Source organism: Lissotriton helveticus, chromosome 3_1, assembly GCF_964261635.1.
Source record: "Lissotriton helveticus chromosome 3_1, aLisHel1.1, whole genome shotgun sequence".
Lineage (NCBI taxonomy): Eukaryota > Metazoa > Chordata > Amphibia > Caudata > Salamandridae > Lissotriton > Lissotriton helveticus.
The window spans coordinates 1,605,913,401-1,605,985,489 of record NC_136061.1 but is presented as its reverse complement, the minus strand read 5'-3'; positions in this window follow the sequence as shown (position 1 = coordinate 1,605,985,489).

Sequence of the window (72,089 nt, the reverse complement as noted above, 5' to 3'; positions counted from 1 at the left end):
TAGGGTCACTTTTAACATGGCTATGTAACTCAAACATTCAAAATCTAAATTTGCCAAGCACAGGTGGGAGCATATTTACAAGGAATTTGCACCACGGGGAAAGGTCTTACATTAAAATGGGAAAAATAACATCAGAGACACTCAAATGCCTTATAAAGAAGCATACACCATTATATCCTTGTCATAAATGTCTAAGCATTCCTTTTCCTCAAAAACGATTTTCAAGTCATAATTTGAAAACACTGCACAGCTCCTATACACAAAAACACCCTGTCAGTATGAATACTTCACATTTTCTCCAATTACAATTTCTCAAAGAAACAAAATCTATTTGTAAAACACTTGAGGCAAAGCAACATTTTAAAAACACAACTTTCTTCATAATTTTCTCCTTAAAGCACACTATTCTCTATCTAAATTAAATAAATCTTTTCTCACCTTAGCAAATACTTTATGAGTTTCAAAACAGTCTCAGAAACACACCACTTTGTCTTTAGCAGAGCAAAAGGTATGCACTCCAGAGTCTGCAGCTATCAAAAGCACAGAAATGCTGTACTTCTTCACACATATCTCTCATGTCACCCAATCAAAACTCTTCCCTCACTTTTTTCAAATCAAAACCCTTCCCTCCTCTGCCCTCTCTGCCTTTTTTGCATAGCAACCACCTCTTGGAAGACCTCTGGTGTTTGCAAGTTCACACAACAATGTTTCAATTGAACTCTGAACTCTCAGTGCACCTGCATATCCAGTGCAATCTTTCATTTAATGATTTTTTCTTGACCATTCAAAATACATCTTTCAAAGAACTCATCCATGCACCCTAACTTTCTGTTTTCAGCAATCAAAATCCACCAATCACTGGTACTGCTTCAATAACACAGAAACTCCACAGTTTTTTTCATTTTAAACTCTTATTTTTTCAACTGCCATTTCATTGCCACACTTCATCTGACTGCAGCAGAACCTTCTCTCACCATGTTTTCTGTCTGGATTGTTGGACATAGTTACATCTACTGGGCTCAGAGGTATGCTGATAACAGAAATTTACCTAACCTCAATTTACAAGATGTGGAAATTAAGTGGTTTGGCCACAGAGGATTAAAATGTCACCAATTGATACCATTGGTGAAAACCTTTATGCAGTTGCCAAAACCTGACCTGTTAATTGTGCACTGTGGAGGTAATGACTTGGGCACTTTGACTGGGCTAGGTCTGGAAATGCTTTTAAAGGACACCTTTGAGCAATTAATGGCACTTTTTCCTCAGACTGCCTTGGTATATTCAAATATATGCCAAAGACAGAAATGGAGGTGGTCGAACCAATTTTGTCCACAAATTGAGAAGTCGAGGAAGCATGTAAACAAATCTGTTTCAGCTTACATGAGAGACCATGGAATGGGCTCCATGTACAACAATAACTTGCGTTACTACATGCAAGATATCTACAGAGGAGATGGAGTTCACTTCTCAGATGAGGGCAACAGAATTTTCATTCTGAATTTAAGACTGTGCATTGGTACCTACTTATAAGTACCTAAATGTACCATAAACCCAAAAGCTCTTCTCAGAGCTACCCTACATCTGATCACTCACAATTATTATTTTACTCTAACTTTTTTCACTAATTTTCAACAAAGTACGCTCCCCGGGGCGCTACCCGGTACACGAACCGGAAGCTAACCTCGCGAAATTTTTAAAAAAAATGTTTTTTTTCCGCACATATGGGCCTCCTCAGCCACCCTCAGAAAACCTAGGGGGTCAAGATAAGTCTACCGTGCCCCCTTCTACCCATTCTGAACATTAGTTGCCCTCCATCTTGTATCTTAATTCGACCGAAACACAAAATGGTGGACTCCCGTAACGCTTCACGTTCGCGTACCGGGGCGCTCACCAGTTCGCGTACCGGGGCGCTCCCCGGGAAGCGCTCCATCAAAAAAGGTGGGAAAGTAATTTACAGAAAAACGACTGGAGACACTTTCACCAAATATAGATTAGCTCATACTACATACCAATCCCTATCATTTTCACAAATTTGATTGAAATTCCATTTAGCCATTTAGCCTGTAGACCTCTCTAAATACCGTGAGGTAAATTACTTCACAAAACACATCTGAAGTGTTGGAATTGACAACCAATGAAAATGTTACTTTCATTTTCTACTTTTTTTACCTGACATTTGATTGGTTATATACCTGAATATATATAAAGGAAGAGAAGGAAACACAGCCATTTTGACTACTACTTCCTGGTGTACATTTCAATTGGATTTTCACTAATCACTTCAACTTCTTTGTAAAGGTAAGTTGTTATTTTAAAAACTGAAGTATATTGTGCACTATCAGTTAATATGGTAAACTTTTTCTGATAGTTATATACTATCCCTCTGTAGTAGTTATAGATTTAGATAGACTTCTCTGTTATAGTTATGGATGGAGTTAGGTTTCTTTTGTATAATTATGAATTTACTTACGTTAAATCACATACACTTTTTTATATTCCTACTTCCACTCTGATACTATACACTGCCCAAAGATAAATTCACTGATAAAAACTGCCTATCTAAAATTAATCCCAACAGTGCCCTATCTCTACTAATATATATTTTTTTATCCAAATTTCAGGCAACATGGAAGGCGAACAGAAAGTTTCATTTCAAATTGTCCTGCAAGAGAGCAGCCAAGAATTAATTGATCCAAATTATATAGAATTTATGAATGAAACTTGGGACCAAGAACTACTGCAATGTGTGCAAGCAGTAGATGACCTCCTTCAAAATGAGGACATTTTACACACTCAGAGATTACAAGCTATGTTCAATGAAAATGACGACATTTCAGACAGTGAAATGTTAGAAATGTTATTAAATTTTGAAACACAATCACAATAATAAATAATTGCTTAAAAAATAAAGAAATTAAAAAATAATCAACAAAACCAACAATCAATTAACATACAGTATTTGAAAAGTCTATCATTCTTTTTCCTTATAGTACGCTCCCCAGAACGCTTCCCGGTTCGCGGACCGGGCGCTCCCCACGCAAAAAAACAAAAAACATTTTTTTATTTTTTTGCACTGCGGGGCCCTTTTAAAGCCTCCACATCAAACCTAGGGGGTCAGGGAGGATCTACTATGCCCCCTTATGGTCATTTCCCCCTTTGTTTTGGCCTCCTCTTGTCTCTCGATCCTACCGAGAGACAAGATGGCGGCCGCTCCGGACTGTTTAGAATGTTGACAGACACCGGAGAGCCAATCAGCTTCGCTATGCGAAGTTCCGTTACGCGTCAGGTACGCGAACCGGAGCGCTGCCTGGAGCGCGCTTACAGATATATATCTTTTTTTGAACGTTAATTTCTCAAAATCCACTGGAGCACATATATTGAGACCTAGCAAAGGCACATCGGGCTAACAGTCCCTACAATTTTGCCAAGTTTCGTGCAAATCTATTCAGCCGTTCGGCCTAAAAGTGAGGCCAACCGCCCTATGGAAATTAACATGGGAAAAACACGTTTTGGGACCCCCCTTTTTTCTCGGCCCCCCCTTGACGAACCCCCCCCAAATTTCCAGGGGCTGCTCAGAAACAAAATGTTCCATTTTCCTGAAAATTTCAGCCAATTCCGTCCACAAACGCCAAAGTTATTAGACATAGAATTTTCAAAAATCCCATAGGGAAAAAATCCTAACTATATATACCTACTGGCGACCGCCAGTAGGTAATATACATATATATATATATAAAATTTCAGCCAATTCCGTCCACAAACGCCAAAGTTATTAGACATAGAATTTTCAAAAATCCCATAGGGAAAAAATCCTAACTATATATACCTACTGGCGACCGCCAGTAGGTAATATACATATATATATATATATTACCTACTGGCGGTCGCCAGTAGGTATATATAGTTAGGATTTTTTCTCTATGGGGTTTTTGAAAATTCTATGTCTAATAACTTTGGCGTTTGTGGACGGAATTGGCTGAAATTTTCTGGAAAATGGAACATTTTGTTTCTGAGCAGCCCCTGGAAATTTGGGGGGGGTTCGTCAAGGGGGGGCCGAGAAAAAAGGGGGTCCCAAAACATGTTTTTAACATTGAGTTTTCCATAGGGCGGTTGGCCTCACTTTTAGCCCGAACGGCTGAATGGATTTCCACAAAACTTGGCAAAATTGTAGGGACTGGTAGCCCGATGTGCCTTTGCTAGGTCTCAATATATGTGCTTCAGTGGATTTTGAGAAATTAACGTTAAAAAAAAGATATATATCTGTAACAGCGGACCGGGCAGCGCTCCGGTTCGCAGACTTTTCGCGGTACGGAGCTTTGTGAAGCGAAGCTGATTGGTTCTCCGGCGTCTGTGAACATTCCAAACAGTCCGTAGCGGCCGCCATCTTGTCTCTCGGTAGGATCGAGAGACAAGAGGAGGCCAAAGCGAAGGGGCAAATGACCATAAGGGGGCATAGTAGATCCTCGCTGACCCCCTAGGTTTGATGTGGAGGTTTTAAAAGGGCCCCGCGGGGCAAAAAAAAAAAATTATAATAATAATCGAACGGCTGAATGGATTTGCACGAAACTTGGCAAAATATTAGGGACTGGTAGCCCGATGTGCCTTTGCTAGGTCTCAATATATGTGCTCCAGTGGATTTTGAGAAATTAACGTTCAAAGAAAGATATATATCTGTAACAGCGCTCCGCTTTGCGTACTTTTTTGCGTTACGGAGCTTTGCGAAGCTGATTGGTTCTCCGGCGTCTGTAAACATTCCAAACAGTCCGTAGCGGCCGCCATCTTGTCTCTCGGTAGGATCGAGAGACAAGAGGAGGTCAAAGCGAAGGGGCAAATGACCATAAGGGGGCATAGTAGATCCTCCCTGACCTCTTAGGTTTGATGTACCATTTTGCCAAGTTTGGTGTAATTCCGTTCAGCCATTCAGGCTGTAGACGTATGTAAATGTCCTATGGAAAATTGCATGGGGAAAACACATTTGAAAGTGTTGAAATTTAGAACCAATTAAAATGTTACTTTGGTTTTGTATTTGTGTGTGATGAAAGTTAATTGGTTATGTATATATCTCAAATGAGAGGAAACCACAGCCATTTTGTGATACTACTGTCTGAGGTACATTTGTGAGGAATTTTTGGTGGTCAATTTTTGGTGTTTGATTTACACAGTACTAACACTTCTCCTACTTTTAAAAAGGTGAGTTGTTAATTTGTAAGGGGAACTATGTTGTACACTTGAAGATAATTTGAAAAATGTTTTCTGTTATTTATTTGCAGTCCTTCTGTTATACTAAATACTTGATAAAGTTAGTTTTATATTATGTATTACTAAAAACGATAAATGAAAGTGATTATTTTTTTCTGCAAATTACAGCAAGCAATTTCAAAATAAAATGGCTCACAATGAAGAGACCGTGGCAATTTCTTTTGAATTATCCACTACATTGATTGAAATTGACAGCACCAATAATGAAATATTGTCACAAGGAGGAGATGACATGAATGATTTTTTTGATCAATCTTCTGACGATGCTTAGCGGTAAAAAATTCGTTGGTAAGCATCGTTAGCGATAAATATCGCTTAACTTTGGTAATATGCACCAACGTCTGTTAACATTCGATTCGAAGGAAATGAGGAAGTGTTGAAAAACATTGTTTGCGCCATCTTGCCTTTTTTGAAATGCCACACTTTTGTCGTGCACGGCAGCCATTTTAGATGCCTTGACCAGACCCAGTCTCTGCACGCTGTCGATTCGTAGCATGGGTCCCCACCCTCGCAAGCATCTTCCCCAGGCACTGGTCACCCCCGCTCTCTGTCTTATGCATGGGCAATAAACCTCCCCCCATCTGCGCTGCTCTTCCCTGAGAATCACACTCTGTGCCCGCCCGACACCTCCCTTTTGCCCTATTCACTACCGCACCCTCTGACACTCCTCTTCCTCTGTGTCCGATTGTCCAGGCTATCAGCTAGCCCTGCAGATGTAGTTTATGGCCCCAGCTGTAAAGAATCACCCCTCTTCAAAGGAGTTATAGTAGATCAAGGCCCACACCCGATGAGATCCGTCACACCACACGTGTTCCTACTATCTGAAAACCATCCTGTATTGTGATTGGGGAGGGGACCGAGCCTGAAGCGGAAGATTCCAGGGATGACTCTTTGTACATCAAAGTTTTTACATTTATGTGTCACATTAAAAATATATAGCACTCCAACAAAGTAGTAGGATTATAAAACTTTAATAACTTATAAATATATACAACAAAACAAAAACAGTAAAAACATTTAAACAACGAAGAGACCGTGGCAGTTTCTTTTGAATTATCCAATACATTTATTGAAATTGACAGCACCAATAACGAAATATTCTCACAAGGAGGAGATGACTTGAATGATTTTTTTGATCAATCTCTTGATGGCGAATTTATCGAATGTTTGGAGACCAGAGTTACAAGAATCATCATTGCAGACTTTTCATGAGGAAATTCCTGATGAGGACATGTTACTAGTTCTTTCAAATTATGAAAATTCAGAAGATGTTGCCTGGGTGCCGCACTGATATGGGTATCCGGCGTGGGGCGTCCCGGGGGGTGGATTGTCAGTAGCGGTCTGTTGTGCGAATAGTTCCAAGGCAGCAGAAAGCGCTGAAATCTGGATGTCACGAAGGTGATGTCTAGTAAGTTGCCGCCCAGCAAATAACGGCGTGGGGCGCCGCGGGGGTGAGTGAGTCCAGTAGGCACCACAGCTATTCTTACCGGCATTGCAGAATTACTGCTGGGGACAATGCCTGTGCTGTAGCATGGTCACAGCAGAAACAAAAAGGATTCTGTTGAAGATGTTGTTGGTTTTCAATTTGAAAACAGTTCTGGTGTCAACTGCTATGCTAATGTAGTGGTTAATGTTTTGTTTTCTCTAGAAAATGTAAAAGAGGGGGAGGCAGTCCAAAGTTCTGGTAAAAGGGCAAAGGAAAGGATCGGTGGTTTGAACTATCAGTCAAAAAGGGGAGGGGGTGCAACAATTTTTCCTACCGGGTCACAGTGTGCTTTCACCGGAACTGATATTTATACCAAAAAGGGGTAACCCTGTGTCCCTCAGAACCTGGGCATGTATGGTTAAAGACAAAAGTGGTTCCGTCGGGTCAATCAATTGCTTTTACGTGATGGCTAGGTTAGCTCATAACAGAAAGTAACAAGTTTTAAGAAAAAACAAATTATAAGAACAAACAAATTTTATAAGAGAAAACCTCTCTGACAACAAATAAAATTCAAAGTATTTTTATGAAAAGATAAAGTCACATTAAAATACCGGAATTACTTCATTCCACTTCAATTCCAATTATAAGTGAAGGAGTGACTATTGGTGAACAAAGTGAATAGTGCAACAATTTCAGTGACACTTATTTACAAATATATACAAAATTATACATGGGAAAAAGGGCAAGGGGAAATATTTTGGCGGTCAGAGTTCTGAATTAATATTCCAAGGAGACAGATGGTGACTGTGACTGTTCCCGGAGGGTTCTTGACCAATATTATGCGTCGACGTTTCGATCCTAGTGTGCCCCGATTGGTGGTCACGCGGATCTTTATCAAGACAAGAGGGGGGGAGATACCAGGGGTAGGGGGGGGGTGGTTGTTATCTGTATTGAATTCCGGATACACAGGAGGCAGCAGTCACACGCTGTGCATAGGCCAATCGGTCAATCTCATATGGGGAACCGCTTTCACATAGAGCGAGTAACCGGCTTACAAGTCTCGAAAGCACCGAGTGATTGCGAGACTTGTAAGCCGGTTACTCGCTCTATGTGAAAGCGGTTCCCCATATGAGATTGACCGATTGGCCTATGCACAGCGTGTGACTGCTGCCTCCTGTGTATCCGGAATTCAATACAGATAACAACCACCCCCCCCCCCCTACCCCTGGTATCTCCCCCCCTCTTGTCTTGATAAAGATCCGCGTGACCACCAATCGGGGCACACTAGGATCGAAACGTCGACGCATAATATTGGTCAAGAACCCTCCGGGAACAGTCACAGTCACCATCTGTCTCCTTGGAATATTAATTCAGAACTCTGACCGCCAAAATATTTCCCCTTGCCCTTTTTCCCATGTATAATTTTGTATATATTTGTAAATAAGTGTCACTGAAATTGTTGCACTATTCACTTTGTTCACCAATAGTCACTCCTTCACTTATAATTGGAATTGAAGTGGAATGAAGTAATTCCGGTATTTTAATGTGACTTTATCTTTTCATAAAAATACTTTGAATTTTATTTGTTGTCAGAGAGGTTTTCTCTTATAAAATTTGTTTGTTCTTATAATTTGTTTTTTCTTAAAACTTGTTACTTTCTGTTATGAGCTAACCTAGCCATCACGTAAAAGCAATTGATTGACCCGACGGAACCACTTTTGTCTTTAACTTCACCGGAACTGAGGTCTGCAGGATTCTAGTCATTCAAAGTGAGGCTGGCGCCAGCATGGGAGCGCCGACGTCCCGCGGATACAGTTTCGTCACTCCACGGGCGATCATGGCAGTCATTCCCCATCGGGGTGTCTGCGGGGGTCGGAGACTCCCGCGGCTTCTCTAGAATCTTCAAGGTCGTGGAGGACTACGGTGGTGGAGTCAACCAGTGACCGGGCCATTTCTTTATGCTGGGCCCGCTCTTGCCAGGTCGACCGCCATTTTGAGAGTTCGGTAGCTACTGGCGATCGCGGGGTCAAATGAGCGGACGGGCTCCACCCTGCCGGGCGAGACGTTGCAGCATCGCCACAGTGGAAGAACCCTTTTCCGGGCGCCTGGAGCGCTGAGGGTGCAGGTGGGAAGCCTCCACTGGGGAGGCGGGAGAGGCCTGTTCGCACCGTCTCTCCCTCCCAGTGCACCCCACGGCGTCTCGCTTGAGATTTGTTATGGCCGGACCAGGCGATGAGGACGAGGGGGGGGGGTCGGAGGCATGTGCAAGACATCCCCCCCAGTGTTGTCAAAGCCATTATTGAAGAAAGAAGAAATGTCCCGTCCGTCTTCAGGCCGGGCTTCCGGTGGATGTCGGCCGGACGCCCCTTGCTCTGGCCCCATGAACGGGTTCCTTGGTTTATCGGCTGCAGCCGGATCCCATCGGCCCCGGCCGTTGGTGGCCGGACCGGTAGAGAATGTGGCGGGACTACCTGCAACTGTCAAGGGCCACCGCGGCCGGACTGGGAGAGAGAGGGGAGGGTCGAGGACACGGACATTCCCCCCCCTGCAACTCTCCAGCGTTGTCAATCCCCCTGGCCGGGTCCCGCTGGCCTCGGCCTCTCCTCCGGCTACACCCTACGTGATGATCTCCTGGCCGAGGCGTGGCAGCAGGACCCGCCTTATATGTGTTGCTTCCGGCTGGGCGTAGCCGAAAACCTGTTGCCCTTTGGAAGTTTCTAGAATGGGGCGGATGTCTGCTGACTTCTATCTTTCCCAGTTTGCCGTTATTTGGCCGTGGCAGGCGGTGGGACAGACAGGTTTTGGGGCAGTGAGGGGCGATGTTTTCAGGTTTCTTATTACAGGCTTACTTCTAACGTTTCTTGTTTCTAGGACAATAATAGGTTTTATCATTACGTATTGTTATCGTTTCTTTGTTTGTTATTTAATAAAAAGTTCCTCAGTGTCCTACTGATTTTCGTTTTCCTATTCTTTTCTTTCCAGGTTGTTTCATGCTAAAGTTTCTGTTAACAGGATACAGTGATCACTTCGTTATTATTGCATATGTCCTTTTCACTAGGGGTGCTCTCTGGTCGGGCCAGATGACGTATCTCTAGTAAATGGTCCGGGTGAAACAGGTGCATCAATCAGTGGGGAGTAGATAGGCATGACAGATTACAACGGGGGAGAAAGGTCCGCATTACCTACCCTTTCACTACTTGCAAAGATTTTCCTACGTATATTTGCAAACAGGGAATACCTCCAAAAAGAACCAATTCCCAAACAGTCAATGTTTGGGCAAACAATCAATCAATGAGGAACGAAATAGGCACGACGTGTTAAAGGTTTGCGTTACCTACCCTTCACTATCTGCAAAGGGAGAGAGAATATTCCTATTCTTCCTCGTTTGCAGGCAGAGAAGATCCTTAAGAGAACCAACTTCGAACAATTCAATGCTCGATTCAAACAATCAACAAGGGGTACTGTGAACACAAATGGATGCCGCTTATGTACATACACATTGCTATTTTCAACAGGTTGTTCTTAATGTTTCTATTTTAGCGAGGTCAAAAAGAGATCCCATTAGTGGCCTACTGATTTTGCTCGATTCCTTTTGTTTTTTTACACGATTTTTCGCTATCTGCAAAGACTAAACAGAGTATTGCGACTCTGTGCTTGTTTGTAAATAGAGAATGAACCAAAGAGAACAATCAATCAAATGGAGAGAGAAGCAGGCACGACGGATTACAACGGGGGCAAAGGCCTGCGTTAACTACCCTTCACTATCTGCAAAGAGAGAGTACTCCTAATAGAAATGAGGGGTGGGGGGCAGCATTCAAAGCAGATCAGTGTGCATAAACACGAAAATGTTTTTACTTACCACGTACTTGACATTCGACAGCTTATGATATTTGCTATTAAAAAACCATTGAAATTCACTGAAAAAACCATAGGTTATAGACTGTATATAGTTAGGAATTAGCATTTACAAAACCTTGAAAATTCACTGAAAAAACCATAGGTTATAGACCATATATCGTTAGGAATTAGCATTTACAAAACCTTATTTTACTCACACAAAACCATTGAAATTCCATATATAGTTAGTTGCACTAACTATATATCGCGCACCCGCAATCCACTGCTGATGATGTCACATATTACATCATTCATGACATGGTCAGTGACATCACTGATGACATCACTGATGACATCTCAAATGACATCACTGATGACATCACTGATGATATCTCATTTGACATCAATGGTCACATCAATGATGATATCATTAATGTGACAATACAATGCATCTCCTCACACTTTAATATAACCTCTGTTACACCCAGTGTTAAATACAGAGTATAATTTTTGAAACCATTGACACACCAATACTAGTTACTACATACGCACTCACTGATTCCTACGTCTACACACACATTCACTCATTCACCCATACAATCATTCATACATACAATCACTCATCTTTACAACACTATCATATGCACTCATACACCTATACAGACACTCACACTCTGCCACTCATCCATGGAGTTACTCACACACCTAGTCAGTCCTGTAAAGAATCAATCACACTTCCATTTTCTAATCTATACAGTTAAACATAGAGTACCTTACATTTTCAAACATATACTAACACATACTTACTCTCTTATACAATCATTGATACAAGTACACATTGATCTGCACAGAGTCACACATCTCCCAGCCAGCCACACATACACTCAGTCTCCCATACAAATACTTGGACAATCAATTAATAACCCATATAGTTACTCATATAGCTACTGATCAACACATGCAGCAGTTTACAGAACAACAGACATAATAATGCACAAATTAAGACAGTTTAGTCACTAACCCATGCACTCAGTGAGACACATTTAATCACTCACTCATACAGTCAGTCACCCGCCTACTAAATGCTTCATCCAGACACTTATACATCTACTCATTCTTCAATATGTAAAACATATTTAAACTTTACAGAAACACACAGTCACTGGATGATGTCATCAGTGATGTCATTTGAGATGTCATCAGTGATGTCATCAGTGATGTCACTGACCATGTCATGAATGATGTAATATGTGACATCATCAGCAGTGGATTGCGGGTGCGCGATATATAGTTAGTGCAACTAACTATATATGGAATTTCAATGGTTTTGTGTGAGTAAAATAAGGTTTTGTAAATGCTAATTCCTAACGATATATGGTCTATAACCTATGGTTTTTTCAGTGAATTTTCAAGGTTTTGTAAATGCTAATTCCTAACTATATATAGTCTATAACCTATGGTTTTTTCAGTGAATATATATATATATACACATATGTCACTGTTGCTTCTGTTTTATATTTCATTTCAGTTGCTTTCTAGAAATTGAACGCTACCCTTACAATCTGTATGTTTCCGGTTTGAAGGTTTGGCCTTCTGTGGATGAAAACGTCGACGGCAAGCCTGCATTTTTTGGCACTGAAGAACTACTAAAGGACTGAAGTGTCTCTTGAATGCAGTAGGACCTGGAGATAAATCTTAGCCATATATGAACTTTCTCAACACAGTCAGTGAATTTCACAAATTGAACAGACTCCCTGTGCCTCTCTACTTCGAAGAAGCCACAACTGTTGAAGATTTATTATTGCCGAGTAGAGCTTGAAAAACGACGAACTTGCCGACAATGGGACTCAAAGTTCTAGGGGGCCACTCAACACCTCTCACCTGTGCTTGGACTGTCCTGCCCACCGCTGCTGCCTTATAGCTCCTCGCCGCACCCGCATCGCGGGTGCCGCATCGCAGAGTAGAGCTTGGAAAACGACGAACTTGCTGACAACGGGACTCAAAGTTCCGGGGGGCCACTCAACACCTCTCACCTATGCTTGGACTGTCCTGCCCACCGCTGCTGCCTTATAGCTCCTCGCCGCACCCGCATCGCGGGTGCCGCATCGCAGAGTAGAGCTTGGAAAACGACAAACTTGCTGACAACGGGACTCAAAGTTCCAGGGGGCCACTCAACACCTCTCACCTGTGCTTGGACTTTCCCGCCCACCGCTGCTGCCTTATAGATCCTCGCCGCACCAGCTTTGCGGGTGCCGCATCGCCGAGTAGAGCTTGGAAAACGGCAAACTTGCTGACAACGGGACTCAAAGATCCAGGGGGCCACTCAACACCAATCACCTTTGCTTGGACTGTCCTGCCCACCGCTGCTGCCTTATAGCTCCTTGCCGCACCGGCTTCACGGGACGTGCGCCGGGCGAATCCCGGGCCAAGGGCAGGCCCGTTTGAGCCTGTGCCAAGGGCGGGCCCATTTGAGCCCGTTCGAGGCTGCGAGAGGCTGGGCTGGGCCACATTTCTAGGCTCCTAGAAGAAAATCGGGCAATAACATTAGACACAAGCCTAGTAAGTGGACTTGATACTAATATTTGTGTGTCTAAGTATTAAGGTCATATTATTTAGATAAAATATGGCCACAAGGGAGGGGCATAGTAGAAGGGCGGCTGGAGGTGGCTCTGTTGTAGGAACACTCAACCAATTTATTACAAGGGCCTCATCTGTTTTAGCTCATGAGATCGAAATCACGGAGCTAAGACTTTCTATGGACCCAGTATTTGCAAAGAGGTCATCTCTGGGCCAGATTATGAATAGCTCTACACCTCCAAGAGCCAATAAATCCCCTACCCCGGTATTGCCACAGATACTGAGTGCTGCTCCTCAAATAATGGCTTGCCAAGCTAAGGAAAAGGCGACACCTGGTAATGAAGCATCACATTCTTCCCCCAACAATACGGTAGTATGTGAAGTACTGGTCCACAATCAGCCTAGTATATCAATGGACCTTGTGCAAGGGGCAATTCCTAAAAGTAAGAGAGGGGGAGTACAGCAAAAGGGGAGGAACCCCAAAATTCCTAAATTAAGTAAACCGGACAAAATCACACCGGTAGGCCCGGCTACTATTGTAGCTAATCCACCAACTGTACAAGGGTCAAATACCGTGACTTTAGACGGAAGTGATTTTGGTACATTAGCCATGAAGAGTGATTATCTTCCTAATTTGAGTAACTTGATGAAAGCTTTACTGAAGCCCATTTTATCAAGACTAACCTCAATCAAAAACAAGCTTGTGGATCTCGAGACCTCAGTGACCTTTGTCGTAAATGCTACAAAGAATAGAGTGGGAACTGGTGGGAATGACAGTGTAAATGCCAGGGTGGGTGATGGTGGGGTGTCTGTATTGCCTGCTGTACCAGTAGATCTGATTGCCACTGTAAACGGAGGGTCTGGATGTTGTCCGATTGAGCAAACTTCTGGGAAGTCTGGTAGAATTGCTTCTCCCCTTCAGCAGTACCCATTATATCATGGTGGTCGAAGTATTGCCTTAAGAAATCCTGAGGGCCAGACCCCGCCCCAGACAGAGGACACCGTTCATATGGGAAATAAGAATGGAAAGGGGTTTGAAGGTACACATCATCACTTAGACCTTCCCCCAGAGTGTGCGCCGTATGTGGCTGTTTTGACCGGCGTTCCAACACTTACGCAAGGACAGGCATAAACCTACGATCAAATGAGGAATAAGACGATGCATTAGTTAAATGTTAACAGACCACTTCCCATTGACAGACAATCCAAGATCTTGTTTGTTAGACGGGTGGATTGGGTGGGACCCAAAAAGAAAAATATTACAGGCAATTGTATTGTTATTAACCTCAAGGAAACAAGGACAGCCGAACACGCTATCTGGGGTGATTTGGCAAACCCAAACTCCCATATCCAGGTCACAGATCTAAGTTACTTCTACCTTCCCCCAGATCCCATGTCTATCTTAGGGAATTTTGAAAGGGTGGGAGGAAGAAGGAACTATCCTGGTAGGAAGCCAATATGTCACAACAGGAGTGAACACTTTTCTATTCCCTTGTATAATAGATTTGCACAACTGGACTCAGTGGATTGACTGACTCTAGGTGGTGTAATCCAGGGTGCTACCTTGGTTGGACAGTCTGCCTCACCTAATGCAGGGTTACCAGGGAGGAAGGAGTTTGAATATTTAAGTGTTGACAAAGTAGGGAACTGCAATATTGCAGAATTAACCACCAAAGATAATAGATCGGGGGTCTGTACATTAGAAGATACTAAGGCTTTAACCAACCCTCCCTGTACACCTATCCTCCTTCCTCACGTTTCTGTTAATCATTCCCTCTGTCCTGATGATCCTTGTATTAACGAGAGCCTGTGTCTCGAGGCCATTGTTGGGAACCTATCGGGAACCAATGCTAGAGGCTTAAAATTACTGTCTTGGAATATAGCCGGCCTTGTATCTAAACTTGATATACCGGATTGGGGGGAGTTTGTTGATGCACATGGAATCTGTCTCTTACAAGGGACTTGGTCCCTAACCCCCGTTCACAGAGTGGGTTTTGTAACTTATCACGAGCCAGCAATTAAGGGGCCCAAATGTAGACCATCGGGGGGATTGTGTATTTGGTTGGGCATTGATCTCGGCTTTATGGCAAAGAGACTTGATACTCGCTGTCCGGACATAACCTGCACCCTTTTGACATCTAAGAAAGCAGAAAAATGTGTACTTATAAATATCTACTCTCGTCCAGTACAGTATGTAGGGACCTCTGGGACCCTAGAAATTTTGGATGGTGTCTTAAAATCCCTCCCAGGTGATATACACATTAGAATCGGTGGGGCTTTTAATTGCCATTATGAGGATTTGAACAGTTTAGTTCAGCCAATTACTGCCGATGAGGATGAAACACAATCTGTCCACCCGCAAAACACATACCTTGTCAAGGGGTGGTCACCAGTTGTTCTACAAATGACCTCACTTACTCTAACCGGTGAATCGGCTCCTGAGGGTGGCTGTGTGTGTCTGGTAGGGCACTGCCAGCACGGTTACGCATCCTCTGATAGCGGTGCTATTTTTAAAAAGGGCTATTTTAAAAAGGTTCCTGACATTGTTTTTTACTGTGTTATACTGTGTTTCTTAAACTTACTTGTGGGGGACCGGAGCGGTTCGGCTCCTGGCTTTCTGCTCCCTATGGCCAGGTCCGTCCTTGCGAGCGGACCCGCCATCTTGAGGGTAGTCCTCACTTGCGCTCTAGTGGTTCGGGCATTCACGCTCAGGGTAGCGTACGCGCGCAGCGGGCGCACCAAAGGTAAGCCCGTCTGCGCCCGTCCACGCCAAGGTAGCGGCCAACGCCAGCTATGCTGCCCAATTTGTCGGTGGGAGGGATTCACCTCTGAAAGCGCACACCCTACATTATTCTAGTGAGGCCTTGCTTCATGTAGGTGAGTGCCATGCCAACAAGGGGAATCTTGCTTTTGCCAAGTCGGCTCACCCATTGAGTGACTTCCTTGCTGGGTGTCTCCTGTCATGCGGACTTCTTAATGTGAGGTCTCTGCCTAAACACAGCGTCGAAATTCAAATATTAGTAGAATTCCACAAGCTCGATGTCCTATTCATGACGGAAACTTGGACTCGCCCTGATTGTGAGATCGATCCGGGTTGGGCTTGCCCGCCTGATTTCAAAATTCTTCACCTCCCCAGACCCAATGGAAGAGATGGCGGGGTGGGGGTCATTTATAGGGTCTCCAAGCAAATCGGGACCATTGACATGGATCTGGTTAATGGAGTGGAGCTACTTGGCCTGTCTATAAAAAATGACTCTGGGCTTATCTTTACTGGGGTTATTTGCTATAGACCCCCTGGGGCCTTTAGTGTTCAGCAGCAACAAGCTCTTTTAGCCACCCTCACCAACATGGCAGCCACTCACAATAATTTGATTGTTTTAGGGGACTTTAATCTGTGGCTAAATGGCTCCCTCGACTCTGGGTTCTTTAATCTACTCCACTCATGTGAAGGCCTCGGCCTGTCTCAGCAAGTCGCGGAAGCCACTCACAAGGAGGGTCACCGCCTTGACCTTATTTTTTCTGTTACCCATCTGCTGCACCTGGGAGAAATCTTGCCCATGGATTGGACAGACCATTTCTTAATCAAATTTTATGTTAATTTTAATGTCGCTCAGACCCGGGCTCCGCATACTACTACAGAATTTCTTTGTAGAGACTGGAAGGCCATGACATGGCTGAGATCCTCTGACTCTGTGTTTAAGGTTGGAGATAGCTTCTCCCTGGACAAGCAGGTTGATGAGAACTATGCCTCGCTGTGCCTTAGGATCACCGCGATTGTGGACTCCCACGCCCCTCTTAAAAAACTTAGTTGTAAAGGCAGAGCCTCTGCCCCTTAGTTTAACGAAACTTTTAAATCCTCGAAACTAGTATGCAAACCGGCGGAGAGAAAATGGAGGCGGGGTTATAATGAGACAGACAGGATGCTTTGGAAGCTTAAAATCGCTGAATATAAGACCTTGATCCATAAATCCAAAGCCGACTATTTTTGCTCCACGATCTGCAATGCTTCTAACAGCTCTAGGAGCATTTTTAACATATTGAACAGTCTCACTAGTCCTGCCTGCTCCAAGAATTCGATACCCCCCTCGCAGGAACTCTGTGAGAACCTGGCTAAGTTCTTCAGAGAAAAATTTGAGATAATCATTACAGATCTCAATGTTTCCACTGAGTCCAGCTGCTCCCATATTCTGGGGGATCAGGCCTTGGAGGGCGGGGGCAATGGCCCCTGCTGGCAGCCTGCTGATCAACTACTGGAGTTTCCGCCTCTAATGGAGTAGGATTTCAGCAGGCTTTCACGGGGTATTTTCTCTGTCTCGCCAATGGACCCGGTCCCACATAAAATCTGGAAAGAATATGAAGAGGAATTATTCCCTACTCTTCGCCTGATCTGCAACCAGTCATTGGTTAGCGGTATAGTACCCACCCACTGGAAAGAAGCCCTGGTATCCCCGCTGCTGAAAAAACCTTCTTTGGATCCAGAGTGCTCTAAAAACTATAGAACGATTTCCCTGCTAACTTTTCCTGCAAAGATTGTTGAACGCATGGTCAGTTCATCCCTCTCCAAACATCTGGAGAAGTATCAGCAGTTGGAGGAAGTGTAATTTGGCTTTCGCCCGGTCCATGGGACTGAGACGGCCCTGGTTACGGCTATGGATGAGCTTCAAAGGCGTGCAGACAGGGGACAGGCAGCAGCACTGATTCTGCTCGACCTGTCTGCCGCATTTGATACGGTTAACCACGAGACCCTCTTGAGTAGACTGAGTGAGGCTGGGATGAGAGGCTGTGCCTTGTGCTGGTTTCGCTCTTTTTTGCAGGACAGACAGCAGGCTGTGTCCCTTTCCCCTTTCCAATCTGCGTTCTTTCCTGTGCCACATGGTGTTCCTCAAGGTTCGGCAATTAGCCCTATTTTGTTCAACCTTCATTTAAAATCTTTGATTACGCTGATCAAATCTTATAAGATCAACATGATTAACTATGCGGACGACACTCAACTGATCCTCTCCTTTGAGGGGGAGGAATCGACACCGCTGGAGGTGTTTCATGAGTGTTTGCGGGATACTGCCGGTTGGCTACAGAATAATTCCCTCCAATTCAACGCTGGCAAGACCGAGGTGCTTTTCTGTGTGGGGAACAGGATTCCTCATCCCTTTCCTGATAATTTCTGGCGTCCAGAAACATCGATTAAGGTTCAACCAGTTAAAACTGTCCGTAACCTGGGCATCATGCTGGATAACAAGCTGTTCATGGAAGCTCTGGTTGCGAAAACTGCGTCCTGTTGCTTTGCCCTCATTAGGTCCCTTCGTAAGATCCTGCCTTTACTACCTTCCCATGCTCGTGCTTTAGTGGCTAGATGCACTATCCTGAGCAGGCTTGACTATTGTAATGCCCTCCTACTTGAATATCCCAGCTTTCTGATGCATAGACTTCAAAGAATCCAATCAGCTGCAGCCAGATTGGTTTTAGGATGGCCTAGAAGATCGTCCTCATCAGCAGCTCTGGCTGATCTTCATTGGCTCCCTCTTAGGCAGAGAGTACAATTTAAGTCTCTCTGCCTTGTTTTCAAAGCTCTTCATGGGCTAGGCCCCAGAGCAATGCAATCCAAATTCGCTTGGTACACTCCCAACAGAGTGCTCCGCTCCTCATCGGCTAGTCTGGTGAGAGTACCTAGATTCAAGAAAGTCAGGGCAGGGGGAAGATCTTTTGGGGTAGCAGCGGCCAAACTTTGGAACAGTCTCCATTGGGAGATTAGGCAAATTGAGGAACTTCTCCTGTTCAGAAAATGTGTGAAAACCTGGCTGTTTCCTAAGTTCTAGTCCTCTAGTGCCTCTCAATACCTTTTTCCCGCCTCTCATGGAGCCTCAGCGCCAGGATGCCTGCAAGGTGATAGTGCGCTCTATAAGTTTAATAAATAAATAAATAAATAATAACCTTTTCCTTAAGGGCCTGTAATGGGAGGCTCCCTAAAGACAATCCAGCCCATCCAACGTTCGAACGTGCAGGCCAGAGCTCAGTAATTGATTACCTATTAATTAGTATTGATATCTGACACAAAATCTTAGATTTTAGTATTATTCAGCGTATTGAAAGTGATCACAACCCCTTGGTCACTGTTTTAGATATTAGTCTTAATGATGCAGATTACAGTCCTATTAAACCTTTGAGAGGAGACTATAGAATTAGAGATGGAGGGAGGCGCATTCGTTGGGCCAAAATATCTCAATCCTCAGAAGCGGTGGCCAGAATTTATAAAAGTATTATCCCATTGTTGGAGAGGGCATCCACAATCTCAGATAACCTTACCAACAATGAACAAGGAGAGGACTTTGGAGAACTCCATCAGGAAATGGCTGCGGTCCTGTCGGATTTCTATTTTAACTCCAAGATTATGAAACCTAAAATCCATGGAGATAAGAACCCATGGTTTAACAAAGGATGTAGGGCAGCTAAATGTACCCTCTTATCCACCCTCAAGGGGGGAGAACAGTCACGTATCAAGGAAGCTAGGGCTGTTTTGAAAAAAATTATCCTAAATGCGAAAAGAGAATGGGAAACGGAAAGATGGCACTCTATCAAATCCGCATTGGAGGCAAAATATGCGAAGACCTTCTGGAACCTGGTTCATACCGGGAACCCAGAAGGTAAGACTAATACGGACCCAAATATCTGCGAGGAAGCTTGGCGCATATACTTTAAAGAACTATATTCAAACTCTACAGTTGAAGCGAGCGAGCTAGCAGCTTGTCTTTTAAACCCTGACCCTCTATGGGATACTCCACCTTGCTCCATGGTTGAGGTTCAACTGGCCCTTCTCAAGTTGCAAGGGAATAAAGCGCCAGGCCTGGACAGGATCCCAGGTGACTTGTATAGGGAGGAACAAAAAGTTTGGGCCCTTATTTAAAAGCACTATTTAACGCCATTTTGGGGGGGTTACCTGCCCCCGCCACATGGCTGGGGGCAGAGATTATCCCCATTCATAAAAAGGGATCACCAATGGAACCAGCTAATTACAGGCCGATAAGCCTTATAGATGTATCCCAAAAAATCTATGCAAGGGTTTTACTAAACCGTCTCCAAGAATGGATGAATGAACAAGATATCATTACTCCTTTAGAAGCAGGATTTAGGGCAAAGACCTCCACTATTGACCAGTTGTTTAGGCTCCAGTTAATACACTGGAAGCATGTCACATTAGCGGGTGGTAGTTTATATTTAACCTTCGTGGATTTGAAGTCGGCATTTGATATGAAGGATCGTAACCAGCTCTGGAGCATCCTTTTGGATTTGGGAGTTCCACCATACCTGTGCTGTCAGCTTAGGCTTCTCCGCGAAGGGTCCTTTGCAAGAGTAAGATATGGCAAATTTGGGCAATTGACCGCGCCCTACCCCGTAGAACAGTGGGTTAGGTAAGGTTGTGTACTTGCGCCGACCCTGTTCTCCCTTTTCTTAAATGGGTTGATCGATGATTTGCTCGCCATAAAGGACATAGACTGCCGGAAGTTGGAGTCGCGTAGTTTTCCCGCCCTTATGTTTGCGGATGACACGCTGCTGCTGTCAAAGTCATCTATGGGCATGCAGCATGTCTTTAACTCATTTAGCCAATTCTGCAAAAAAAAGGAACCTTGTGATTAACATAAATAAAACCAAGTATATGGTCTTTAATGCGAACACTGGAAACTGTCCCCATCCACTAATGGAGGATAGACCCCTGGAAAGGGTGTCTGTGTTAGACTACTTGGGTCTCACATTAAATGACAAGATGGGGTGGGGTCCGCAGATGGACAAGGCCAACTTGAGACTGATGCAGGCTATGGGGGGCATCCTCAGAGTGCAAAATAACTGCGCCGTAAAAATGATGGCCCCACCTCTGAAAATATATAAGGTCCAGGCAAGGGCGGCATCGCTATACGGGGCAGAACTGTGGGGACACAGGACCTGTAATTCCCTAGCTTTAACTGATAATAATTTCATCCGGCAAATTTCGACCCTCCCAAAATCAACACCCCTAGTACCACTCCGGATGGGCTTAAATATCCTCCCAATTTCTGATGTAGTTCTAACCAGACCGCTGTTACACTGGCGGAGGCTGTGGAGTACTTCTGAGTTGGGCTGCTAAAGGGAAGAATTAAGAGTGGTAATGAAATTATTTGGGGCTGGCAGTATACCCTGGCTAGCTTTTATTAAGAACTCGCTTGGTGCAATAGGCATGGAAAACCTCTGGATTAATCCGGAGGCTGCATGCATAACAACATCAAAATCCTTACTGAAAGCTGCAGCCAAGGAGTACAAACTGACGGAAATTTTAAGGTCAGTCAAAACAAAAAGTCTCACATCTAAATTCCTTGATTTTAAGTGTCACTATGAATTTGAAAATGTATTAGATTCTATACAGCCATTACTAGCAAAAAAGCTTTTCCTACAATTTAAATATGGTACCTTACCTCTTTTTGCTCTAACCAATAAGTGGGCTGGAGCATCAAAACGACTTGGCCCTGGATGCCACGAAAAGGAAGAAACAGATGAGCATGTAGTCCTTTTCTGTGGGGCATATAATTTGTCAAGGCAGAAATGGATAATGCAATTGTGTAGGAACCTAGGAATTAGGAATCATTTAGACTTTTTTAGGATCTTAAGAACTGATTCTAATCCTTTAAATGTGGTTGCAATAGCGAAGTTCCTATTTTCCATGTGGCTGATTCGTAGAAATCTACTATAATAGTATATGTCTCCAGTTTGTTAAAGACATATAACATATAATCCTTGTTAAAGGATTTATTGAGTGTCAACCCCTAATTGTTCCTATGTAAAGGGGAAGAATTAGTATTCCCCTTTGTATTCAGTATGAGATATAGTAATTACTTTCTTGCATTTAGGATTTTAGAACTGTAAACATATTATATATATTTTTTTAAACGAAAAAAACGTTTTTATATTTATGTATTTTAACTTTTTAATGATGTTTGTTATTCTTTATGTATTATGCCCAAATTGCCTTTGTATATGACAAATATCCTTCTTAAAATCTATCATGCTCCCGTAATTGAAGAATTTGACTGTACTTTTATGGTTATAAAAAAAACGCAATAAAGTTTTTTGAACTGAACTATTATCAAGCTCGTTGGCATAAATCCAGTCACAGAAAATTCAACAAGTACAAGTTGGTAAGAGACTTGAAAAAAGAGACCTGAAAGAAGCAGGATAATCCAACGAAGGTGCAGAAGAAAAGAGCCTAAGGGATCGCCTGCCAAAGACAAAGAAAATCTGCATCGCACAGAAAGTTAGGGTGACCTTCAGGTGTTCATGACATTGGATGCTGAGACAAATATCAGACACAGGCCCATTGACCTGCAGGATACTGCTGTTGTAGCAAGAATAGCTGCTGGAGATGTAGCAATAGATGGCATGGACCACCTGAATTGCCTCACTATATTCCGAAGTTGTCATCGATCATTCATGGGAAAACGAAAAAAAGCTGATGGAGGTCAGATGGAAGAAAAGAAGATAGAGGCATGGGCCTTCATTGAACTGATCAACTTCATAGAAAAATCAGTAGAAGAAGATTGTTTGCGCTTCAAGCTGTCTGAGTTGCTTCACAAGTATGCCAATCATTATGTGGCACTTGTATTTCAGAAGGAGGTCAACAAAGTTTGTTTCTAGGAAAAATGGTTCTTCACTACTTTCCATAAGGCCAAGTGCATGGTGTGCTTAGTTTCAACCAAGGCACAAAGCAAATGCTGACACATGCTTTTAGAGATTAGGAAGGAGATGCAGCCATATTGGCATAAACCACCAATATCATTATAGAAGACATCTTGGGATCTGATGGTTTTCACTTCGATACCACCTTCCCATAAGAATATCAAAATAACTCTGAACAAACGACATTGAAAATGCTTGTTTCAATGTTGTTGAATGGGTTTGGCATCAACTGGCAAGACTCGCGCAAACCCCAGGAAACTCTGACTATCTCCCAAACAATCATGTTCAACGGCAAGAAGACAACAAAATCTGCGATCAATCTCACCATTCTTTGCCATTAGAACCGCCACTTTCGTTGTACATAGGGCTGAATGCGCAAACCCCGACACAGTCAAGAAAATTGATGACTCATCTGCACCATTTGGGAATTAGCTTTAGAGACCACCAAGTTGTTCAGGTGGATAATCAGCTAGCAACTGCTTTTTCCCAGTAAAAGAACAGCGAGAAGGAGTCATGTGCCCATCTAACCTTCAAACTGGGCTTTTCACAGTTGGTGCAATAGACAGTCTTGATCATGATCCAGCGCCCCTTAGGAAAAACTGTCTCACCAATGCTACCCAACTTCACAATACTCACCATTAATCATAATACTCTCACAAGGCCCATATACTAACGAGACAATTTTTGGGCAACTGAATCATGTGACCTAATTAATAAAACCTATTCACAAACTATTTACAATTTTATATACAACTGCAGTTTATCATTTCTTACCATGGTTTTTTGCATTTATCATATTAATTAAGTCACTTAGGCAAATGGATCAGCTGATGATAACTAGACCATGAATAAACAAGACCAGCTTGTCGTTTCAAAAATCTATTTATTAACTTTATTATTCAGGAAAAAGCATTTTATTAGGAAATCTTTATTTATTAGCAAATTAAGCAGCATCAATTAAGGTAAATGAATTATTGAACTGACATCTTCAAAGAAAATCAGCATGTATGAGTTAGAGCATAATAACAGTTTTCCAATCCCTAAGTCTATTTCCCTGACTAAATCTCACTCCACCTAAAATGCAAAATCATTAAAGCCTGTTATCCTTACGTGCGCCAAAAGTCCAACAGCACGACACGCCCTTCTGGAATCGGAAAACGAGAAGCGCCCTCCTGTCAAAGGGGCCAAGTTTTATACCTTTCTGTCTAACTAATCTCACTAAAAAGTATATTTTTCCCTGCCATCCAGTGTCCTCATTGGCTGACTGATGTCAGCTCATATGGTGTCATCACCTTTCTCCAAGCCTAGATCGGGCTTTTCTTAGAGTCCATTGTCTCTTTTTCTCAAGTCACGCAGCTTCCTTAAAATCATACTTTCATTTGAGCCACAGTACATGACTTCCTTGGCTTGGCAAACTTTGCTGCTTCCTGTCCTTGAATCGGTCTCACCAAGAGCACGTAAAACAATTTTCATTAGAGCTTGCATATTTTTCAAAGTGGTAAAAGTTTCCATGCAGGGCTCTTGCTCTCTCTGGACAGGACTTGACAACGCCATCTTTTCAGTTTACACTTTTAGGCCTCACTCGAAAACTATTATTTAAACAAACACAAGACATCAATTAATTAGAGAATTGAGACCCATTCTGTTACCCACCCCCTTTGCCAATTATTAACCCGTTAATTTATATTACCTAGCTGAGCACACACAGCTGCATTTCATATTAACCTTCTTGTTATAGGCCGCAGGATTCTCCACGAACTTATGCCACATAAAAGACATAACATAAGCACACAAATAAGCACATGCCATTAATTAAGCAGCCGCATTTAATACTGACAAAGACAATAGACAAGGTTAGTTTATTATTTTCAACGCACTTGCTTTTGCAACAAAGAGCACATAAGTTAGTACCTCGTGTCATGTAAATGCATTTTAATCTAGGTTGGTTAATAATTCATCACAAATCAATTAATACGGTTATATTATTATGGAAGTTTAACTTTACGAGCCAGAACAAAATATTATTCTGAAACTCGCTCCATCAATCATAACCCTTCAAGCACCACTGCCAAGAATTCTTTCTGTGGCACAGGGATCAACATATTTTCGAAACCATCAATGTCACACTCAGGGCAGAGCAGAGAAGCTATCCCTCTACCTGCAGAATCTGAGAGAAAGAAATTATATTTGCCTGACAGCTTCACCACTGTACCAACAGTAGCTCTGAGAGAGTCTACAGCTGAGGTGCCAAAAATCAGCATGCCAAAGGTAGTTGTGGAAGATTTGGTGGAAGCAATGAAGCATGTGAAAGTATTGATTGGATAATCTCTGTAACTCGGTGCATCTCGGGTCTGTAGCTCCCTCAGCCTGATGCGGTAGCGGATGACCATACCCTCCGACAGCTAATCAGCTTAAAAAACTTAAAACTCAACTTGGAAGCGATAAGCGTTCGCTTTCCGAATCCTTATCTTATAAACTGTTACAAACTGTCACTAATTGCTGCAAATCGTTACAATTCTGCTACATTTTCCACACGGAGGTAACTATCTTTGGCGAGAGTGACGATTACCTTTGAGAGAACGACGGATGCGGCTTCTGCTCCTGGGCGGATACGCCGGACGGGATTACAGTCCTAGGACGAGCTGGGCTTGCTGGGCTCGCTGGATGCTGTTTTCCTGGCTAGGCTCTTCTGTTTCGAGACGCGTTTTGGACCTTCACGCCTGGCGGGTAACTAGCGCTCCTGGTGCGGAGAGAGCACAGGGGAGATCAAGCCCGGCTTAATTCTTACAGAACGAGCAATGGCCCCGAAGAACCCTCCACAGGGAACACGGGCGGGGAAGGGCGCCCCGGCAACGACAGCGGAGGATGGAGGCAGTCAGGGGAGCTCTGTGGCCGCTTCGAGTAGTGCAGCGGCTGAGGCGCAGAGGATCCCTGTGAAAGCTCCGGTGAGCACGCCGGCTTCTGTCGTGGGGGCAGGAGCAGGAGCAGAAATGAGTCCACAAAATCTGCAAGGAATGGAGGCTGTGGGAGGACAGGAGAAGGCTGGCCTTTCATTCGGTAAGCAGCAAATCATTCGACCCCCTTTGTTTACGGTAGCGGATAAAAGTGCACTGATCAAACCGAAAAGGGCTACAGCTACTGCTGCAGTAATGAATGACAGTAAGAACAGTAAAAATGATACTGATCTAAATGATCAGTTAAATAAAAATAAAAATACAATTGTAACTGGGCAACAGGATTTAGGAGAGGACTGTAGCCGAGAAGCAACTGACCAAGGCAAAGTAATTATTAATGATGAAGTGGCTATGGAGGACCCAGCAGCAGACCAGGATAAAGAACAGGAGCTGGACTTGGAGACAGCAGATGAAGAACTAGAATCAAGTGGTTCTGATCTGAACAATGTAGTAGATGCTACGAATATTAGTATTTTGGTGCCGGCTAATTCTTTGCAGGTCGTTACTGTGCAAAAAGTCTATGAGAACAACGAATTAAAGGGCCCTCCTAGTGACCTTCCTTTGGAGAGTATTGAAAAAGCTGACGGTTCTAATGATGAATACGAGGATTTGGGTGATGAGGAAGAACACGGAGGGGCGGACCCTTCCATGAACATAATTAAGCAACTTGGTCGAAAAAAGGGAAGGGGTAAGGCCAAAAATAAAATTAAGAACAAGAAAAATATTAACCCCTCCACCCTTTCTACGGCTATAGCATTCGTGAACACCAGAGGCAACACCAGAGGCAAACCTATCTTAGACGAGAGTCCGCTGCGGAAGTGGATGCAGGCTAAGGGGGGAGTTAAAAACATGGCCTTACGACTATCAGGAGGCAGTCCTACGGAGCTGCTTCTCCCCTCAAATGAAACAAGTAGCAGCACTAACTCTTCTAAATCCTTAGACCTACCTCCTGTAGATAGATCTTTTGGGGGGGGGGGGCCCGCAGGTCGCAAGTGAGGGAAGAGAGGAGGCAAACAATATTACTACTATTCGCATTGACAACCCCGCCCATCCTACATCATGCTCTCTTGAGACAGTCTCTTGCACGGATACGGATATATTGCCTGATACATTAGAGTCTGAGAGCCCTTCTCTCGCTCTAATTCTCCACACTCTGACTGAACAACGGTATGAAGCTCAGCAATACTTCCTACAATTGAAAGAAGACAACACTAAGATACAACATTTTCTACTCGAGGTTAATAATAAAATGAGTGGTATTACCCAAGAGGTAGAAGAACTACAGCAGAGGGTTGTATATGTCGAGGAGCGGTCGGTAAGCACAAGATATCCGTGCTCTGCAATATAAAATTGAGGACATGGAGAATAGACAGCGAAGGCAGAACCTTAGACTTTTCTGACTTCCAGAGGGTTCGGAAGGCTCAGATCCTCGTACCTACATCGTTAAACTTTTCCAGCGTGCCTTTCCTGATCTGGCGGACTGGGATTGGGACTCTCAATTACAGAGAGATCATAGACTGCCGTTGGTAAACAGAAACAAGGGGAGTAAATTTCCCCGTCCTTTTTTGATTTTCTTTGGGAACTTTTTACTTAGGCAGGCGGTCTCTCTGAAGGCAAGACCTAATTCCCCAATAGTCACGGAAGATGTAACCTTCTTTGTGAGGTCAGATTTGTGTAAGACCACAATGGAGAGGCGCTGGAAGTTACGGCAATTAATTGACTCGTTCAAAGCTACAGGGGCACAGGTCTTTCTCCAGGAGCCGGCCTGCTTAAAAGTCATCAAAGCAGGTCATACGTATTTCCTTAATCAGGTTAAGGAAGCAGAGGAGGTTTTAGTAAAAATTACTAATATATAAATAATTGAGATGCTTAAACTTTCTGAATTACAACTATGGCTGACAAACTGATGATAGAATGACACTGTATGTGGAGGGTTTAGATTGACACATTATAGAGTGAGGGTTCTGCAGGTAGCTGCACCTACAGGTGCTGCCCTTCCAGCGGCAGCAGGTGCCTAAGGGGGGGGGGGGTTTCCTCATGGTACGGGGGGAGAATGTTGTAAGGGGTAGTATTGGGAGGGGTTGGGGTGTGGAGGGGAAAAAAACAAAAAAAGACATGACAAGTCTATGTGAGAGTAACATGGTAGGTATTAGATTAGAAATAAGTAGGAACTTAAGGAAAGGGACAGATCTTTATGAGCTAATTGTTATTCATAATGTCGTATTTTAGTTGCTTAGCATGGAATGTGTCAGGCTTGAATAACAAGATTAAAAGAAGCTTGGTCTATGAGGAACTGAAAATGTATGATGCACATTTGGTTATGTTAACAGAAACGCATGTTTGTTTTAAGGATAAAAAACTTCTGGCCCAATTAGGATATGAGAGGGTGGTATGTACTACTTTAAATGTTCCAATACGGGGAGTGGCAATTTTGAGGAAGCGACAAATGAGGGGGGACGTGATTAAAACTGCTGCAGATGATGGGGGTCGATGGGCAGTAGCGCAAATAAGGATAGAAAATTATAATTATGTTTTTTGTGCCATTTACCGGTCAAACAGAGATGAGCCACGCATTTTTGATTGGCTAAATATAGAACTACTATCTTGGGAGGGAAAACTTATCTTGATGGGGGACTTCAACTGTGTTCTAAATTATGAACAAGATGTGACGAAGAGAGGGATATTTCCACGCATGCGTAAAACCAGAGCTGCAATTTTGGAATTAGCAAAAATACATAATGTGAAAGATATATGGCGCAATCTCCATCCGACCACACCAGGGTACACTTACTATTCATCCCCCCATAAACTATGCTCTCAAATAGACCTGGCGTGGGCCTCAGATGAACTAATTGAATTAGGACATATGGAGATTATTCCAAGGATATCTTCTGACCACAACCCTATTTTATTTACATTTCGCTTAGCTCAAAGGCCAACATTGCTACGACCCTTTACGTTCCCGGAATACTTATTAACAGATTTAGTTTTTATAGCAGTTCTTAAGGAACATATAAAGGAATTTATTGAAAACAATCTCAATACTGCCACTCTTTTATCAGTATGGGATGCTTGTAAGGCTTCAATTTGGGGGCTAGCACAACAATATGTATTCAGGCAAAATGCATTGCGCAGGAAAGAAATTAGGGCAGTAACTGCTAATATCTTACTGGTTGAAAATCAATTAGCTGACAATCTTAGGGCTGGTGGGTTGAGTAGCTAAGATATTGAGCAATTGGAAAAGAAACTTACGATTTTACGCTCAACGACTAAAACTTCACTTAGGGAGAGAAATAGCCGCAAAATACTTAAATATAAACTGTCCCAATACGAGTGCGGGGACAGAGTAGGGAAGTTATTGGCCTACAAAGTTGCTGATGATAGGGCAACAACTTTAATTAAATCTATAAAAGGCCCTAATGATACCTTATACTCCCAACCTGGACAGTTCGTCTCTTACTGCGAAAAATTATACACTCCTGAGAGTAGGAGTACGGAAGATCAGATTCAATCCTATATAAATGAGAAACTACCGCCAAAAGAATATTTAGATCAGGAAAGTATTGATAAGTTGGAAGAGAAATTTACAGTAGCTGAATTACGCTTAGCGGTCTCTTCTCTTCCATCTAACAAAGCGGCAGGTGAAGATACACTTCCGATAGAATTGTATAAAATTTGTGCAGATGAAATTCTATCTTTTTTGTGTTTAGGCCCCGGATTCCTGGAAAACTGCCAAAATCATTTTTTTTTTTTAAAACAAATCACCTACGGACTATGGGTCCTACAGACCAATTTCTCTGATAAACGCCGATGCCAAGGCTTATTCCAAATTGTTAGCAATGCGAATGGCACCCCTTATGCCATATCTTGTAAATGATCAACAGCATGGCTTTGTAATAGGAAGGGATACTACCACCCACGTCAATATGGCCATCACAGCTTTTGACGTGGCCGCTACTAATCTCACCCCACTCGGTATGATACTTCTAGACGCAGAAAAGGCGTTTGACTGAGTGGGGTGGGATTATTTGTGGAGGGTTTTGAAGCAGTTTGGCATTAAGGGGCAATTCCTCAGAAGTATACAGGCTCTACACAGGGACCCTAACGCTAAAATTAGCTATGCCGGGTTACTTTCTTCAACTTTTGGGATCTTAAGGGGGACTCAGCAGGGGTGCCCGCTCTCACCCCTGCTCTTTGCTCTCTCTATGGAGCCTTTTATTAATGCCCTGCAAACTCAAGATAAGATTGTTCCAATGCAGCATGAAGATAAAATCCTTAAAATAACAGCATATGCGGACGATTTAGCTATCTACACCACTAATGTGGTGGATGCACTACTCGGAATAACAGAGGAAGCTAAAAACTTTGGAGTTATCTCAGGTTATAAATTAAACATCAATAAAACACAAGTCATCATGAACTACCAAGCTAACTCCGCAGTGTCAGGACTCTGTAAATCTGCAGTCTACCTAGGGGTAAAAATTTCCTCTAAGCCTAATGAAATAAATATGCTAAACTACGATCCCTTACTAAAAGAGGTGACACGCTGCTCAAAAAATGGCACAAGATTCCACTCAATTTACTTGGCCGAATCAATCTGATTAGGATGAACATTTTGCCGAAATTATTATACTTCTTTCGCTCCATTCCTTTTCGGGTTAACAATTTATTCTTAGTAGTTTTATTTGGGATTATAAGAAGGCCAGAAGGTCTATGACCATACTAAAACTACCACTTGAAAAAGGGGGTCTGGATTTTCCAGACTTTAAAGCTTATTTTTTTGCATCTTTCTTAGGCCGGCTTCGTAGTTTGTTCGTTAATAATCAATATGTTTTTTTTATCAGTTCATGCTTGGCACTAACTCAAAACAGTTCTTGGCAAAAGTGCAAGATCCAAACAATTTTAAACGCGTAAAATTTAAGACGCCGAGAGATGCGGTACATATCTGGAACTTGATCCTGAGCCAGTGCGACACCTCTTTCTTTCATACTGAGCTACCACTCTGGGATAACCCAGGGTTTCCCGATATTTTTTTGTGATAAAATTGGGCGGGACTGGGCCAAGTTTGGAATTAAGACGCTAGGAGATTTGTATGGCTCAGACGGACTTCTACAGTTCGCAGCATTGCAAACTTTGTATAATTTGCCTGAGGTAATGATATACAAGTACTTTCAAATTAAGGACTATTTGATTCGTAAGATGAATTTGAAGCAAATAACCAGCTCAGCTATTTGGAGCTGTTTTTACTCTACAAAATAAATCACTAATTAGTCTGGGATATAAATGTTTTCGCCTAAACAAATCAGACGATTGCCCTAGACTGGCGTCAAAATGGACTGTTGATTTGGGAATTAAAGTGACATCCCAGAATGTTTCAGCTGCTCTAGATAACATTAATAAAGCAGTTAATTCTTCTAGTCTGAAATTACAACTTTATAGGACGGTTAGCCAACTTTATCATACTCCACTAAAAATATCCAAATGGAAACAAAATGCTACTAACAGTGATCGTACAAAATGCCCTAAATGTTGTCTGGTGGCAGCAGACCTCATACATATGATCTACTCATGCCCTTTGTTAACTAAATATTGGTTAGAAATTGAAAATGTCTTACTCCAAAAGCAATTGATTAATACCTCAATTACTGCACCTTTGGTACTACTTTCTATATACCCTACGGGTATCACAAATAGGAGTTGGTTAAGTATAGCTTTGTCCTGCGCCAGACTGGTGGTAGCTAGGGCTTGGATCTCGCAGAACCCACCTCACACGATCGAGCGGTGGAATCTTTTACATGAAATCTATACTATGGAAAAGGCACTGGCCAAGGGTAGAAGCTTAAAAGCAATTATCAAATTTGAAAAAATATGGGATCACTTTTTGTAAATCTTACTTGGATCTGTCTAATGGAATTCTTGTGTTTTGGATGATATTACTGATTTTGTTAAGTAACGGCTTGAAATACACACTGTCCACGAGCAAAGATTCGATTCCCTTCCTGGACCTAGAAATTAAACACACAGAGGGCCGCCTCACCACAAGCCTCCACAGAAAACCCACTGAACGAAACACCTTGCTGAATTATAGCAGTCACCATCCCCGTGCCCTCAGAGACTCGCTCCCATTCTCGCAATTCCTCCGTATTCGGAGAAACTGCTATTTTAAACAAGACTATTTCTCCGAAGCCAGAACCCTCAGCAACAAGCTTAGAAATAGGGGATATCCGAGAAAACTAGTACGGCGTTCTCTCAAAAGGGCTTGGTACTGCCCCAGAGAAACCTTGCTAGAACCCAAACAAAAGAAAAATCAGGACAGACTTGTGTGTGTGACCACCTTTACCCCAGCTTCCAATGCCATAAGGAAAAGTGTCCTTAAACACTGGCCTGTATTAAATGCAGGTACAATGAATTTGGAGCACCCAATTTTTGCCTTTAAGAGAGCAAAAAAGTAAAAGATCATTTGGTAAGGGCATCCCTACCACAACCTAACCTAAAAACTACGATCAATGATGCATGGGGGTTACCGGCACTAACAGGCCATGTTAAATGCGGTAGCTGTGTAGGATGTGACTTCACCATTGAGGGAAAAACATTTACCTTTGGCACAATCACTTTTGACAGAAAGCACTTCACTAATTGTAATTCTTCCAATGTAGTGTATGCTATATTTTGCCCATGTATGTTGATATATGTCGGCCAAACTAGCCAAAAGGTAAAGCTAAGCATCGGACAACACCGAAGCAGAATCCGATGCAATACTCCGAATGCTCTCCTCGTTGAACATTTTAAGGACAAAGGCCATACTGAAAATGACTTGACATGGACAATCATTACCGCGGTAAAACCTCCGCCTCGGGGAGCAGATGTATCACAACTATTGAACAAAGAGGAGCTTCATTGGATACTGCGTACCAACAGTATCCATACAGGACTTAATCGCCTTGAAGATTGGGCACCCCTCCTTTGACCAATTATATCGTATTTCTTACTTCCTCCAAGTCTCTGTAATGTTTCATGATTTTAATATGTGTATCTTTGTAAATACGTAACCTTATAAATATGCAGCACAATTTGAGTGTCACTTCTGCTCACCACTTACCCACACCAAAATGTCCCTCCCACCACACTGTCTTAACCCACTCCAATATGGCCGCCGTGCTGGCCACGCCGAGTCCCTTGTCGCTTTCCAAACACCACTTTATCCTCCCTTCATCCACGAGCACTCCAGCGATCCCCGCCCATCGGAACCCTGAATCGCCATCGAGCAACCCAACCAGGAATGAGACACGATCGGTCCGGTCTCCTATGAAGAGGCTTTCTTGCCCTGGCTTGGAAAATAATCGAGCAATCTGCTCGTATAAATGAGTACCCCTCTCTACGTCCCTTGATACTGGCACTGCCCCCTGGAATTATACAATGTTTGGACCCAAATCTGGCCATAAATTGCCAAAAGATTTTCAAGACAAGCATACTAATTCTCTGTCCTGAAGATGATGCCAATTATTTTAGAATAGGCATCGAAACGTCGTCGACATATTAGCGTCATATTTATAATGAAAAGTATAAATTGTATACAATGATGCTTTCAAATGTATTTTCGTCTGTCCAATGAACTACTAGTATACAGACCGCCTTGTTCGCTTTAACCCTACCCCCTTGTTTTGTCTTGTCCCCTGTGGGTTACTGGCTGTACCCACTGTGTAAAAAATCCTCTTTATCCTTGTAAATCACTTTAATTAAAAATCCTGTCCGGCTGGACAAAGGTCATACCCACCACTGAGCGTATGTCTATCATTTTTTGCTAAGATCCCTGAACTACTAGGGACCCCTGTTTTTTGAAATACGTTACTGCCCAAGGTCCCCAGTGCTATACCTTTGGGTTCCCTTGTTTTTTATAGAAAATGCCATCCCACTAACAGGCTTCTTGACCATACAAAGCAAGCTGTTTACCAAGCAGGGATCTGGTCCACATGTGATGTACCTCAGCAGTAGCTACCCTCTCCACGGGGATAAGAGTGGAAATGGACAGAGACAGTCAGTGCTGGACCCCATTGTGGACAGCACTACCAGTGGCATCTTAGTGATGTAGTGTACCTGGTCAGTGTGGCTGCAAAAATGTAGCTGGTTGAACAGGCAAATATGTTTGAAAGAAGGCACTGTTGACCTGCACTGAACTTTGATAATGCAATTGCATTAGAAACTGAGCTTCCAAAAGGATTTTATTTAGGAAAGTTTATTAAACACAGAACATATTTGCAGATTTCAAAGTGCTGTTTTTAAATTCGTTTATTTAGTTCATTTAACACAGTAAAATCAGTAAAATGATTTCTATAAATAAGAGGTCTTGTTTTACTTTTCCTTCATGTCCCCTTCTGAAGTCAATAACAGACATATTAATGCTCACCCTCAGCCGCGGCCGGTAGTAGGTGTAACGGCAGGGCGGTGACGTGGGGAGGGGGAGGGGCAGGGTGGGGGGGGTAGTAATGTATGGATTACGGACTTTAACAGGAAAGTAAACATATAAATAAATAAAACTAATTTCGTTGTGTGCACTGCATCACCAGATGTAAATAGGCCCCATAGTGTACACAAGTAGTAGCCTGCATGCTTTAAGGTAAATAAAAATGGTGGGTATCCCTAAAAGAGGTGTGGCTTTAAATGTATACTAAAACTCTGTATTTCAGACAGCTGTCACTCGGACAATATTTTTGTGCCCTGCTGTGAGTGCATCCAGACATATCACACAATAACAAACATATGTCTAAATCAAGCCAGACCTTTTTGCTTTTCCATTGCTTGCCAATGTTATCAGATAAATACGTAACAATGAATTTGTGAGGAAAATTATAAATGAAAATATTTGAATTCTGAAACTATGAGACTGTTAAGTAAAAGTTACAAGGACTGTTGAAGGAGTAGTGGTCTTTGGAGTGTCTCAATAACTCTTGCTCTCCTCTTCAGGAAATAACCTTGACAACGCGGGCTGAGTCACTCCTGCCATTTTGCCGCAAGCATAACAACGCTTGCCTGAAACACCCATCTGACTTAACCATGCAAATTCTTGGTTAAGGCATATTGCTGTCTAGTGTCCGGATGAGTTGGGAGAGGAAGTGGAAGTGTCCGAACAGGAATTTCCAAACACGGACAGGTAAGTGGGGCTGGGGCTGTGTTTGTGGGGGTAGTTTATAGGGGTGGGCTTGGTTTTAGGGCTCAGGCTGGGGGGGATTGTCTTAGTTTTTGGAAGGGGGCCGAGTTTTTCGGGCTCAGGGTGTGTAGTTATAAGGGGTGGGGCTGGGTTGGGGGGGTCGTTTTTAGAAGTGGGCGTTGGTTTTAAGGGTGAGAGCAGGGGGAGAAGTGCCGTATTTTTAAAAGGGGGCAGGGTTTTAAAGCTCGAGGCGGGGGAGAGGGGAGTGGAAATATAAAGGGCTGGGTTTGGGGGGAATTTTCCGGAGTGGGGGGTCAAATTTATGGCTTGTGGGCAGGGTGGTTTTTTTAAAGGATGCAGGGTTTTAGACCTTAGGGTGAGGGAAGGGGGATGAGTAGTTTTAAGGGCAGCACAGGGATAAGGTTTAGGGCTCAAGGCGGGAGGCTAGGGTCAGGGTAGTTTTTGGTAGGGGGCAGGATTTTAGGCCTCAGGGCGGGAGAAGGGGAAAGGTAGTTTGAAGGGCAGGAAGGGGTAGGTTTAAGGACTCAGGCTAGGTAGGGGGATAGGATGTAATACTTGGGGCAGGAAGGGGAGATCGGGGTAGTTGTGATCTTTACCACGCAAATCCCTTTTACCAATTGTGCCTTTACTACAAAATTGCATTGTAAAGACATGTGTGGTAAAGGCATATTTGGTAAAGGAATGCGTGGTTAAGGCGCATTTAGGTTGAGACCATGCTGTAGAGGCACACATGGTTCAGCCCTCCGTGTCTCTGTCATACAACCCTCCTCTTCACATCACTTTTCTCTGCAGCCTTCACTTTTAAGACACAACCTTTCTTTCATGATATTTATCTTAATCCATTGTCTATCTACACATCTCATACATCATCTCCTTCTTCTTCAACAAACTCTCATAGAAATGTACTCCTATTCTGTCTTTCTCCTCACCTGTAAGCACAGGGGCTTAGTTATGGGATTTTGGCATAGGGCAGCGCAGCTAGGCACCTTGCTGAGCTGTCCTATGCCAAAGTGAAAGGGTAGGCATGCACCATTTTTTTTAGCAATCAATACGGTGCAAAGGTGCCTCCGTTACATGCAGGATTGTTTTTGTGCAGGAAGTAACACCTTCTTGCACAAAAAACAGTCCTAAGATGTGTTTGCCTGCAGCACACATAGAAACAGAAAAAACTAGGAGAAATAATCATATTTCTCCTCATTACACCTCACCTCACCTCAGGGGGCGCACATGTTTATCGCAGCCCCAGATTTACATCACTTTACAAATCTGGGGGAGTGTCAAATTCCATGGGTGTTGCGTGGGAAAACTCACCACAATGCCCATGGAATGCCTCCCGGGTGCAGAGTAAGGCACACAAAGATTCACACTCACTCATGATTTATGAGGCAACTCAAAGCCACTCTGGGTGGCTTTGTGTTGCTTCATAATTTGAAATGAGAGCCCTGCTTCATGCATGCAGCACTTTATGTGGTGACAAAGTTATGCAGGGCTCTAAGAAATAAGCCCCACAGTGTATTTGTTTCCTTTGAAGTTTTCAATATTTCAGCTGCTGTGTATCCCTCCTTCACACTTTCACATAAAATGATTATCAAAATTAGCACATGTGTCTCCATTGCACTGTGCACTCTGCAGAGAGGCAAGGATTGGATGAACATGTAGTATGACCACCTTCATGGCCCACTGGCTTGCACTGCCCTCATCGTAGACACCAGCGGACTCAGTCATGTCCCATCATGAACACCCATCGACAAACTGAAATCCAACCTAGAGGAGACTCAACTCACGGTATGCACTAAACTGCACTCGTATACTGCACACATACACAACAGAAAATCAACATCAAGAAAAAGCAAATATCCTTAAGGACGAAATATGCACGAAAACATGAAATGTAAATGAACTACACCTCTAAAATGAATTACCTTAAGGAGGCTTTCAGTCATTGCTGATCAATCGATCAGTGTTTTGCCTTTAAAGCTAAGGATATGAATATGGAGCTCCAAAGGGATCATTTCAAACAAGTCTGAGAGCTGGCAGGACCCCCTCCCCCTTTTAAAACTATGGAGCATATTAGCAAGGGCTTTAATTGTTTTATCGCCCGATCAGCACGCTGTCGCTAATAGGCGTTAGCGACAGGTGTCTGGCGATAGCAGCCGGTTTTCCTATCGCCTTGCATGCCAGCAATGATTATCGCTAAAGACATGCAAGGTAGGCGTTCCCAACTAGAAGCGACTGAAAACAGTCACTAACACCACTTCCCCCTATTACCATGATGTACAGTAAAAATAACATAAAAGGCTATACCTACCACATAGTCCCAATACCATTACCAAATAATCAGTCAGTTGGCAGTGAAGAAGGGTCAATCGTTTATTAAGCAAAATACTCTATAGAGGAGCCTCTCCAACCCTCACCCACCAGGTGCGCGGGGAAGACTGCTGGCTTACAGTCAAAACCAAACATATATACTTTCAGTTCAACACATGAAGTCACCGTAAATGGAAAAACACCACTCGGCCCCTGGTCCCCAAGAAAGGACCATATATAGTACACATGATTGGTTCTAAGCTTTACTATTTATTAATGGGAAGGTCAGGAAGGGTGACTCCCTTTCGTCCTGGTGCCCGGGAGTGTAGGCACGGTGCCTCCAGGAATGCGCTTATCGCACCCAAAGCCAGATGCGACCTTGAGTCCCAGGACAGAGGGAGAACAGTTTACTTTCAGCTGCTCTTTGTAACTCAAATGAACTGGTACCGGACAACTAGTGGAGAGTAACACATGATCACAGCTCGTGTCTGACACAGGCAGAGAAAAGATAGCATCTGTATGATTCTCGGCTTACTCTATTAGTATAGAACAGACGGACAGAATAAACCTTTTCCTACTAACTAAAGCAGATAGAGGTTATGCAATGTGCATACTAATAATAAGAGGATATATATATACATCATGCTAACGCACTATATGTCTAATATTCCTCATGTAGGTGAAATCTAACTTTTATCCCTCAGAACGGCTTTTTTAGCATGATGTAGCTAATTGTTTCAGTCTTCAAAAATCCCTTCATCAATCTGCATCATATCTTTTATTTCTTTTTTAACTAATTGGGCTTTTACCACTGCTGGGGAAGGGCTAGTCACAGAGGAGGTGAGTTTAGTAGCACAGTAAGAGCAGCATGCAGGCCCACATTGTATGCAAAGGCAACAGGTGAATATGATACCGACTATGCCTGCCAGTACCATCAGAATTTTCCATCCCCAGGTGGACAACAGACCCCAAAACCAACCAGATAAGGACCAGGTTCCAGTTTCTGCGTGTAGTTCAGATGCCAAACGATGTAACCTTTGAATGGCCAGATGAAAAGAGGGGGCGGAGTCAGGGATATATACACAACAAGAACTGCCGATCACGCGGCATGCTCCTCCTCAGTCAACCAGAATGACGTCTAAAATCATTCGGATCCTGAAGCGAAACGAGTCTCGTCGCTTGAAGCTCTACAGTTAAATTGGTCAATATACCTGCAGTAGTATTGATCACCCTTTCGACTACTCTGGACAGGCGCCGTACTTCCTTACTAGTGATGATGGGTCCCCAAATAGGAAATACCCCTTTTATAATGTCAATAAAATGCTGCTCTGGAGTATCTGTTTCAAATATGTCAGTTGTATCTATCTTTCTCTTATTCCTGGCGAGTGGCAGACTCTGTTTGTCTAATCGATGATCCTTGTGATAATTAGAAGGGGCTATATAGACTGGAGGGTACAAGAAAGACAAATAACAACAGTTGACCTAGCCGCGAGGAAGCCAGGCATAAGCATTTTCTCCACAAACAAAATATACATTAGGGGGAGTCAACAATGGGGGGCTGCTGAAAGTACGTAACCGATAGGTGTAATTGCACCAACTTTTTCCTACCGATATGTACCCTGCTCCCTGAACACAAAATGCAGAGGTACTCTTTAATATAGGCACTGGAATTGCTCTATCATCTGTAACATTTCTTTCCTTAAATTGTTGGAAATACTGGGTGAAATTAAATTCTTCAAAATCCAGGATTTCACTTTTTAACCAGGTGATGTTTTCATGTTCAGTATACAAATTCATACACGCTTTCGGATCTAAAGACCCCTCCCCATCATTTCCCTTTGGGTCAAATCCTTGGTGTACCTCTATATATGCTAAAATCATCTCATAGTCCTTCTCCCAATATCTTTGAGTATCTACTGTATAATGCACATACATCATAGAGAGTAACTTAAACCATGCTTCACAACTTCCTAATTAAGACATGGGCAAAGAGATAATAGATCATGTTTGTGCATAACAGAGGGTAAAAGGCCGCAAACCCAACAGTTCGTAATATTTGTATCACTGTGTGTTTGATGAAGCATTTCAACAAAAACATTTTTCGTATAAGTCTGACGGTGTCTTTCCTTATGCGGGGCTAAGGTATAGAATATATGTTCCGGAGGCGGGGTAGTGGTTCTTAAAACAGTATGCATAGGGTGACGAAATTCTAAATATATAAACATACTCATTAATATTATTAACAAAATCACTATTGTGACCACGTAGGCAATTTTAACACGCTGCGTACACCTCGAAAAGACAGGCATATATACAGGGTGATAATGTGGTGCAAGAGGGCGTTTCTCCTCGGGAACGAAACGAGCAAAGGGGTACATGCTAGCTAAAAGTCCAAAAATAAACTCGGGCAATGCAGTCCATCCTGCCAGAGGGTGCTTCTTTCCTGTGTCCATCTAGAGCCTCACAGGCAGGCACCTATCGTTCATCACAATGAAAAAACCAGAGCAGACTTTCACGTTGGAGTTATGTTCTCACACAACCCTTGAAGAAATCACAATCTGGGCCCCTTTTCAGTCCAGTGTCTCGCTCAGTTCCCCAGAAATGTTTCTGACAAACCCTATTACTCAAGTCTCTCCCTATCTCCTTCCATCTTCACCTGGGGTATCGTGTCATTTTCTGGGCCACAGATTTTATCGAATATGGCCAGACGTTTCCTGATCCAGGATCAAAACTGAGGATGGTGAATCCGTTGCAACAGGAATATCACAAGCCATTAGTTCAACTGCAGGGGAAACGGAATCCGGGGCAATCACTTGTGCAGATGACAAACCCCTTCCAAACCCGGTGCTCCTTCTCCTGGCCCTTCTTTGGCTTCTAGGGCATCAGAGAAAGGGCCAAAGCGAGGGGCTCATTCACTTTTCTGGGTCAAAACTCCTTCTTGGTTTCGCTGATCATAAGGAAGCGGGAGGGGCAGCTTCTTGACATGAGATATGTAGATCCAATGTCTCTTGCCGTTCACCTTCACCGCCGTCCGCGTGGCCAGTAGAATCTGATGAGGCTCAGACCAACGAAGGTCCAAGCTGGATTTCCGCTGATAGTTGCAGACCAGGACCCACTGTCCTGGCTCTAAACGATGTCTGGGACCCTCCGGCAGGGGCTGCAATACTGCTGAAACCTGTTGATGAATGGAACGAAGATCTTTAGTCAAAGCATACAGCTAATCTGTCATCATAGGATATTCAATATCACGAAATGTTCTGGGCCTCGGGACACCCCAAACATTGACAGGGCATCCAAAGACTACCTTATAGGGGGACAGGCCAGATCGAGAATAGGGGGTAATTTGTATTGACATTAATGCTAATGGTAAGGCATCTGGCCACCTCAACCCAGTACTCTGTTGAATCTTTGCCAGTTTGAGCTTCAGTATTCCATTATACTTCTCGACCAGTCCAGCAGACTGAGGGTTTCGAGCCGCATGGAATTTCTGCTTAATTGCAACCCATTACAAACATGACTGATAAGATCTGCATTAAAGTGCCCCCCCGTTATCACTCCAGATCACCTGAGGCAATCCGTAGCGTGGGAAGTATTCCTTTACCAGAGCCTTTGCTGTTGCCAGAGCAGTGTTTTCCTTTGTCAGGTAGGCCTCCACCCATTTACTGAAGGCGCACACCAGGGCATACTTCAAATTGTTCACACAATCCAGCTGGATATAATCCATTTGGAGCACCTCAAAAGGCAAAGATGGTGGTGCAAAATTCCCACTCAGAACAGGTTCCCTCCCTTTAGGATTATGTTGTAAAAAAACATACAATATTGCACCAAATGAGCAGCAGTTCTTGGGATATTAGGGTTATTCCATAGAGGGTCTAAAAGTGCACAAATACCCTTTGCCCCAATGTATGGTGAGCCATGTGCCATGGTCACTACGGCATTCACTAATGCATTAGGCAACAACCATCGCTGTTTTTCAGTTAAATCAACCCAGCACTCATTTGCATCTAATCTCCCCACTTCCTTTTCCCAGTGAGCCAGTTCAGCGGGAGTAGCTTCTTTCTGTATCTCTCGGACACTCTCCATAGTGTTGTCAAACATTTCCGTCTCCACCACCCACCAAGCAGAAGAAGCCACGAACATTGAGGACATTTTAGATTTTGCAGTTTTAGCTATCTGATCGGCAAAAGCATTACCCTCACCTACTGCATCCACCACTGCCTTATGTGCACTGCATTTAACAACAGCCACCTTTTCTGGTAATGTCAATGCGGTCAGAAAACCCCTCTCTGCCCACAGTCGGCCAAAGCTATGAGCCACGCCGAAGGCGTATTGGCTATCTGTGTAAATATTTACTCTCAATCCTTCACTTAACTCACAGGCCCGGAGCAATGCCACTAACTCAGCTGCCTGTGCTGACAGATAGGGTACTCGAGAAGCCTCAACTACAGTGTGAAGGGTCGTGATCGCATAAACAGCTGTTGTCGTGCTATCTGGTAACTTGAAACAAGAGCCATCCACATACAACTCCCTCTGGGGGTCAGAAAGAGGAATGTCTGTGAGATCTACCCGTCCCTTCGTCTCTTCCTCCGTCCGAAATATACAATCATGTACATCATTGTTTTTCTCATCCGAAGGGAGGGGTAGTAACGTGGCAGGGTTCAGAGTGGCATACCGTTTAATGGTAATATGGGGAGCAAACAAAGTCAATTTGTAACCAATAAGACGCGCACTCGTAAGGTGCTGGGTCTTCGTTTTGTTCAATAATGTATCCACAGCGTGCGGTACCATCACTTTGAGGTCAGTATTCAGAACAAGCCCTTCCGACTGTCAAATGGCCACCGCTACTGCAGCAGTTGCCCTTAAACAGCTAGGAAGTGCTCTGGCGACGTTATCCAACACCCCCGAAAATAGGCACAAGGTCTTTGCTTACCACCAAATCCTTGTGTTAACACAGAAAGCGAGCAACCGCCTACCTCGTGTACATAAAGCACAAACGTTTTTCGGTAATCGGTAGTACCCAAGACGGATGCAGAGCAAAGTGCAGATTTTAAAGAATCAAAAGCTTTCCGACACTCATCAGTCCAAGGTAGAGGTACATGCACATCTTTAGTGGTTAAGTACAGATGAGGTTTACTAAGAAGACAAAATTTGGAATCCATTGGCGACAGTAAGAAGGTATGCCAAGAAATGCACGAACATCACACTGAGTACGAGGTACAGATATGTTAGAAATGGTAGTCACACGCTCAGGGGTTAGTCTCCTCCCCTCTTTCGACAGTAGATGACCAAGGTAGGTCACCTCCTGTTGACAATATTGGAATTTGAAAAGAGACACCTTATTACCATTAGCCGTCAAATGAGACAATAATGTAACAGTGGCATCCTTACAACCCTCTTCAGTATCAGAAGCCACCAAAAGATCGTCAACGTACTGTAAGAGCACATTACCAGGGGGCAGGGTCAAATCATCCAATAATGCTTTCAGGGCCTGACTATAAATGCTAGGACTCTCAGTGTACCCCTGGGGAGCACCACAAAACCGGAAGCTCCAACCAGATAAGGAGAAGCCGAAAATATGACAGCTATCAGGGTGAATTGGAATGCTAAAGAAAGCATTCTTTAAATCATTAACGAAAAAAATACTTAGCAGTGGTAGGGATCATAGTGAGAATAGTAGTGATGTCAGAGACCACAAGGTATTGCAGCACCACTATCTTATTAATTTCTCGCAGGTCAAGTACAAAACGGTAAGTTTCACCATAGTCTGGGTCGCTTTCAACAGAGACCTTTTTCAAAATCGGCAGATTGGGACTGTTGCATACATTGGCAGCCGTTTCTTCCACCACACCCTTGTCGATCAAATCTTGTATAATAGAGAGTAAAGCCTTCTCACTTGCCGGTGAAATTTTGTATTGAGGTATACGTGGTAAACGAGCATTTTGTTTCAGAGTAATAGAAACAGGCGGAATCTTAAGTAATCCTACATCTGTATCTCTGGTGGCCCACAGTGTCGCTGGGATGGCAGCAAGCTCAAGAGGGAGGGGTTCATTTTTAGCAAAACACTGCAACGTATGTGTACCAGGAGATTGTATAGTAAGATAAACACCATCAGGAGAACTATGAATCTTCGCATGCAACTTTTTTTAACAAATCCAACCCTAACAGGTTTCCCCCTCAATGTGAAGTCAACAAAAACGGAGAATCCACTGTGACCGGAGCAATTGTAAACGGAATAGGTTTAGAAATGGGGCTCACCACCGGACTTCCAGAAAAACCCACCAAAACATTAATCTGCCCGGACAGAGCAGCCCCTGGGACCAGTGAACGAGAAATAGAACTATTTATCGCTCCCGTATGAACTAAAAAGTTTTCAGATGTCCCCATCAACTGCCCTCGCACATAAGGACCCTGCTGATCAACGGGCACTGACACCTGGCCCCCACTCTGTCCTTGGCTGTACTATGTGTAAGCATACCCTTCATTATAGTACTGCCTACCTCTTGGATGATCAAAATAATTCTTCTCAGATTCACCATGTGCTGTTTCCTCTCTCCGCATATCACTTCGATCCACACCACCTCGACCTCTTCCTCTCCCTCTGACTGCCCCATTCTGAGCCAGCAACAATGGACACTAAGCTTGCCAATGCCCTTCCTGTTTACAATAAGCGCATTGGTTTATTCCCAAAACAACAGCTGGTCCTCCGCCTCGTCCTGTTCTTGCCCCCCTCGGGACAAACTCTCTACCGCCTCTCTCTCTGCCTCGTCCTCTGATGACTTGCTGTAACAACACTCGTGTCTTAAGGTCCTTTGCTTTTTTTTCCATCTTATCCTTACTCTCATTTTCCCTATGTTCGTAATACTGAGCCATACTCAGTATGACCAAAGGTGTAGAAGTAGTCCAAGTACTCTCAGCGGCTTGTAGCCGAGCGGAGACTTCCGGTAACAGATTTGTCACAAAACGATTAACAAATAATCGTATACCACCCTCCACTGACAAATCTTGCCCACTAAAGTCAATGAATACACCCTCAAATCTAGTGAAAAAATAAGAAACACTTTCGTCCTTCTTCTGCTTACACGCTGTCAATATGTCCCAATCTACTTTACGTGGTGGAATTAAGGAATGCATGTAGGTAATAAACCGACCCGGTAAAGCCAATATTTTGGGTTTCAGCTTATCACCAGGTTTTCGATCCTTGTCCCAATCTTTGATCTGATCCCAAGTCCCTCTCAACTCTGCGGCATGGTCCTGGTCATGCACCTGACGCCACACGTCAATGGGGACTAGTAACCCAAAAAATAGCTCTATGTCAGCTAAAGGTCATAACAGCTGAGGAAGCCGCTTCTGTAAGCTCTTTATCGTAAGCTGTAGGGTTTTTTCGGGGGTCGGGCAGTTGTGATTTTAGTGAAAGGACTTCACTCCTTTTCCAAGGGGTAAAAACCCATTGCTCTTGGAATCGTGCCTCTACACAAGGTCTAGTTACTTGATTTTGATTGTCTCTTAATTCTGGTATTTCAGGATGGTAAATAGGATGGACTTCCCGCATTGGGTGCTGGGAGTCCCAAGTTGGACATTTCGAGTGCATCTGTCCTCAATAATTCAATAAAACCTCAACGTTCCTGTACACTTCCTCTAGACCTAATTCAGATTTATGAGCCCTGTCCCGTATATCATACATTACTTGTGGGGCCTTTCCTCCCGGGAAACACTGCTCCCATAGAGAAATGAGTTGTATGGCCATGTGCTCTAGGGCATCCTGCTGCATGACGGGCTCATAATCTCGAAGTGTACTCCATACATCAGCTAAAGTATAAATAGGATTGCGCATCCACTGGGATGCCTGATTCACAATCGTCTGTTTTTCTTCGTGCGCCAAGACCCCCCAGAGCACGAGAGGGAGTAGGGTCAGCTAGAGTTGGGGTCGTGCTCGAGGACTGGGAAGCCAAGCGGAAGTTGGGGGAGACAAAACAACCGTGGACACAGTAGGAGACGGCAATGCATCAGGCCATAAAATGGCTGTTCCAAATGCTGAGGGAGAAAAAACAGAGGACGTTCTCAGAGGGGCGGGGGGGAGAGGAAACAACAGGTGTAGAAGCCATTGGAGCCAGAGCTGGAGTTAAAGGGACCGCAGGATATATGCGTTGTGGAGCATAAGAGGGAGGTGGATGCGCATCCAATAAAATTACTAAAACACTGCATAATAATGGTTGACAGTTAAGTCTCATTCAGGAAACAATCTTTCAAACATTGCCATGTTCATACATCCTCACTATTGTCACTTATTCTCAGAATCAAACACGGACAAAATTCTCAAAACGACATGTCTTTTTCCAAACAAAAGAACTGAGCCCGCCTACTCCCGTTCATGGAGAACTAATCAATTCAGATTCCAGACCAACAGATACCAAAATCAATCAGTCCAAAGACTACCAAGAGAATGTTGGACAGGTATCAACCACAGACTGTCCTACAGACCATCCTGAAGCCTTCCTGGTTCACCCTCAGTACTATTCTGACTAAGCCCGCTGCCTTAGCGTTGCTTCAGATATGTCCCAAAGGCTACCAAGGTACAACCACGGGCCTTTCCGAGACCTGTCCGGCCAGACACGCACCGCACAAGCCACACCAAGGCGTCCGATCGACGTCTCTATTATTCACAAAACAAGTCCGTGGAGCATCTACTCATGCAGCCACAATGCTGCCCCGTCAGACCCCCAAAGTTCTCCGTGGTACACCGATCACCAAATCCAATACAGTTACCTGTTTCAAAAGCACTGCTCAACAGCGCGTTCCACAAGACATCAAAAACAATTCACTCACCTGGTGCACGCAGGTACAATTGCGTATTCTCCACTGTCAACTCCTGAAGACCAACAAGGTCAGCTCCCCGTTTACACCAGTAGGACTCCGGCGAAGGGTCACTAGCAGCTGGGGCTCCCTGATCGCAAGAGAAGAGTAAGTCAGAATTTTCGGTCAGTCCACCCACTCGACCAGAGCTCCCCTTTCTGTGTCCCTTCTACCCGGTTACGGGAGGACAACCCTATCGCAGAGTCCCGGCGGAGTCGCCAACTGATGTACAGTAAAAATAACATAAAAGGCTATACCTACCACATAGCCCCCCCCCCAATACCATTACCAAATAATAAGTCAGTTGGCAGTGAAGAAGGGTCAATCATTTATTAAGCAAAATACTCTATAGAGGAGCCTCTCCAACCCTCACCCATCAGGTGTGCGGAGAAGACTGCTGGCTTACAGTCAAAACCAACTATATACTTTCAGTTCAACACATGAGGTCACCGTAAATGGAAAAACACCACTCGGCCCTTGGGCCCCAAGGAAGGACCATATATGGTACACATGATTGGTTCAAAGCTTTACTATTTATTACTGGGAAGGTCAGGAAGGGTGACTCCCGGGAGTGTAGGCCCGGCGCCTCCAGGAATGCGCTTATCACACCCAAAGCCAGATGCGACCTTGAGTCCCAGGACAGAGGGAGAACAGTTTACTTTCAGCTGCTCTTTGTAACTCAAATGAACTGGTACCGGACAACTAGTGGAGAGTAACACGTGATCACAGCTTGTGTCTGACACAGGCAGAGAAAAGATGGCATCTGTATGATTCTCGGCCTACTCTATAAGTATAGAACAGACGGACAGAATAAACCTTTTCCTACTAATTAAAGCAGATAGAGGTTATGCAATGTGCATATTGAGCATAAGAGGATATATAGATACATCATGCTAACATACCATATGTTCAATACTCCTCATGTAGGGGAAATCTAACTTTTATCCCTCAAGCAACGCAGGTGAAGCAATTAAAAAGGTCACGCTAAGCGCGATTATCGCTAGTATTTAACACCTGCTGTAAACCTGACTTACCTGTATCCTCAATGCGAGGTGGATTTTCAGGCTAAGCCCACCATGGCGTTAATGCGTGAATATCGCTGGATTTCCAGCGATATTCCGGCATTTCGGCGCTATCGCTGGATATTTTATCACAGTGGAGATAAACATTGCTAATAGCATGTTATCTCCGCTAAAATATCCAGCGATAGGCGGTGATAAAAACAAACACGCTAAACGCGTTTTGCGATAAATATTGCAAGTTCTTGCTAATATCCCCCATGTTCTGCTGCTATAGAGGTTGGGGTGTTGCTGCACAGCTGTCAACCTATTGTCCCTGTCTTTGCGTTTGCATTCTGGTTGAGATTGCACCCATGGTGTCCATGGTGCTGATTACCGCTTCCACAAGCAATTGCAGCACAGACTCTGCTGCACATGTGCCTGGATTTTTGAAGGGTGTTTCAGAGCAGGCCCACAAAGCTGACTCCTAAACGCTTTTGCTGGCAGTGATACCCACCCATCCAGGCAGAAGGCACGGACAGAAAATTAGACACAGTGACAGAAGTTAACTGCCGTAGGCATTATTGATGATGACAGTGTCTCTGGTTTGGGGGTCAGACAATGATTTAGACTGGTGGTCTCTCAAGGCCCCCTGTTGGTCTGGCCCCGAGGAAGCCCCAAATCCTCTTAGTCACTGGGGGCACCAATGAATGGGGGACATGTAGCTCTGTGACAAAGCTGCGGCCCATCAAGCCTTAACATGTCTCGCCCCGCTTCTACTCTCCATTCCCTTGCCCTCCCCTCTTTCTCCTCCGTCCCTCTCTCCCTCCCTTTTTGTCTTTAGATAACACAGGGGATTTAGAAGAGTGGAAAGAATGTGCTAATAACATAACAATTTATGTTGCATTACTGCAGTGGCGTAACTAGGGGGCCGCGGAGGTGAGCAAGTCGTCTGTCTACTGCCACCCCACCATGAGAACAAGGCTAGCCAAGCCACCACTACCCCCCCCCTACCCAGGAGCAAGTCGTCTGTCGACCACTGCCCCCGCTCTTACCTACCTGCACGAGGTGGCAAACTCAGGGATCGCCCCATGCAAGAATAGGTCTAGCTACGGCACTGCATTACTGAAGTCATATGGATTGTGAAAACTCCAAGCGTCACGAGAAGAGCGAGTACGGCAAATGAGCCACGCCAGTTCAGCAGAAGGTTGGTATGTAGCCAGTGGTGCATTTTGGAGCACTCCATCGCAAATATATTACTAAAGCATAGTGTGGTAGCACATTGTCCTTTCCAGAAAGCACGTTTTTTTACTGAAATAGCAAAAATTCACACTTACATGCAGTTTTATCGAGAAAACTATATTGCGCGCGTGTGGAAATCGAGTTTCAGTAAATATTAATTATTTGCGCATCACCAAGAAAATTGCCTTAGTTTGCTTTGTTCCTATTAAATCTTTGTTTTCATCACACTTCACAACTACAAGAATTACTTCTGTACTTTCGCAACTGCTGCGAATCTTGGTACAGTTCATGTACAGGTGTTTAAATGGAGGTGTGTTATAAAAGTTATTCGAAAACTGACATATAGCCTTTCCTTTCACTCTCCCTCTGTCCAAGCAATATTGGTAGATCGTTTGTTTTACTCTAAATCGTCTATTTTTTCAGTCAGTGAAAGAAAAGTAAACATCATCTCCATGTTAAAAGAATAAGCAGCAATTCGACCTAAGACATAGCCTGACATTGTCTTCTGTCTTTGAACGCATAGCATATGTGACAAGATAAAAAGTAATGTGAGGGCATCATTAACGCTCTTTTACCTTCTAAACTCCAGCAAGTTTATTATAAGGGTGTTGAAGCACCCCTAATGTCAGCGCCTGTGCTAAGAACCATCGATATTGTGATGTGAAAAGGGAACGGTGCACGGTGACTGTAACTGCAGATACATTAAGTCATAAGCAGCATGCGCGTCCTTCAGTGCAGTGACACGTTGGTGGAATATGCACGAATGTCCTAAAACATATTTAAGTACAGGTATATTAATAGCATTTTAAATGTCGGTTGATTTACTAGCTTTGTCCTTAATAATAATTATCCACTCACCTACTTTGGCGTCCTAGATTCCTTAAAAACGATGCCAAGAAAGTATTGCTATAATTCAGCTTCGCAAAAATACAAAGCTTGTTGCCATCGGGTTTGTTCTTAGACAAGCCGCCGTTCTAATTGGATCCTTCATTATAGAGAAGAACGAGCTTGGAATCGGGAGACAAGAAGCAAAACACAGGCCTCAGATTTTTCCTTTTAGATCCCTATTTTGATCTTAGCTTGACTGGCCCATGACCTTGCTTCTGAGGTAAAGCACGGACCATCTTAAGGGATCACGGGCCCAGCCGCCGCTCCTAATTGCACCCTAGTGTCCTCCCTGGAGACCATGGTCTTGAGGGATTGCTCATCTACAGGTGGTATTGGGTAAGGACGTCCATCAAAAAGGTCACGTGATCAGTGGTCGGTTCAGAATCGCAATCAATCTCCCACTCCTCAGTCTGGCACCGAAGCAGATATTGTGCTTTGCATGACGTCCGTAAATAGACAGCGCCTTCAGCTGTCAGACAGAGGATGACAGTAAAGGAGGCTGCACAGGAGACAGTGCATCCTCCAGTTACTTACAAAGGGAAGTTCTCTCTGATCCGGGCCATGTATCCAATCGACTAGAATTCCTAACTTTGACTCTGTATTTCCTTTTCAGTCATAATCTGTTCCTACTTGTCAACTAATCTAAGGGGCATATTTACAATCTCCTATTGCCATCACATCACTTTTCAGGACTTTGTGGTGACTTAACGTGGTTTAACGCTGCCTTGTAAATAAGGTTCCTTTTCATGCTACACTTAGCATGAAAGTGGGGGGCAAAGGGTGTTGCTGTGGGCATTCCACCACCACTCCCATTGGTTTTTGGGCTGACCCATATTTACAAGGGCAGCGTAAATAAGAGGCAGCACCAAAATTAATTACCCATGCAAAAGAAGGAGAATTGCTTAATTTCTCCTCGTTTTTGCTGTTCCAAGTGTGCTGCGTTGTACAGCACAGATAGAAACAGCAAAACGCCAATGATTGTTTATGTGCGGGAAGGGACACCTTCCTGCACATAAACAATCTTCCCGTGCAACGCAGACATCCTTGCACTAGGGTGTAAGGGTGGCTGCGTTGGCACTAGGCGGCTATATTTAGCGCCAGCGCAGGGGGAAATGCAGGGCTGCACCATACTCTTGTAAATATGGTGCAGCCCTGCGTTTCTAAAGTGAAGGAGCGTGTCTTTAGCCTTCTTGGCTTAACAACACGCTTTGCCATTGTACTAGTAAATATGCCTCCAAGTTTTCAAAAAGTTTCACAATATTCTTACATTATTGTTCCTATTAATATTTTTTACAAAATACTACAGTTCAACACAACACAAGTGTATTCAATTGGCCTGCATGCCAGTAAATTACAGTGATCTAATGCCTTAACCTCTACCTCTTAAGAAAGTATCCTTTCTTCCCCTAAATGCATAGATTGTCTTCATGACCAAACTACTTTTCCTTTATTTATTTATAACAACAATACTATTTAATTGAACACACATTGATAGGCAAGGGAAAGACACAGACTAGGTTCACAATCACATCTGCACAAGACCAACCACTCCTTGAAAATGTCAATAACCAGTACAGCATTTTCTCATTGATAAACCAACTACCAGTCAAGACAAGATTAAGAGATCGAGGAAGTGAGTGGAAGACACACACAGCACACTCATGACTCCTTCAACACAGATCTCTCAGGTGTTATATCTCTAGTTAGAGCAAGTTTATGAACAGAGGCTCTAGGATAACAGTTACTCACTAATTGGAGAAATCACACATAGAGATTTCGTAAAGGTGAGAGGCATGAAACTATTGCAATGACAGAATGCTAAACACATTTACACACTGGCTCTGAGATAACTGGTCACAGTGAACCTATGCCACGTAGGAAGGAAGTCAGGGGTATATTTACAAACACTGGCATACTGCTGCTTTGCCGCAGCAGTGCACCAAAAAAACTACAGCTGTGGTGTGACAGTTTCTAATGACATGTTAGGTTTGTATTTACAATAAGGCACTTCATGGCATTAGGAAGAGGCCAGCGTTAAAAACTGATGCTGTTGTTTGCGCAGTGTCATTATTAAATCCTACGCTACTGCTGCAAAAGTGGCGGTGGTCCAATTAGCTTCTAGAAAATAGACGCTATCTGTCCTTGTGTCACTTTTTTGTGACTAGTGGGAAAAAATAAAAAAACTCCGCCACATGAATAATAAAAGTTACCCTTACCTGAAAGCAGCAACGGAGCAGCCAGGAGAGAGCACAGGCCAGGACAACAACCCCAGCAACCCCATTGCCAGCGAGGATGTCAAGCCATAGACCCAGGGGAAGAGGAGTGCACGTTCAGTGAGGAGGAGAATTAGATCTTGATCACAGAGGTGAAGGAGCACCAATACCAGCTCTTTGTCAGCTCCAAAGTGCCATTATGAAGGAAAAATACATTATGGCAGACCATATTGGACAAGGTGAACAGCGTTGCCGAAGTCAAGAGGACAGTAATTGACTGTAATAAGTGCTGGCACGATTGTAAGCTCAAGACAAAGGAAAAACTGGCATCATTGCAGACTGGAGGTGGTAGTCCAGAGCCCTAGTTTAGGAATCTGGCTCTGTATTTACTATACCAAAGTAAGGTATAGTGTGCACAGAGTTTATACAGTGTCAGTGCAAGGGGAAACACATGGGTGCGCCACATTCTTGTGAATACGGTGTAGCCCTGTGTTTTCGAAATGACGCAGTGTAGCGCTGCAAAATTTCTTGCACTGCTATGTTGTGCCATTTTTCTGTGAATATGCCCTTGGTAGGTACATGTCATCATTCACAATACTACTACCACCATCTGGAGTGCTGCCTGACTCATATAATTCTATAACAGCCTGCCATGTCAGTCCATTGGATATGGACACGCAAGATGTAGGTGTCACAGGCAGATGAGAGTCAATTTATGATCAGGGTGCCATCACTGTGTGGTTGTAAGGTGGCTTCCAGGACCAAAATGACATCAGCTAGAGGAGGCATGTACACACACAAATGCATGGGTCTGATTACAATGATGTGTGGCACACTGCAGATAGCCAACTCTGGTCCTGTTGAAATGGGTTGAATGCCAGCGATAGTAAATAAGCCTGGGCGTAGTGAGCAGAGCTTTACTCCGCGGACCTCTGCGAAGTGCCAGAACAACTCTGCCATGCTGCGTGGAGTTCCACCAGCAGTGGAGTCTTAGTCAGGCTGCTCACACTGATTTTTAGTGCCAGGAGTTTGTCTCGCTCTGTAAAATCAGCACAAGAGGCACTACACGTCGCGCCCAAGGGTGCTGCTGCTTTCTGCCGCTTGAGTAGACATTTTACTCAAGCGGCAGCTTTCTCAACGCGAATGGCAGATTCCTCAATGTGAATGGTCGAGACCTGCCGCCACCGCCGACAATGAGAAATCTCGCCAGAAGAAGGACTAAAGCATTATTTTTTCTCGCTAGCGATTGCCATCTTACGGTTGGGAAGCCGCCCGAGATAAGAAACTCTGCTCCGCGTCACTTCGAAGAGTTTTTCAGAACTCCACGCGGAGCACAGAGTGGGCAAAACTCCATGAACTATGACGGTAGAGTGGAATTCTTCCTCCACCCCTACCACTCACCCCCGAGAGTGTGGTCACTCCAATGGGCCTCAAATCACCATAGTTCTTGTAGACAGGCAGCACCTCAGTGCATGGCTTGGGCAGTAAGGTGGTGAAGCACAATTCATCAACAAATGGTTGGCTGTAGTGGGGGCAGGGCACCATCACCCACTAGGCAATAGTCAGTCATGCAACAAGACTCCCCCACAATCTTATTGCTCCCCTAACCTAAATCATTGCAATCTTTCGCCACCACCTCTAGGTAAACTCTTTTTATCAGGGTGCCCAGCACAGTCCAGAGGCTCTGCGCACCACCGACAGAGACTGCAAGCCCTGTCAGCACAGTAGCTCCTTCCGTAATTTAACCTCACTGGTTGTGCTATTATGGAAGGCTGTCTAGAATACTTAGGCAAGGGTATTTCTCTGTGTTTAACCAAAACGTGAGGGCGAATTTAGCCGCACCCTCTACCAGGCGACCAGGCGCGGCGCTAGCAAGACACAGGAAACACAACAGGCATTCCAAATCAATTGCTAATTAGCAATTAACCATAGTATTTAAACCGGCTCTTGGTTCACCACCATTCAACGACGGGGAGACCGAGAGGACGACCGTAGATACAGTAAGAGTGTGACTGCCACGTATGTTTGTGAAGGTGTAACTGCATTTCACCTTCTGTTGATTGTGTGTGTTTGCTGCCTACACTGTGCAACAATCTTTTTAACAGCATTGAAAAAGGTTTTTTGAGTCGTAGTCCTGTAGTCACATCCACAGGCTTTGACCATTGTGTACCTCTCCATTACAGAAAGTCACAGTAGGCCCTTCCACCCTCGACCTCCCATGGAGCAAGTAGTATAGGAATTTAGGGTAAGAAATGAACTCTTGTCAATTCATCTGTTGAGTGATGACACGTGTGCGAGTCACGTGTCTCATACAGACCACACCACACGTGCAGTAGGTGTGATGACGCATAAAAGGCCACTGGGCCACTTTTCATTATAGTTAACCTTACGGTATGTATGTTTTTCTTGTCTCCTTTTTTTCCTACAGATTCGCTCACCCCAGTACTACACTGAGCGGGGATTTAGATACCTACAACCCACGCCCCTTGAGTGGTAAGTTCCTTTTAGCACTACTTGCAAAGAGACTGAGTCCACTTTTTTTAAACCCTTTGGTCCTGACGAATGCCAAGTACCCTACAGGGACATGAGGGCAGAAACATGTTGACCACACTTAACACGGTGGAGGGAATGTAACGTCCCATGTCACCGTTCACTTTCTTTTAATACCATGCACTGGCTTCTTATATAAAAACAGTTTATTATCAAGTGTAATGGTTTTTAGATCACCTCTCACTACCTCACGGGCCACCACTTAGTTTTAGAAGTGCATCCCTGTCTCCAGGTGTATGCCCGCACTCTATCAAATGAAGTTTTTAGAGGGCGAGTTCAGCCTATGATGAAGCATGACACTGGGCGGTGTGTGAGGCCAGTCCATCAATTTTTGCGAGATGCCCCCACAGGTGATGCACCTCAATAAAAGTCTGTAGGAAACTGTAGGAACCCAAACTAGGGGCAGCCCATTTTGTGTATACATGTCGTATTGGAGGCCGGCTAGTCCCTAGGCCCATGCCTCTACTTCCCATCCCCAGTAAGACTGGGGCTAGTGTGTGTGTCTATTATGGAAGGCCCCAAGAAGGTTGCCAGAACTCTGTCTTCTGTCAGGGGAAACAGAAAAAATCAACAGACAGCCAGCAGTTGGAGACGAGGGGTCAAACGGGCGCTCCATTCAAGTTAACAAATGGCTCTGACTCCTGCTAGACACAGACCCATATTCACTTGAGTGCAAGTCCTGTGCCATGAAATTAGTGCACTCAAAAGGCCCACTGTGAGCCAAGCTATGGGTACCATTCGGGCCACCTACTCCAGCTGTCAAGTGTTCCGCTGATGCTGCCTTCCCAAGCTGGTCTGATTGAGCAGTGCTCTCTGTACATGCGTGGTCCGAGTTGTTGCCCAACGCAACTGTGCAGCGGTCAAAATCACAGTTTCTGTTCCCGGGCTCCATTAGTGGGTGCCTCACCTTCATCCTATCTGTAACAGTGGGCTCAATACCTCCTCTACTCTGGCCAGGTGGCCACCAACATGTCTGTTGTGTGGGACGTTACAGTAACTTCTTATCTGTTACAACCATGCCTCCATCTTAAATTTACAGCCTGTTTCCTCCAGCTATCTATTGGGCTGATTTTACCCACTTGGGGCCCAGAAGGGCACCACAGGCATAGCACTGCACTCAGGCGGTGACAACTGTACTCCTAAGCCCAGTTGGGTGCAGGCAGGGGATAGGACAATGCAGGGTCAAGAGTGGGGGGTCCGGGAGATCTTGCTCAGTGTGTGTTGTCAGCCATTTATGCTCCACCTCTCCAACTGATTACACCACCTCTCTCTATGTTCCACTCTTTTTACCTACCTCTCTATCTCTCCCTCTCAACTCACTTTCTACCTAACCACTAATTCTACACTACTATGTTCCTATCTCACCACCTTAATCTCTTTTCCATCTACTTCACCCCTCTTTTTTTTGTATCCTCATTCGCCTCAGACCGCAGTTGACCAAAAAATAGGATGTTGTTACTTTTACTCGGTTTTAAGGAGACGTAGGCAATCAAGATGAAACCAGGAGGTAGCGCCCGCCTACCGGTGTCCAACAATCCCAAACAATGTCACTGGCCCCTTTTTGGGAATGGGTGGTCTAGCTCTCTTCCGGTTAAGTATAGCCGGAGACTGTTTATGTTGGCCCTCTAAGCGTGGAAACTGAGGAAAAATGCCCAAAACAGGCAAAGAGTTTTCAAAGAGGCCTAATCATAGGATCCAACATTGTTTTTAATGTGCAAAACATAACAACTCAAACCCCTAAATGATACTCCCACCAAAAACGAACGCTGAGACGAGCTTAATAAACAGTTCCATAGAGCTTTCTTCTTGCTGTTATGCAATCTACCCAAATCAGTCTTAGATGTTTTATATAGAGAGGACAGCCATTCCGAATGTGTATGTGTGGGGGGGGGGGACTTCTACCCATCTTTTACAGATTTCTCTCCTAGCCAACAAGATTGCGTAAAAGAGGTACCCCTAATAGGGCCCGTTACCTCACTGGCTATGCCAAAGGTGATCAGGCGTGAGAAATTTGGACTGGGAATCCCAAAATATCAGCAATAGTTGTCCCTACTTTTCCCTAGCATTCTGTTATCACTGGGCGTTCTTTAAACATTTGAATATCCGAGGCATTTACTAAATCACACTACTTGCAGCTAACTGGGGGGTCCCTTCGATATTTTGGACTGTCTTAATGGAGATAGGTAGGCCCTGTGGGTAGTAAAATAGTGATTACTCCTAAGCCAGGCAGGTTTTACTGCTGCGAACAAGATGTGAAAGGAAGTTTGCCACAAGTCTTTCCATTGTTCATCTGGCATAGAGGCTCCCCATAGTTCTTCTGCTAATTTAAAATCACCATCAGTAGCTTTCTCTATGGACCAGTTAAAGAAGGAGACCTCTTTCTTTCCCAGCAGCCTTGAGACTAGTTGCTCCTCTAGGGCATTTCCTATGCCTATAGTTTTCTTTAAGTTCTGGGCCAAACTCTGCAGTACTTAAACCTAGACATGCCCTCCTCTAGCCTGTTACGGAGAGAAGACCATCGTGTAAGTGAACCATCAAACGCCAAATCGCTCCACACCATAAGTCCCGCTGTTCTAAGAGGTGTAGCTAATTTATCTTTCAGGCAGTCTGGAGCCCCAGGCGAATCCCACAGGGGAGCCCAACTTGAGAAGTAATTTAGGCCAGTACATTGTTTAATTCTAGCCCATCCTCGAGCCATCCCCAGCAGAACTTTCAACCTGATCAGTTTGAAAAACTTTCGTTCTCCATATTTGTAGAGGAATCCCTTCTGTGACAGCCCCACACCCTTTAACATAGCAGCGAACATGACCCTCACCCCTGTGTGGTCTGGGGTTTTCAGCAACATTCTCGAGTACGACAACTGGAAAGCCAAGGCATAGTACTGTAACTCTGGTATTGTAGTCGTAGCAGAAGCGACCTTTGACCCTGCTCGCAGGCAGGTCACCCCCACGCCGCTGCTCTCACCTGATTCCTGCCTCCTTGCTGCCCGGTGTGCCGGTTTCCCCTTGCCCCCGCCGCGTCCTATTCAGCTCGTTCCCCCTTCCCGCCGCTGCTTCCCTGCGGACCCCCCCCTGCACACCCATTCGCCTCCCGCTCCCGCCTTCCAGCTGCTCCCCCCTCCTAAGCCACCTCATATGCAGGCCGCAAAGCGAACGCGCGCAGCTGCGTGCCACTGGTGTGCCTAAGGCAAGCCCGTCTTCCCCGTCTGTGCCTGGACCACGCCCAGCGCCAAAACCCCTGGACCCCGCGGACGCCATGACACCAGAATCCACTACAATGCCAACACCCTCCATGCACTCAACACTGGCTGAAACCACACCAGCTTCCAGGCCGCCACGAAACGGACCCACGGACCCTTCTCCTACCGTACCTGCAGCGTCACCTGCGACAGTACCACCAAACCTCCAAGGACGGGACACAATCACCTCCGCTGCATACTCCTAAACACCCGCTCTGCACGCAAACACGCCATAGAGCTCTGGGATCTGCTTGACACCTCCACCCCAGACGTGGCCTTCCTCACCGAGACCTATTGGAACGACTCCTCGGCGCCCAACATTGTCATAGCCATCCCGGACGGCTACAAGATCACCTGCAGGGATTGCGCCAACGGAATTGGAGGAGAAATAGCCATCGTCCACAAGCCCACCCTCAAGGCCGCCACCCACGCAGACGACATCCTCAACACCGCCGAACACCTGCACTTCCGGATCCACACCGACCCCAACACCTCCCTCAGAAGAACACTCATCTACAGACCCCCCAGACCCCGGGCTCAGTTCACGCACTCGCCTCCACGGACTACATCCTCCTCGGGGACCTGAACTTCCACCTCGAGAACAACAATGACGCCAACTCCGTCACCCTGATCGACAACCTCGCCAACCTCGGCCTCAGACAACTTGTCACAGCACCCACTCACGCCACCGGCCATACGCTGGACCCCATCTGCTCCACAGGATCCAACGCACCTTCGACCACACCACAGAACTCCACTGGACCGACCACCGCTGCATCCATTTCATCTTCAAGAAACCAACCCCGCACCACAGCACCCAACAGCTGCCTCGCCGCTGCTGGAACAAAGTTACCAAAGACCAGCTGATCACCACCCTCACCCAGAACCCACCCACCGACCCCACCAACCCAGATGCCACAGCCCGCCACCTAAGACAATGGATTGACGACTGCGCCAACACCCTCGCCCCCCTCAAGAAACCCTCCAGCAGCCACGCCAACAAGCGAGCCACCTGGTTCACCGACAAGCTCCAGACCTCCAAACGCGCATGCCGGAAACTGGAGAAGACATGGCTTCACAAACGCACATCCGGACAACCACGCAGCCCACAAGGACACCACCCGCAGACATCACCACCTCACAGATTAGCCAAGAGATCCTCCTTCAAGGACCGCTTGGATAACAACACTCACGACAGCAAAGAGCTCTTCAGCATCGTAAAGGAACTCTCCAACCCCAGCGCCAACGCCAATGACAACCCGCCCTCACAAGAAATATGAGACTCACTAGCCATCTTCTTCCACCGCAAGATCGCCAACATCCACGACAGCTTCAACACCATGACCGCCCAGAGTATTCCAGACTCCGCCCCCACTAAACACCACCAGTGCCAACCGCCTGACCTCCTGGTCCAATGTCAACGACGACGAGACACGCAAGGTCATGGACTCCATCCACTCAGGATCTCAGTCAGACCCGTGCCCACACCACATATTCCACAAAGCAGACACAGCCATCACATCCCAACTACGGAAGGTCATCCAAATCTCCTTCAAGACAGCGACATTCCCGGAAAGCTGGAAGCACGCCTAAATCAACGCCCTCCTCAACAAGCCCAAAGCGGACCCCAAGGACCTCAAGAACTTCTGGCCCCTCTCCCTGCTCCCGTTCCCAGAAAAGGTCATAGAGAAAATCGTCAACATTCAATTAGCCCACCACCTGGAAGACAACAACATCTTGGACCCGTCCCAGTCCGGATTCAGACGAAACCACAGCACCGAGACAGCCCTCATCGCCCTCCACAGACGACATAAGGTGCCAACTAGACAACAGCGAAACATCAGCCCTCATGCTCCTGGACCTGTCAGCCGCCTTTAACATGGTCTGCCATCGCACTCTATAGACACGCCTCCTAGAAGCCGGAATCCAAGAGAAGGCCCTTGACTGGACCACATCCGTCCTCTCCGGCAGAACACAGAGCGTCCGACTCCCGCCCTTCTGATCCGAAGCCACCGACATCATCTGAGGCGTCCCCCAGGACTCATCCCTCAGCCCGACGCTGTTCAATGTCTACATGGCCCCCCATCACGACCTCAACATCATCTCCTACGCCGACGACACCCAGCTCATCCTATCCCTCACCAAGGACCCACGCACCGCCAAAACCAACCTCCACGAGGGAATGAAGGCCATCGCCGACTGGATGTGGAGCAGCCACCTGAAGCTGAACTCGGACAAGATGGAGGTCTTCATCCTCGGACCCACCCACTCAGCCTAGGACAACTCCTGGTGGCCAACCACACTGGGAACAGCACCAACACCCACCGGCCATGCACGCAACCTAGGATTCATCCTCGACTCCTCCCTCTCCATGTCTAAGCAGGTCAACACCGTCTCCTCCTCCTGCTACAACACCCTCCACATGCTCCGCAGGATCTACAAGTGGATCCCCACCGAAACAAGAAGAACTGTGACACAGGCCCTCGTCAGCAGCAGACTGGACTACCGCAACGGACTCTACGCAGGAATCCCAGCCAAACACCTACGATGACTACAACACATCCAAAAAGCCTCCACCGGACTGATCGTCAATATCCCCCGCCGCAGCCACATCACCCCTCACCTGAGAAACCTACACTGGCTCCCCGTCGACAAGAGGATCACCTTCAAGCTCCTCACTCACGCACACAAAGCACTCCACAACCCCAGACCAGCCTACCCGAACAGCAGACTCAGCTTCCAAACCCCCACCTGCCAGCTCCGCTCCACCAGCCTCGCCCTTGCCACTGTCCCCCGCACCCAATGAACCACCTCCGGCAGCAGATCCTTCTCCTACCTCGCCGCCAAGACCCGGAACACCCTCCCTACCCACATACGGCAGACCCAAGACCTACTCGCCTTCAGAAGACTCCTCAAGACCTGGCTCTGTGAGCATTAGTAGCACCCCCCCAACGCCTTACTCTGATTGATTGATTGATTGATAAGGCCCCCAATCTCCCTCCTTCGCCTTAGCTTCTTCCAGGCTATACTCGTGGCCCTGTAAGCCCATACAAAAGAGTTGATTGCTTTCTGAAGCTTATCTATCGCTGGTTTTTCGAAATGTAAAGGAATAGATTTAAAAAGAAAAGTGATTTTTGGTGGTATGACCATTTTAATCAGACTAGTCAATGGGAAATGGGCCCAAAATTCCATTTCTGGCATTCCCTAGAAACAATTGTCAGGTTAGTCCCTGAGATCTTATCTATGTTCTGAACAATCCTGACCACCATATACCGTATGTCACTCTTGGTCTGGTGCCGGCACTCTGGTAGATTCCACAACATGATACTGTTTTTTCAGCATTGACCTCATACCCAGAAACCTGCCCAAAGTCCTGTGCCAGCCTAATAACCTAAGGAAAAGACCTCTCTAGTTCAGATGAGAGGATCAGAACGTCGTCAGCATACAGAGCTACCTTCCTCTCCCATGCCCCAAACTTGAATGATGAAATATCCGGCTCTTCTCTTAAATGCTGAGCAGAAGGCTCAATGTGCTGGTCAAATAGGAGCGGGGAGAGGGGGGGGGCCCTGTCTGGTTCCCCTGGTAATCTTAAAAGGGTTGGTTAATTTGCCATTTACCAGAAGTCTCGCTGAGGGATCTCAGTATAAGAGCTGAATAGCTCGACAGAATTTCTCACCAAAATTTCATTTTTCCATTACTGCCACATGATATACCCAATTAACCCTGTCACAGGCCTAGGTGGCGTCTAATGTCATGGCTGCATGAGGAAGTGAAAAGGTGGAAGCCACGTCTATTGCACCGACTAAATCATAGGTAAGATCAGCCAGATTCCTGCCTCTCACGAAACCCTTCTGATTGGGATGAAGCAGACCGCCCGCCACTGCTCCCAGCCTGTCTGCCAGGACCCTTGCAAAGATTTTGTAATCTGCATTCAGCAGAGAGATGGGTCTATAGGTCCCACAGGGCACCGGATTTTTCCCTGCTTTCAAGATTAATGAGATAGTGGCTTCTCCCCATGAAACCGGGAGCCTGACATCCTCAGATAGTATCTTATTAAAAGGTGCTATCATGGTCATGATTATTGCAGGGACAGTCTTATTGTTCAGGCTCAGCTCTACTTCCTTCATCTCGGACACCATATGGGCCACCTCCTCCCTATAATGTCTATTCTTGTAGCACACCCTGCTTGTAACCATACTTCTTTAAAAAGCCTTCTATGCATCCCACACCACTGAGCTCTCAGCTGAACCAATGTACGTATTCAGAAAACATTCTGTTGTGTGACAAAGATACTTAGCTTCAGATTCATCAAAGAGTAAAGAACTATCAAATATCCACACCCTTGATTGTGCTTTACCTACCAAAACTAAGTCCATCCATACAGCCGCATGGTCTGATAGATGGGGAGTCAAATAGCCGATACCCTTGATTTTGCCGATAAGGTCATTGCTAACCAGAATATAGCCGATCCTTGATCTATGGCCATACTTGTTGTTGTAAAAAGACACTCCTAGCTGAGAGCCCGACCTATCTCTCCAGAAATCGCAAAGTCCGGTCTGTGCCATCATCATTTGAAGATAAGTCCAAGACTTGGACAACACATTGGCTCTAATACTAGGGGACTTATCTAGCTTGGGATTATAAACTATACTAAAGTCCCTAGCCATAATAGTTGGGTCTGTAAATTCCAAACGATTTGAGAAGATAGTTTTCAGAGAGGAGGGATCATCTTGGTTGGGGCCATAATATCCCCACCATCGTCAGCAAGAAGCCTGGAATAGACAATGTAGTGATGACCCACCTGCCACATGGGTCTACCATTGAATTTAGTATAGGAGCGTTAACTTGCTTTTTAATCAAAATAGCTACCCCTCTTACAACTTCATATAACTATTTACTTCACCTTTCCATATTTCTTTAACTATCTTTAGAGTTTACACTTCTCTACCTTTTTGTCGGACCCCTTTTTCTCGTTCACCACTCTGGGTCATTTCTCTTTCTCACATTTCTCCTTCTACCTCATCTCTCTTTAATTAACTTTTCTCTCTTACTATTGATGCATCTTATATCAAACCCTTTGTGACAATGGTTTCACATGCAGCAATGTAAATAATGTTCATAAATGTGTAAATGGCCTCACATATTACATAAAAAGAAAAGAGGTATCGTCTTCCCAAGGCTTATAATCACCATATAGTCATGATTCAGGAAACCCATCTCTCGTCCAAAGAATGTGAAAATCTGCAAAGTGAATTGGTAGAAAATCAGTACTTCTCAAGTAAGACCCAACCAATCATCCCAATCCTTGTATATTAAAAGTAGGATTGATATATTGATTAGGAGATCTCTACCTGTCAATATAATACAGACTGGGACCGGCCCCAATAGACCATGTTGCTTTCTCAAACTCAAAATACAGTAACTGACTTTTGTCTGTTTTTTTATTGAATCAATATTAGATAGATTGGGTAGGCTAGTCATGAAATGTTCAAGTAATAGATTCCTTATACAGGAACCATGGAGATTAATACAGCCAACAGAAAGGGATTCAACATGTATCTCATATGTATGTCACACACGCTCCTGCATTGATTTCCTTTTTGACTTCAGCATTGCTATTGTGCAGAAGTTAAGATGCACTATTATCACCAAATAGTTTGTCTGACAAGACATGATCCAAATGTATATTTATATAAGCCTTCTCATCCTCCCTAGGAAGCTGGAGATTAAACAAGCTATGCTACAAATACAAATACATAAAGGTAAAAATTACCTCCGCTCCTTTCTGCCTATATATTTGGAAATCAATAAAGAATCAGTGACATTGGCAGAAAGCCTCTTGGAAACCAGACAGAGTATGTAAGTAGGGAAGATAGGTTCGGTGAACAACCTTTACAACGAAACTATTACAACGCACTACCATTACAACGCGGTCATTACAACGCAAACCATTACAACGCATTGCGCTTGGGGGCGTTCTAGGATAGGGAATAAGTTTAATTTTCTATCCAACACCTTCCCTAGTGCCCACGGGGACTGGCGTTGGAATAGAAAATTATACTTACCACTATCCAGCACCTCTAAGCGCTATGCGTTGTAAAGGTTTGCGATGTAAAAACCGCGTTGTAAAGGCAGGCGTTGTAATAGCCTGCGTTGTAACTTCATACATCCGATAGGTTCTGCTATGGCAAAGAGAAAGGCCTGAGAATTGCAAAGGGAACAGGTACTGGCAATCACTAAACTAACAGTGGCACATAATGCCTCCCCAGGGTAGAAATGTTTGAAATCCTTGTCCAAAGCCAACTTTGAGCTTAACATAACCCATACTTTTGAGGTGGAATTTGTACTAATAATAATAAAACAAAGGGGTTTTGAGTTGGGATGTAAGTGGCCAGGTTATTGGTTCTGCAAATGAAAATCATTCAATCCAAGCATACTCCTGCTTACTGATGTACATGGTAGTTACTAACTAATCGAGTTGAGATTTTTACAGCCTTTACTCAATCCTTAAAAATCTATACCACACTGATATGTCGGAAGAAGAACATATTTACTTCTCCAAACTAATTCTTCTTATACTCTCAGCAGACCTTGGCAGATAATTGAAAGGAGTCATTTCTGAGGAAGAAATAGGAGAGGCTATTGACATGTCATCTGGGAAGCACATGGGGAGAGATATCTTCCCTTTAAATGATTACAAGACCTCTAAAGAGAAATTGTCCCCCTGCTCTGTAGGGTATTTCAGGAGGTAGTTTTAAACAAGGAATAACCACCAGAAAATAATAAAGCCAGTATATCACTCCTTCTTAAACCAGATATCAACACTATACAGCACACAAGCTACTAGCCTATATGCCTACTAAACACTGACATGAAGATACCTGCACAGATTCTGCCAAGAAATGGAATTTAACCATAACGCATAGTGGCTCTATAGTTTTCCAATTGCAGTTGTCATTTATGTTGGTTTCATGCTGGAGCCATTTAGCATGTTAAAGGGTACAAGAAAGGGCTGCCTACCTTATCCAGTCTTTTCCTACCAGCTCTACAGCCACTTGTAGCTTCTATTTGTGAAAACACAGATATCCATGGGATTTGTGGTCATGCTTGCAGAAAAGTAGGCACTGTGAAATGATGTTGATAATAGAGAGAATAATAATATGTGATGAAGCAGCAATTCTTAAATTTCAAACGTTGAGTGTAATCATTGTGCAAATACTGTCACTGGTCGAATGGACCTTTTTTAGTCGATGTGGAGAGAGTGCTAGGAGCAATCATTTACATCAATTTTTATAAATAGTGAAGCCAAATTGGACTCCACAGGAAAAACAAAGAGAATTGATAAGGTTTTAAAAGGAGTTATTAACAAATTTAGTTAAATCAAAGTCATTAATGCAATACCAATTTAAATTTTAAGAATCATTATCACAAGTTTACATGATCCCTGAGCCAATATTTCAAGATGAGGAAAAATAGAACGTTATTAAGAACCATGCAGAGAGTGCAAAATATGCAACAAGTGTGTTCCTGAAAGGAAACCCTTAATCTAAATTAGGCAGGTATAGATGGGGAAAGGACATTTGGTTACGTAAATATAGTAAGTTGTCAGTTCAGAAAACAATTAAAGGTCTCTGAAGACAGAAGATGAATGCTTAGGCACTACGACTTTGCACTCGGGCAGTGAAGATCAGCAGAGGTTAGAAGGGTCTTCTTAGTTTGAAATCAGCAAGCATCTCATATCTAGTCTACACAGACTGGATAGATCAAGCATGTTCTACTTTAGCGCAGCCCAAACTTTGTCGCCCAACTCGTACAGTACCATCTGCTCACTGGTTTACACAGGAGCTACGAGATCATAAGGGGATTTGTAAAAAACTTGAGCGCATATGGCGCTCAGACTATCTACAGGCAGATAAAATCAAACTTAAAGCCAGCCAAAAGATATATAAAGACATGATTAAGAAGGCCAAAAGCATGTATTTTTCTGCCCGTATCGAGGGAGCTAAAAACTCAACTAGAGAACTCTTCGATACAGTTGCCAGTCTGGTTACCCCTAAATCAGTTATCATGCCCCCAAGTTTTGAACTTTGCGAGACTCTCGCAAAATTCTTCTTAAACAAAGTGGAACTGATTTTCTCAGCATTAGAACAACAAGTGGAGTCATCTCTCCTTGAAGGAACATACAGGACCACACTGATGAACCCACACGCGGCGAAACTCTGTAAGTTCCATCCGGTAAATCTGGAAGAGATAAAAAAGCTGCTTCTGGCAACCAAATCAGGCTCGCCTCACGATCCCTGCCCGGCCTCGGTGGCCCATTTGGCAGCTATTCCTACTTCATGCATTCTGACGGAGCTATTTATTGGGATGTTTGACCTCAGAGAATACCCAACATGTTGGAAACGAGTGTCAATTGCTCCTCTGCTTAAAAAAACAACTCTTGACATCTCAGACCCTAATAGTTACCGGCCTGAAGCCAGGCTACCACTACCGGCCAAACTCATTGAGAAAGTCATGAATGCACAATTATGCGACTTCCTCAGGTCCTCTCAATGCCTGGACATAGCCCAACATGGATTTAGGGAAGGCCACAGCACCGAGACTGCCCTTATCAAGTCTACGGAAGAGATTAGGAAGGTGATGGATGCAGGAGGACGGGCAGCTCTGGTACTCCTTGATCTTTCCGCGGCCTTCGACACGGTCCACCATAGTATATTGGTGGACCGTTTAGAAGGGCTCGGAGTTCAAGGGACAGCCTTGAGTATGCTGAAATCCTTCCTAGCCGACAGGGTACAGGTGGTGGCCTTGGGAGAATTTGAATCTAGACCTTTCAAACTCCCAGGGAGGTCCCTCAAGGCTCCTCCCTAAGCCCCACATTATTTAATATTACGTTTCCTCCCTCGCCCCAGTGATTCTGTCATTTGGTTTCGAATTAACATCTTACGCAGATGATACACAAATCGTGGTATCTCTGCTCCCGGGGAGAGAAGAAGGAATAGCGGCTAGGTTTCAGGACTGTATGACAGCAGTGAGCTCATGGATGGCTGGCAATTGCCTCAAGCTGAATTCCTCAAAAACCGAGGTGCTGCTTTTCGGCGCCGATGTTAGTTTCTGGAGCCCCAAATGGTGGCCCCATGATATGGGAGCCCCACCCATTCCGGCAATGAAAGTAAAGAACTTAGGTGTTCTCATTGACAGTCAACTAACCTTTAAGCCACAAGTCAATGCCTTAACATCTTCCATTCATTGGATTATGAAAACCATCAGGAAAATTGTCCCTTTTTTATCAGACAGTAGCAGGAAAACGGTGGTGACAGCACTTGTGCTGTCCCGCCTTGATTACTGCAACAGTCTTTTTTTGCCATCCCAGCAAGGGATTCTTAATAAACTACAAATGTTGCAAAATGCAGCTGTTCGACTAATCATTGGCCTGCCTAAGTTTGCATCGGTCGCACAGGAATTGAAGAAATTGCACTGGCCCCCGATACGCAAACGTATAATGTTTAAATCATTATGTATGGTGTTCAAAGCAGTGAATGGACTAGGTCCATCCTTTCTTCAACAACATTTCCAACTGTACACACCAGGCAGACAGCTGAGATCAGCAAACAAAGGACTAGTCAAGACTTATCGGATCAGGAAAGCACGATGGGGAGGACGCAGTTTTATATCCGGAGCTTCCACCATCTGGAATAAACTGCCCCTGGTCTTGAAACAAAGTACCAACCTGATGACTTTCAGGAAAAGCATTAAGACTTGGCTCTTTGACCTTTAAAAATCAACAACCAACTTAGGGGAGAAATCATATCATTTCAGCGCCAGGACACTGCCCGGTAACAGCGCGCTTTAAAAATGGTATAAATAAATAAAATAAATAAATAGTTTAAGGAACACACAGTCTATTATTATTGAATAAGACATTAGTTTGCAACATTACAGCTTGTTCTCACTCTCAGCAGCCAATCATATAATTCAGACTGTGGGAGCAGGTAAACTCTCCTGTTTCTCAGTGCAACACAATGATCCATGCATCTCTATGTCCTTCAATTGTTACACTGGACCAACTCTTAGATGCAGTTAGCTCTTCCCATGAGTCGCTCTCCCATCCTGGCATCTTCTCCTCCTTCTAATTAGAACCTCCCTATCAGTCATCTAATACATAACAATAAACTATTCACTAGCATGCAGTAGGAGTCTAGGAAAACAGTACCTGCCACAGAAAAACACATTGGGGCATATATACAAGCACCTATCGCCACCACAACGTCACTATTACTGATGTTAGGTGATGATAGGGGCTGTGCCTTATTTACAAAGCAGCATTAAGCCACTTAATGTGGCTTAACGCTGCCTTGTAAGTAAGGCCCCCTCTCATGCTATGTTAGCGTGAAAGGGGTGGACAGTGGGTTTTGCGGTGGGCGTTCCACCGCAACTCCCATTCATTTTGATGCTGCCCCCTATGTACAAGAGTGGCATACATAGGAGCTAGCGCCAAAATTAAGACCAGGTAAATCCTGGTCTTAAGGTGGCGAAACGAGGGAAATGCATTATTTCTCCTCGTTTTTGCTTTTTAATGCAGCACACATGGAAAAAGCAAATTGCCATGGTTTGTTTATGTACAGGAAGGTGTCCCTTCCTGGACTTAAACAATCTTAAAAGAAAATGCCAATTTGGGTCTTTCACGTGTGCTGCATGAAGCAGCACACATTAAAGTGACAGAATAGCATTTTGGATTGTTTATGTGCAGGAAGGGGCACCTTCCTACACATAAACAATCCTCCCTTGCACACAGAAACACTTGCACTCTGGTGCAAGGGAGCCTGGGTTGGCGCTAAGTTGCTAAAAATAGCACCATCGCAGGGGGAAATAAAAGGCTGCACCACATTCTTGTAAATATGATGCAGCCTTGTGTTACAGAAGTGTCGGAGGGAGGCGTTAAGCCAGGAAGGCTTACGCCTCTCTCTGCCACTTCATTGTACATATGGCCCGTAATGTGCAAAACAAACAAGAATCAAATGTGCAGGCCTCTTTTCTTTAACATGTAAAAGTCGTCATTCAAGATAGAAATGTGAATCTTTAAGTTACATTGTATGTGAATTTCAGGAGATGCTCATATTAGCTAAATGCGACCACCTTCTACAAATTATATGATTAATATGCACGTTATTTAATGATGTAAATATCGTTTTGTTAATGAATGTGTTTGATTATGCAAATGTAAAATTGCACTTCCCCACAGAAATGGCATTATTATTAATCAACAGAATTAATAATAGGTATGATCAGAAATTCTCAGAAGGCAGAGGATGTGTAAGGAACCTAGTGGTGAATGACAGAAGACAGTAACTTATGTTAATGGGAGTATTAAACAAAATACGAAGATAAAAGGTCTCTGCAAGTGATGTGTGAGCAACAACATCATAAAGCTTCATTGTTGATTTTATATTTGATTGCTTTTGGGAATAGGAAATTAAAGACAGACATAAACTTTCTGTTTCTTGTTCTTGACATAACATTTAGATTTCTTTGTAACAAGCTAAGAAAATCCTTACAGGAGGAGAGGCAAAAAAGTTTCCAAAAGAAACACTAATATGTTTCTCCTCCTACAAATGCTAATCTTTTTAGATTCACCTTTTCATCTTGCACCAATAGCCATGTTGGGGACTCTGCAACAAAACATCTTGCTGATTATTCAGCACCACCCATCCCAAAAGTAAACAATTCTTTTAGTCTGTTACTAAGGACTGAAAAGCATAGAACCTATAAATGCCATCTGGCAGTACCACGCAGGGCTTGACTAAACCTGCTTATCTGTAGGATCCTTGAGAATGGTCATTTTGGATATGGAAGTAACCTGTACTCCTCTTCATTTGCCCTCACTCACCCCCAACATCCGTCACAGGTGCAGCGGTGGCTGCTCTTTCTCCCACATCGCTGCAAAGAACTGTTATGTTATGTTAAGGGGTTTTTCTAGAGCGCTCTGACACCATAAGTTTCCTGGCGCTGATTGGATACTAGAAGTTACAGCGGGGGGGGTTTAGCAGATTTGTGCGAAAAGCCTGGTTTTGAGAGACTTCCTAAAATGAAGCATGGAATTAGAGGTTTTAAGTGAGAGCGGTAAAGAGTTCCAGAATTTGGGGGTCAAGTGGGCAAATCTTCGACCGCCAAATTTTGTAAGTTTAAAGGAAGGGACAACCAGAAGTCGAAGTTGAGTGGTTCTCAGATTGCGTGTTGGGCAGTAGGGAGTGATCAGGGATTTAAAAAAAACAGGGGAAGGGCCAGTCAGAGATTTGAAGGCCAGGCAGCCAATCTTAAAGGCTATCCTTTGGTTGACTGGCAGCCAGTGCAGTTTATAAAGGAATGGCTTAGCCGACTGCCATTTTGCGATTTTATAGGCAAGTCTCGCCGCCTGGTTCTGAACAATCTGGAGCCTAAGAAGAAGGGATTTAGGCAGACCGTGATACAGAGAGTTAGAAAAATCCAGGCGGGAGAGCACCAAAGCGATCAAAGCTTGAATCAAGGCTTCAGGAGTCAAAAGATGAGCGACCTTCCGGATCCTGCGCAGCTGGTACATGCAGGAAGAGACTACCGCACCAACCTGGGACTTGAGAGAGAGCTCAGCGTCGAGAATGATCCCGAGACTCTTCACATATCCAGCAGGAACAGGTGGAGCACCGAGCTCCGCCGGCCAGAACTGGGGGCCCCAATAAATGGAGCTGTTGCCAGGTAGAAGGAGCTCAGTTTTTCCAGGATTCAGCTTTAGCTGATTCTGGTTCATCCACTGCTGGATATGTGACATGACCGCTTGAAAGTTGGTGACAGCCTCCGGAGTTTTGAGAGGGAAAATGATTTGCAAATCGTCCGCGTAATTAAATACGGTGACGTCCCACCTCCTCAGAGAGAGGATCAGCGGCTGTAAATATAGATTGAAAAGGAGGGGGGATAAAGATGAGCCCTGGGGGACACCACAGGGTGATGGTTCCTTTGTGGCCCTGAAAGGCCCCAGGCTGACCGCCTGAGACCTGCCGGACAGGAAGGACTTAATCCAAGCAAAGGCCAGGCCCTGGATGCCGGCCAGCTCGACACGGTGGAGAAGGATGTTATGGTCCACCGTGTCGAAAGCGGCCGACAGATCCAATAAGACCAGTGCCTGGGGTACTCCTCTGTCAGCATTGCCTCTCAGGGTATCCAACACGGCCAGAATCACAGCCTCGGTGGAGTGGCCTGGTCTAAAGCCGGCCTGATTGGCTTCGAGATAGTTAGAACTCTCGATGAATTGCGAGAGGCAAGAAGTGACGTGTGCCTCCAAACGTTTAGATAGATAGGGCAGGAGGGAAATGGGCCGATAGTTGGCAAGGACCGCGGGGTCAGCTCCCGGTTTTTTCAATAGAGGCACCAAGACAGCCTCCTTGAAGGAGCTAGGCACCGTACCAGAGCCAAGGGAAGAGTTAAGCTGGGGCAGGATGCAATCTGGTAAGGCGAGACAAATGTCCCGAAGCACTGAGGGGGGGCAGCAGTCATTAGGAGAACCAGATTTAACTCGAGTAGCCAGTTTAGCCAAAGTGTCAGAGTCAAGGACAGGGAAATGTGACAGGGAAAGATCGTTGCTCAGAGAAGGGACAGCATCAGCAACAAAAGGGGTGGGAAGAATGGTGTTCTTAATCATAACAATTTTATTAATAAAAAAGGTGTTAAGAGCATTACAGGATTCTTGAGTAGGGGCCTGGTTTGGGAGTGTCCTGGCGTCGGACGTAAGCTCACCAAGGACTTTAAAAGTTTCCTTGTATTTGTTCGGGGCAGTCAAGATTCTCTCAGAGACATCGGAAGATTTGGCCGCGATTAGAGCATTTTTGTACTTTTTACGTGCAGCCACATAAGTGTCCCTGTCAGCTATGCGATAGTCGTGTCTCCACCTGCGCTCCAATTGGCGCAGTTCAAGATGTTGTGCTTTCAGAGAGGAATCGAACCACTTATGAGATTTGCTATGCCGGGAGCGGGGGAATTTGGATAGGGGGGCAAATTGGTAGGAAGCCATTGTGAGCCAACGGGAGATATCGTCTTCCAACGCGTTGACGCAGGTGTCATTGCGCGACGAGGGACAGGTCTCTGATAGGTGGGAGAGGAAGCCTTGAGAATCAAGGGCCTTCCACTTGCGGGCGACACCCCCCTCCAGCGGGGGAGCCTTGACCCGGCCCCTTACGGTGATAGAGGTCTTGATCAAAAAAGTGATCCGACCAGATGCAGGGGGTAATCACGGGGCAGCAGAGCAGGACCCCATGAGTCCAGATGTGGTCAAGTATATGGGTGGGAGAGGTGACGTGTTGGATCAAATTTAGATTGGAGAGAGCCTCGAACAACTCAGTTGCGTGTGGGCCAGCATCGCAGTGGTTAAACCAGTAATTAAAATCGCCAAAAATGGCGACTCGAGTAGCAGAAGTGGTGAGGTTTGCTAACTGCTCGCTGAGGGCAATTGGGAATGAAGGCATGGAATAAGGAGGGCGGTACAGGACGATGAGAGTTAAAGCTCCCGCCTCAGTTTCTAGACTAATGACTAGATTTTCTACTTCTGGGAGGCTCAGGGAAGATGTTGCGATAAATTTGAATTCCTTGCGTATAACAGCTGCCACTCCGCCTCCAGAGCTGCCAGCAGGGCGGTTAATATTCAGTATGTAGTAGTCAGGAGGCAAGGCCGCTAAAATATCAGGGAGTGAGTCATCGGACAACAAGGTCTCGGTGATTAATAGAACATCAGGACTCTCGACCGTGGGCAGGCGGAAGATGTCAACCTGGTGCTTTATGAAGGGACGCGTGTTCAAATAAAATATGCAGATGTGAGTCTCCTTGGCAATGGCCCTGGCTAAAGGCTTACATTTCTCTAGAAAGATGGG